Consider the following 72,089-nt stretch of genomic DNA (forward strand, 5'->3'; position numbering starts at 1 on the left):
ACTGTCCAACCTGAGCTGACCCTCTAATATACTGATTCCTAATCCTGTCCATCTGAGTCACACCCAGTGCAAATCTTAACATCTTTAACTCTGCCACATCCAGCTCTGACTCCTGCCTTTTCGACAATGCTACCATCTCCAACCCATATAACATAGCTGGTCTCACTACCCTCTTGTAGACCTTCCCTTTCACTCTTATTGGTACCCGTCTGTCACAAATCACTCCTGACACTCTTCTCCACCCATTCCACCCTGCCTGTACTCTCTTCTTCACCACTCTTCCAAACTCACCATTACTCTGAACTGTTGATCCCAAGTACTTTACTTAAACTCATCCACCTTTACCAACTCTACTCCCTGCATCCTCACCATTCCTCTACCCTCCCTCTCATTTACACAGATATAGTCTGTTTGAGCTCTGCTGACCTTCATTCCTCTCCTCTCTAAAGCATATCTCCACCTCTCCAGGATCTCCTCAACTTGGTCCCTACTCTCACTACATATCATAATGTCATCTGCAAACATCATAGTCCATGGGGCCTCCTGTCTAATCTCATCTGTCAACCTGTCCATCACCAATGCAAATACTAATCCTTGATGTAATCCCACCTCCACCTTAAACGTATCTGTCACTCCCACCGCAGTCCTCACCAATGTCACACTACACTTGTACATATCCTGTACCACTCTTACATACTTCTCTGCCACTCCCGACTTCCTCATACAATACCACAACTCCTCTCTAGGCACCCTGTCATATGCTTTCTCTAAGTCTACAAAGACACAATGCAACTCCTTCTGACCTTCTCTGTATTTCTCCAACAACACTCTCAGAGCAAATATTGCATCTGTAGTGCTCTTTCCTGGCATGAAACCATACTGCTGATCACTAATCATCACCTCCCTTCTTAACTTAGCTTCCACTACTCTTTCCCATAACTTCAAGCTGTGACTGATCAATTTTATCCCTCTGTAGTTACTGCAGCTCTGTACATCACCCTTATTCTTAAAGATAGGTACCAAAACACTTTTTCTCCACTCCTCAGGCATCCTCTGACTTTCCAAAATTTCATTAAACAATCTGGTTAAAAATTCCACTGCCATTTCTCCTAAGCACCTCCATGCTTCCACTGGTATGTCATCTGGGCCAACAGCCTTTCCATTCTTCATCCTCTTCATAGCTGTCCTTACTTCCTCCTTGCTAATCTGTTTCACTTCCTGATTCACTATCCCCACATCATCCAATTTTCTCTCTCTCTCATTCTCTTCATTCATCAGCCCTTCAAAGTACTCTTTCCATCTACTCAACACATTCTCCTCACTTGTGAGTACATTTTCCTCACTGTCCTTTATCACCCTTACCTGCTGCACATCTTTCCCAGCTCTGTCCCTCTGTCTAGCCAATCGGTACACTGTGAAAGCCTAAAATACCTTACTGTATTTTATTACAGATAATATAATTTGTTCCCAACATTTTTATACAAAACATTGCCTCTTTTCTCAAAACAAGGACCTACAGTACCTTCTGTGGTCCACATACTCCAAAATCCATTAGTTTCCTACTAGATAACTGTCTTGTTGTACACTTCCTATAAATACATCTAGACATGGCCCATTCTGTACAACCCGAGTCTCACCAGAGGAGAGAAGGAATGAGTTGACAGAGCTCCTTGAACAAGAACAAAAAACAAACAAAAACAGGACTTTTGACTAGCCTAAAGTTATTTGGCCCTCATCTCCAAAGAAATACATGGGACAATTGGGTGCAGGTAGAGGTGGTATTAGGTAGGATCATTTGATGTAGGGTATTTGGGGGACAGAGTTAAAAGTAATCCACTCCACTGCCTAACTCTAAAGTCATTTATTTGTACAGGTACTGGAAAAACAGCATTTTTTCAAATACCATATAATTTAATTAAATACTTATACAAAAATAAAATTCAGACAAATGTTTTGACCACATTGTTCACATGAGACTGCTTGAAATCAACTTTTTCTGCACTGTGCTACTTACCCATTTTATATTATTTACTTTCAATGTCTTTGTATTCTCTACTTTATACATACATAGTTAATCTTAACTTCATGGTGATGTGAGCATTTTTTTTCATTTTAAATGCTGTGCTATACAAACTTAAGAAACTCAAATTATTGATATTTAATTAGTTGGGTCCTGTCCTTCAAACTCCTAAAACTAGGATTGAGAACACACCATGCCTTTTCAGTCCTTCGTTCCAAACTATGAGACTATCTCCTGTTTTTTTCTTAACAATTCTTTCCTTTGACCCCAGCTTCAGATCATAACTAAAAACACATTACAAAAATCAGGGAAATGCAACTGCCCTTTCTCTGATCATATAGCTTAACCTTTTATTAACATATATCCCTTTGTATAGTTTAAACTGACTTTACTTTTCATTATGATTTATTCAGTATGGCACCTCTAATACCCACCCTGTGAATAAAGCATAAATATATTGGGCAGGATTCATGAAGCCTCCGTGTAAGAGATACATGGCTTACACGGAGGCTGCAGTTAAATGGTGTGACATCAGCATGTCATGCATATGCATGAGGGCATGCTGAATCACACCGAAGGCTAACACGGTCCGTGGAAGAAAGTAGGGGGCGTGTCTGTAGGCTGAGCCCTGCAAGCGGACACGCCCCCAGAAGAGTAAAATTGCCCAAAGTAAACACCCACAACAGAGGCCATGGAAATGTGAATAAACACAACACAACACATGCCCCCACAGACTATGAACATAAAATATATAAATGAACATCTTATATATATTTTTTTAAACGTAAAGATGTTTGACCATGAGTGCGCTCGTTTGCGCGGTCGTGCCCGTAGCTTAGCCACAGTTAGCAGTCAGTGGAAAAGGATATAAGAACTAAATATGCAAAGTAAGCCAAGAAGCAATAGCGTACCGGTAGAGACGTCGGCTGAAGAGCAGGCATTCATGGTTTGAGCCCTCACAACACCAACTTTTATTTTTAGTAAAATAAGCACGAAACAAGTCCCTGACAAACATGTACACATATAAAATCATAGTTCATGTAAAATGTAATGAAATAGTCCATTTATTTTGAAGAAATGTGAGATAATTAATAAAAAATGCCAGATGCGCCTATAGCTGAGCTACAGTTTAACAAGGTGAGTGCATCTGCCTGTAGGTGAGCAGTGGTTTAACACGCTGAAACTGTGTGCCCCTAGCTGAGCTGAGCGTAATATGCATGCTGATAGCCAAATGAGGCGTAAACCAGCGCACCCCGTTTGCGCGGAGCTGCGCACCGCGCCAACAAGCTAACCGACGGACAATGTTGAGCAAGCCGTATCAAAACTGCCTTTACACAGACACACCCCTCAGCCTGTCTAGACAGTCATAAAAAATAAAAAGCAGTGGCCAGGTTCGAACCCAGGATACTATGCACCATAGTCAAGGTACTGAACCACTAAGCCATGACAGCAGTACCTATAAATGCAGTAATAGCAAATATATAGGAATGAATACAAAGTGGAGCATGACAAAGCAGGTTTTGTGAAGTTGATACAATTCCAAAATGGCCAATCACAGATATGTGCGGGAAAAACGACATATATAAGCCCCATAGGTGGGAATACACAGCATAAACGATTGTAGAACTGACTTGCAGCCAGAATGACAGGAGTAGGTGAGGGTAGTTGCTTTCGAGCACAGAGGTGGGGCGTTGAGGAGTCCAGATACATGGTCTGGCTCCTAGTCCACAATCATGAGGCCCAACTCATGCAGGGCCAGGTCCCTGTGGGGAGCATATAGGGCTGAGGCGTGGGACCGGTTGGCTCATGATCTCACCAGTGCCACAGGGATTCCAAGGACTGTTGAGCAGGTTCGTCACCACCATGCGGACCTGAAGAGATGCAAGCAGGACCAATTGAACCTTTGGATCCAGGAGGCCTGGCAAATGCCCAATGCCCCACTTCTGAGTAAGTTACATGTAATTATGTATGTAAGAAATTAAACTAGCTGATATTATGGAGATGTGTATTCCAATATTACTTCATTTATATTACAGCTGCAGGTGTCCGTTCTGCAAACCGCAGAGCCTATGGCGATAGGCTGGTGCAGTTGCACCACCAGGCAGGTCAGTAATCCTCTCCCAGTAACTGTAAAGAAATATAAAAGTATGACAGTTAGCAAAAGAGTGCAGTGTACTCACTAAGTAATAGAATGTGCACGTAACAAGTGTAAGAGTGTTTGCAAGTATTGCTTGATTACAAAAGTGTGTTGCAGTCTGTAATCCAAACAGAAAAATGAAAATGTCTGAAATAAAGTCTGAAATAAAGATGCCCCACCTGTAATATTATAGTACACAACCAGCAGCAGGCTGAAAAGTACAGCTGCAGAAGATGAGCAAATCACATGTGTGAAATATACCCCTGTTGAAATACTGAAACATGACAGAAGTGAGACTTCTGGAAAGGATTGTAATAACTACAGGTAAAACATGTCAATAAAGCCTAGAAGTAAGTACCATCCTGAATAGTAAAATGAAAACAAGCGAGAGAGTGTGAGAAAGTGCTATGAATCCACCAATAAAGTAGTAATAACCCCTGAATAAAGTATACTGCAGTCAGTACAGAATGAAAATTGGGGGAAATTTTTCAAATTTTTGAGGGGAAGGCCCAAAAAACCAAACAAAAACCCCCCCAAAAAAAAAAAAAACTTTTTCCCAAAAAGTGTTGGCTTTTTGGCAGCCCCTTGGGAAATGGTGTATTCCCAAAAATTCCTTTTTGGGGAAAAAAAAAAAAAATGGTTTGCCCTTCCCCCCAGTCCTTTGGGGAAATATTTTCAGGGGTAGGTTTAAATGATTTTTTTAAAGGGGAAAAAGTACAGATATGTATTGGTTTTGAAGGGGTTTAAATTTTTTTTTAAAAAACCAATATAATCCATTAATAAAAGGGAGTGCAAAAAAAACCCCCCCCTGGCTTTGCCTGGGGGTTTAAAAGCAGCCCTTTATCTCGCCCTTTTAAATAAATAGGGCCGTTACAAAATGCATTTTGTTATTTGGTATTGTGAAAATTACAGTTTTATGTGTTTTAAGGGTTAAATAGGGTGTTTGGTTAATAAAAATGATTGTTAAATAATTTAAAATTTTTAAGATCCCAAAACTGTATAAAAATAAAAACAAGGGCAAAAGGGAAGGCGGGTTAGCACCCATTATCCTGGGATCCCCGGGACACCCCCAGTTGGACCCTGGGGTTGACCTGGGGGCCAGGGGGCCCCCCCCCCTTAAATTTGGGCCAAAGGGAAAAATACCCCAGGGGATGTGGGGAGGGAGATCCAATTTTTTTCCCCCCCCCTTTAGGCACGGGTCAAATTGGGATGGGCCCCACCAACACCCCCGCAAGCCCCTCCGGGGAGTGAAAAATGGAATCCCCAGGGGGGGGATATCAGTTATGTTGCCATCCCGGGGGCTTGGTATAAACCCCCGTCCCGAATTGTGTCCCCCAAAAAGCAAAAATGTATGGCTTTTTTTGTTTTGACCCCCCAACCCACCCCCCCCTATACCATTTTATACATAAACCCCCCTGAAAAAAAAAAAAGGGACCCCTTAACCCCCAAAAAAATTACCCCCCAAAATATGATTCGAAATTTCTACTAAACTATAATTCAATTGGTGTCAACAAATTACCTGACATTCTGGGGTAATTTAAAATGTACACCTTCATACTTTCAACTTTTGCTGTGAAAAAGGGCAGTTGGGTTTTAAAACCCCCCTTCAAATAAGCTTGTTTTCTGTTTATTTTGTGACCCCTTTTTTTTTTGCCCCCCCTTTTTCTTTTCTTTAAAAAAAAGGGGTGGGGATAAATTTTAAACAAAGGGGGGGTGCTTGCACAAACGAGGCGTCCCCCCCCCCACGCTCCCGGTTTAAAACTGCAAAAGTGCCTTGACCTTTCGGCCTGTGCATTAAAAGCAAAATCCCCTCCCCAAAGGTTTGGAAAACCCCAAAACCACCCTAACCGTTTTTTAAAAGAACTTGTCTTTAACAGTTGAGGAATGAAAAAAGGGTTTGGGGGAGTACACAAAGCAGCATTTTGAAATGAAAACAGTGGACCTTTGTGGGTTAACGGGCCCACTTTTGGGACTGTGGTTTTGTCGTTAAACTTTAAATTTGAAAACAAATTTAAAAAATTTTATTTTTTTTTTAAAATTAAATTATTTTTTTTTGGGGGGTTCATTTGCATACCCTTTACCGGAAAAAAAAAAAAATTAACCAACAAGCCAATCATGGGAATAAAAAAAAACCCAAAAGTGCCCACAATACCGCACCCCGTTTGAAGGGCAACCCATTACATCCCCTTTTTAACACTGTCCTGAAAAAGGAGAATGCCTACCAACTCTCTGCAATTAAAAAGCTGGTTCTTGGTCAACCCCCGGGCCTTAAAACCCTCGCCCTTCTCCCCCAAATAAATTTAGCATTCTAAGCAGAAGGGAAAAAAAACCAAGCAGGCAGGGGGGAAAAAAAAAACCCTACAACGGGTTAAAACTGTCAGATGACAGTCAAGGGGAAAAAGGAAAAAAAGGGGAAAAACCAACCACCCAAAAAAAGGGTTGAAAATACATTAATATCTATACGGAACCCCCCAAATTTATATCTGTATTATAGGTATTTTTGGTAAGGAGTTCCCCCAAAGGGGGATGCTTAATTCACAGTGGTTTACCATGTTGGACGGGCGGCTTCCCCTATTGGCGTAGTATTTTTAAAGGGTCATATTAAAGGAGGATACCCATAAAAAAATTAAAATTTATAAATATATGTGTCCCATTGAAAATCCCAAGAGAGAAGGGGATGTTAAGCCCGGGTCAGAGAGGTCCCCTTATTGGGGGGCCACGTTGCTGTTGCCTTTAGGACTATCCATACCCAAGGTTAAATACATTTTTTGGGGGGGGTTTAGCCCCTTTTGGGTGCATAACAATGGGGATCCAAGGCACATGATTTTGGGGCTTTTTTTCGGGGGGCACCCTCCCCTACAAAATGGGATTAATTCGTGGAAAAGACAGGGGGGGAAAAATGGGAAAACCTGTCGAAAGAATTTTGCCTTCGGGGGGAAGAAGTGGGTGGTTAAAAAACTGGGCAGGTAATTTTAAAAAACGGAAAAGGCTTGGGGCAATGTTTTGGCCTTTCCCTAGGTAGGCCGGGTGTTATGGGGTAAATTACCAAGGCCCCCCTTAATGTGAATCTGCTCTGTCCTGCAGTAGCCTCCTGCTATTGTTATACAATCTGCCTCTGGCTGGGGTCCACCGGACAGGATGCCTAACCTTTGTGCATAGGGTCTGGGTTAGAAATGTGTGTGCAAGTTCCATGCAATCTGTGGGATGTCCGTGGTAAGCATTCGCAAAGGGGTGAGCAGTGTGGGTTGTGGCTTCCACTGGCCCAGTGGGCTGCATGGATACCATCTCAGTCCTAACAAGTGAATAACTGTCTAATCACATACATATCAAAGTAGTCTACTGTGCTGGTGGTGGTGGTGGGATATGTATATCCAGGCCGAGTAACTTGTGTCCACATCACACTAGTGGATGCATGCTCCACATATAGTACCTTGGTATGAACCCCCAGAGTGAGGTTGTGCATTGGACCTGTCGCATTGTGCTGACCGATGGGGCATGCTACTATGTTGTATGGAATGTGGCAGGTATTGTTGCACAGGTGTTGGCTGAGCACTGATATCTGGCCATGTACTTGTGTATCCACCACGAGACACACACATGCAACATATGGGAGTAGTAGTATATCACTACACTTGAGTATCATGTATAGTATGTGGGCCATACATTGCTGACATAGTCTGCTGATATCCTGTTTGTGTTCTCTTCCAGGGAGATGGTGCATCAGTGTAATCCCACCAACTCTGCAGTGGAAGATGAGGAGATACACCAGAGCCTGGTGCGGGAGTATGACATACTGCTTTCCCACACCAGCCAGAATCAGCAGGAGAGGGCTGCACTGTGGCAAGACCTTGTCCGTAGGGTAAATGACATTGGCACGCATAATAGGACATATGAGCAGGTACGACATCACTGCAGTGATTTAATCAGAAATGTCTGTCAGCGTGCGTCGGATATCCACAGGCAACAGGTTGCCGCAGGAGGTGGGGTGGCCACACACCCCCCCTCACCAGACTGGAGGGGCTACTCCTAAGTGTTGTGGCTCCAGCCCCGGAACAGCAACAGCAATACACCTGCATCATGATGGAGGCTGGATCCACACAGCAGCATGACATGGAGCATGCAGGTAATATGCCATATGTACACTTGACTGTTCTGTACACTGTTAGTTTATGCATGTGTAAGGTGTGTCCATGGTATGTAGCTGTCAACATAGTATGTAATTGTGCATGTGTGATATTGGCAATATCAGCAGCTGACGTGTGAAAGGCAACTGGTGTACTACTGCACTGTATCATATGCAGTATCAATGGCACAGTTGTGCCCACTGACATTAATCTCCTCATTTCTGCAGGTCCCTCTGGGTTTACAGCAAGGCAGGCCATCCATGCTGGTGAGTGTGTTTAACAATACCTATAATAGTCCTGATAGTGCTAGTAATACTAGTGTAACTCAGTAGTGCTCTGTGTGTATACTGCAGGGTCTGCATGTGTGCAGGTGTGCCTGTGTCCATGTGTGCATGTGTGCCTGTGTCCACGTGTGCATGTGTGCATGTGTGCATGTGTGCATGTGTACACGTGTCCACGTGTCCACGTGTGCATGTGTGCATGTGTGCATGTGTGCCTGTGTGCATGTGTGCATGTGTGCATGTCTGCATGTGTCCATGTGTGCATGTGTGCATGTGTGCATGTGTCCACGTGTGCATGTGTGCCTGTGTCCATGTGTGCATGTGTGCATGTGTGCATAAGTGCATCACTGGTAACATTGCGTGGACACTGTAAACTGTGTTTCCTGTCTTCCTCCCACAGGTTCTGGTGCTGCTCTGGTGTCCTGCAGCAGGGAACCTGAATCTGGTGCCACAGGTACTGGTAATGATGATATCTGTGTAATGGTACAGGAAGGTGTCAGGGTCCGCCATTGGTCAGCCAATTGACAGTACACAGCTGTCAACCCCATCATTGCGCACAGTCATCCTGCCAGTACATCCTTTGTCACCATTGTCCCTAGGTGATGGACAGGATACAGTGGGCATTGACCAGGGTAATGTGGTATCTGCGGCACATGCTTCCCCACACAGCAGCCATGGGCAGGGTCCTGCGATGGTACCACACAGACAGTTGCCCATGGGTTCTCGTGGGAGCATCCATGGGCGTACTGCCTCTGACAGATGTGCCCAAAGAGGTCTGTCAACCTCAGCTATGTTTCGGGCTGTCATGCAGGCACAGTCGCGTATGGAAAGGTACACCAGACAGGGTCTGAGGGAGCTGAGAGCATGTCGCACAGCCATGACTGACAGCATGCGTGACATCGCGGATGCTATCCGTAATTTCACCGATGTCATAGACAGACATTGTGGGGACATATTACAGCAGTTCCACAACCAAATGTCCATGAGCCAGGGCAATGGTGGGCGGTTGCAGCATCGACGCGGGTCAGATGCCAGCAACAGCAGCAGCTGGCAGTCAGCGAGACGACAACAGGCCCACAAGACACCCCCATAGTGCCAGCAGCAGCCCCAGCAATGCTGGGTCTGTGCTGTCATCGGAACGCACCAAGAGACCACATGCACATGGCTCTGGACAGTCTCAACAGGGACCTGTGTCCAGTCAACACATTCCCGCTTCTGATGACAGTACCCAGTCTGGCTTAGTACCAGATACGGTCCGTAGCACCCCTGCCAGGCACAGGTACCGTGTCCGTGCCCACAGACACTGATCTGTATGACCTGCCAGGTGCAGTCTGTGGCTGTCCACAAACCCCTGTATATGGCAGCCATGAGGTGGAACTGTGTGCGTGCATACACACTTGCAAAATGTTAACACCTAGGGCTACCACATACACGCACACACTGCACCAACAGTGCCCCACCCTGTACTGCTGACCCTCACCAACACACATACACACACATGTCAATTGGTGATATCAGTGGCAGACTCAGGCATACCTAATTCACACCCTGTGCATATGATGAAACTTTGCCACCTCCTGCAATCTCCAACATCAGTGCAGGAACAGGTAAACACATTGCTGATGCACAGGGTGACTACATAGAAGTGCATTAGTTGTATCATGTTGGTAACAGTACAGTGTGCTGATATGACTGTGTGTATATCCCAACATGCCTGATGCAGTAACCGTATGACTGTCCTGAATTGTTATCTGCACCCATAGTACATACCAAAGTGTAACAGCTGCACATAATTGCATACCGGTGGTAAGGATGTCAACAGATAGCCACATACATGGGTAGCACAGGGGGAAGCTAATGCAAGTAGTGATATGCAATGATGGACATGTACAGTAATGGTGGCAAGTTGCCCACAACGAGTATGCAATGTGGATGTTTGCGCATGTTGATATGTGTGCAGTACCAATGTAATCCAAATCACAATTAACTATGACATACTATCAGTTCTACCATGGGCATCTGCGATGTGCATTCCTGGGTACATGTTGATAGTGCCTACATATTTGCACTGTTACCTACTGTTAGTGTTACCCCTTCTTTGTTGTACAATGGACTACTTCCAGCCCTGCTTAATGTAGCTTTGTTTGCATGCATGTTTGCTTGGGGTTCCCTGGAACACTGCTTCCACCTGCAATGCAGAGTTACAGTGCTTGTATGGACTCCTAGTGACATCTGCATAGCGTATGAGACGTATGTCAAGTTTACACATGACAGAACGTCACTGTCTGTCCTGTTCGCATGTACGTTGCCTGTGACACATTGCACATGTCTTACCTGGCATTTACCAACGTGTGCAGTCATATATGCCAGTGCTATGAAACAGTAGCAGTACACCCACACATACACACCTTCAGTATGTTGTTCCCCATTGGCCCTATGTGTTGGTACTCACCATGGCAATCACACTACTAGGGTAGCATGTGCAAAGGTAACCTGTGAATCACCTCTATGGTCCAGTTGTGGTTTATGTGAGTCATGTGGCAATGTCACAGCTGCCACATGTATGCAGTCAACCATTACCCTTGGCCAGGAACGTACAACACATGTGTGGGATGCCACCACATAGCCAATCTTGGGACTGAGCACTCTGAACCCAGTAATGCCATACCCTGTCAGGTGGCATGTCATACTACAGTGACTACAATACCAGTCAGACATAGACACGCACTGACAGCAAGCTGAACACACTGGGGCATACGTGGGGACTCAGAATAGCATCCTGCCTGAGCATCACACACCTCCGCAGCTGGCACACAGGCATATGTTACGTCGGAACACAGCACATGCCACACATGGCACACACATCCCGTGTGCCACACACTCACAGCCTGTAGGGCTACACAACACACCTACTACAGATGTGTCAGGTACCTCTCTTGGCCACTGCAGTGGGGTCCCGCTCAACAGGCTGTACATGGTGAAGGTCACAGTGATATGCCTGTGGGGCACTATGGTCCACCACAAAACACATGCATACAGGTCAGTCAGAGGCATGGACACATATGACTCAGTCATTGACCATGCCACTATGGATGACCTGAGACATACCTCCCTGGACTACATGATAGGGAACATAGAAGGGATCTCTCAGCATGTGGCATGGGCCAGTATGAGCCTGATCTTGGTTGCCACACACTGCCATACTGCCCAGCTACAGGCAAGCTGTGCCTGATGTATGAAGCCATGTCCAACCTGGAATCAATGAACATGCTGCATCTTGTACAATCTGAATGGCAGTGAGCTATGCACATGAGAGACTTGAACCCCAGCACTGACATACATAGGACAAGCTGTACAGAATGATCCATAACACAGAAGGCACCCCCACTCTTGAGTAAACTCCCGGTACAGGATAGCCAGAGAGTCACCTATCGACACCCCTCAAGAGGAATCCCGATGAGTGGATGGGAGATGGTAGGTAAACTCTGGGTATCACTGTTATGTCAGAGGTAGACGGAGGCACAGTATACCAACCATGACATATGTCATGGCAAACTCCAGTTACAATGTGTGTCGAAGGACAAACACACCCTCTGACTAGCATCAGAACATCGATAGTGTTTGCCAATGTCCAAGTATGTTGTGGAATACACTACCAATGTTGGACGAGCCTGGTGTAGGTAGTCCATATCTGAACATAATGCAACATGGTCATATGTGCACAACTGGCCCCTACACAGTCTGTTGTGCACACTATGAAGATGTCAAGCAGTGATAGGACTAAAGCCCAGGATACTGTCCACCACAGTGAAAGTACTGAACCAGTACACTATACGGTACTACAGTGTTAGGTCATTATGAAAGTATGTTGACAACTGTCTGCAAAGTATCCCATGCAATCCCTGCAGGCACAGTATAATCCCTGTTGTGGCAGACATGAAGCAGTTGGCCAGTTAGTACACAACATGACACCCAACACACAACCATAAATGTGAGATATTGTTGAAGTTCACACACACCCAAATATGTGGTGGACTTCAGAGTGCAACATATGGAAAGCTCACACTGGGCATGCTCGCACACTTTGATAAATGAGGCATATGTCAGACAACATGCCATGGAAAGGCTGAACTGGGCATGCTCACACACTCTCTCTTTCTCTCCCAACTCTTACTCTTCATATGTGTCTCTCTCTCTCATCGATCCCTTTCTGCCCCATCAGTCTTTGTCCTCAGCATTTGTATGATGCCTGGCACAGAGCAGCAATGATAACTGAAGGTAAACGACAGTTCACATTTATGGCAGAAACTGGTCGTTTTTTGCCTGCATCCACATTTGTCTGCTGCCCCTCATGCTACTATGCTTAGCTTTGCTGCACTAACAACAGACAACTGATAGCACTATTAGGAGACAGTTATCATATGTTGAACAAACTTTAGCGTTGACTTTGCACTGTATGGAATGTTTCTGTTGTCATTACTGTTATGTAGTATGCTGCAAACATAATCCCTTGCCTGATAATGTCGTCATTGTCACTTCAGATGTATTTGTTTTACCACCTGCCATTTGCCTTCATTCATGGTGCTGATCAGCTAATGATTATGTCTATAGACTGTTGTTGTGGATTGACAGGTAGCTGAATCCAGCATCAGGTCTAAAATTATGAACACGATCATGCCATTGTTAAATTATGAATACATATGTTATTCCACCTGCAGTACTGTAATTATATGGCTCACAATTATGTCAGTTCTGCTCATACTTTCCAGCTATAAGTGCAAGACATCTGTTCAAAGCAAGATTTTATGGGGTGACAATTATACAACATTAGGCACAGTTAAAAAAATGTTGCTATACACTTAGAGGGTGGTAGGATTAAGTATTTACCATCACCATGCATTTTCTGATGGATATGAAGTCTGACATGTAAATGTATATTATCATACTGTGACTTTATTTCACAGTGATGTGATAGAAACAAATACAATTGCATGAGGAACACTACAGCATGCCTTAAACATGTGGACTTTCAGCAGATATGAAGGCTGTATAAGTATGGCCCTGTACTATCCATATTAGGAACTTTACTGCAGTGATCATGACACATATTCAAATAAATAACCACCAGGGTCCTTATAAGCCTAGCTGCACAACCCAGCCCAATGTGTTCCTATGTAACATGGGTGTCTATTTGGAGGAGTATGTTAGTTAGGAGGTTGTTAAGGGTTTAGTTGGAGAGTATGTTAGTTAGGGAATATTTACTTTCAGCCCCTGTTTATTAGAGACATGGAGGCCAGACCCAGGGTGATTTATTGATCTTCCATCCTATGGTCAAGGTGACCTTTGAATAGGTTTAGGGATGGACTCAGCTTCACATGGATGGGGAGTATATTCCAGAGTGAGGAGATCCTTTGAGACACATATATGTCTTGCCAGCATGTTCTATTTATATATCACACGTGGAGTTTAAAATCTTTTGATCTAGTGTTTCTGGTGATATTCATTTTAAGGATGTAAAAAAGGTCCATTAGGCTGGATCTGAAAATTCCTTATATGCTAGGCATAGACCATCTCTCAGTAACCTGTGGGAGCCTAAGTACAGAAATAGGGTTTAAGGCAATTTGTATAGGACAATGTGTTAATACCTTGTATTCTTTTGGTGAGGAACCTCTGTGGGTGGTCCAAATGTTGCGTATGCCTGGTCAGGTACATGCTAAAGGGGGGATTGTACTCAGTGATTAGTCTAAAAAAGGTTGAGTATAGTTGTACTATAACTTCCGTGGACCTTGATGCCACACTTTTGACTTTGGCAGCATAGAATGAATTTCGTACTACCTTAGCTACACGTGGTCAAAGGCCTGATTACTGTCTACATATGTACCCAGATCTGTAACTACTGTGCCAATTCTTAGGGGCGCCTTATAGATGAAGTAATTAGCCTTGGTGGGCTTTTCCCAAAAGGAACTATAATGCACTTCTTGGCATTTAGTTTTTATCCATGGGTTTGGCTCCAGCCATTAATACATATTAGGCTATCTTGTAGGATGCTAGTGTCATGGGGGAATCTATGATAGCTTCCATTTTGCAGTCATCTGTAAACTTGGTAAGTTAGAGGCTCTTGACATAAGCCCTGACCTATGAGAAGCAGATGCCAAACAGGAGCAGACCCAGCACTGAGCCCTGAGGTACCAAGCAGCTGACTGTTTCTTGTGGTGGCAGTCTCACCAGTCCTGACTTCTTGGGTCCTATTTGTGACCCAGCTGGCAATCCAGTGAGTTATGTAGAGATTTATGCCTAATCTGGTGAGTTTGTCATCAATACCTGTGTGGGGAATTGTATTAACCATGATATAGCAAAATCTAGGTAGGCAGTATATGCCATTTTCCTTCATCCATTGCCTTGGTGTCCCTCTCAAAAAAGTCTACCAGGTTAAGTGGCCATGACCTTCCATTGACAAATCTGTGATGAGTCCGGTATGTGTAGGTTGCCAATATCTTTGATGATCATTTTCATGGTAATTCATTCCATGGCTTTGCTTAATAGACTAGTCAGACTAATGGGTCTGTTGTTTCTAGGGACATTTGATGGTCCACACCTATGAAAAGTGATAACCATTGCAGTCCTCCATTCACATGGTATTTAGCCTGTTTTGATACTGTAGTTGAAAATTTACTCCATGTGTTCCTGGTAGTCATGTTTCAAGCAATTTAGGAGGCAGCACGGGATGTAGAGGCTATGTTTTTGACCTTAGTAAGTGTCACCAAGAATTACTCCCTGCAAATCACTGGAAGGTATGGCAGAAGGGATTTCATGGGGGTGGGCTAGTATGGGGTGAAACTAGAGCTGAATTTGTCAGCCAACCCATTTGGTATGTCACCCTGCTTGATGAAAGTGGTATCATTTACCACCAGTTCAGCACACTGCTGTATGCTACATTTAAGATTTTGGACATTTCTGTAGAAGGCAATGTAGTTGCCTTTAGCTTAAGAGGCTATCTTGACCTTGTAATTGGCTGTGTTGCATTTAATTAGTCCTTAGTTCCCTGTTTAGTTTAACCCAAATAAAAGCACTATTCGTTGTGAGACCAATACCTTCTTTATTGAAAAAACAGAATTAAGCGCTTTCGTCAGTTAAAACTTGACTTCTTCAGAATTAAACACTAAAGCTGAAAAAACTCCTTTAATATAAAAGCTACTAGTCAATGATTGGTTCAGTATTTTCAAAATTAACACACCCAATAACCTAATTAAGCTTTAAAAAGCCAGAAGTTGATTTATAGCACCAAAAATAAAAAACAATAAAATTACATATATCTTAAAACACTATGTTTTATAATACATAAAAAGAAAGAGCATACATTTCGAAATAAATATTGTAGGTATACAAATTTCACTGTTACTTAAACCTTTTCTGCCCTTTCCTTTAAAATAGGTGTCAAATTCATGTGTTCATTTAAGCCTGGATGACAGTTTGCTGCAAGTCTAAGTTGCCACAATAATTCTTTCTTCAATAATATATTTTGCCAATCTTCCAAATGAACTAAATCTAAAATAGCAAAATGAAAACCTCTATAATTATTACATACTGTGCTATGTTTATAGAAAGCATTTGTAACTTTTTTGTTTTTTATATCATACAAGTGCTCATAAATTCTTGTTTTAAGAAGTCTCTCAGTCTTCCCTATATAGTAGGAGGTACAAGTGTCATACATAGCAATATAAACTAACTTGCTAGAAAAACAATTACCTCTCCTAGGGTAAACTATACTATTGTTCTGATTTTTCAAACTAATCTTAATGTCCTGTAAAACATAAGGACAATATTTACATCTCCCACAACGTCTAGTACCATTCTTAGTAGTTACATCTGCTGCAAAACATTTTGATCCACTTTCTAAAATCCTTTTCACATTAGAACCAATTTTTGTAGTAAACATTGGTTTCTCACCCAAAACTTGGTATTTATCACAGTCAACTTTAAATATGCTCCAATTTTAATACAATACATCTTTAACTTGTTGATATATGGGCTATACTGTAAAATGCAAGTGTGTTCAAATTTAATTTCTTTAAATTCTCTGACATTCTTCCCAAAATGTGAATTTTTATTTTTATTTAATCCTTTACCTAATAAAGGGGTATATTTCTTACCCCATTCAAAATATACTTCATTTAGAATTTTTTCCACCAAACCAGTGGGGTAACCCCTTTCCAAAAACATGTTTTTTAGATGTTCAAACTCTGGTCCGAGATCTTCCAAGGAAGATGTCATTCTAGCTACCCTGATGGCCTGACCATTAATTATACTTTTCTTTTGACAAAAAGGATGATGACTGTTAAAATGTAAGTAGTTATTACAAAAAGTTTTATTGCAATATATTTTAGATTTAAATTCATCCTTATCTTTAATAATAATGGTATCAAGGTAGCTAATTTCATGAACATTAAACTGGAAAGTAAACTTCAAAAAGTTGGTGGTACTATTGAGATATTGAATGAACAAAGGAATAGTTTCAGCTGTTCCCTTCCAAAAAATAAAAATGTCATCCAAAAACCTACAATAGTATTTTATGTAATGAAAATATTTACTTCCAAACACATGTTTTCTCTCCCAACCTAATAAAACAATGTTTGCATAGGTTGGAATGAAGGCAGCGCCCATTGCCACCCCTCTGACTTGCTGGAAATACTCCCCCTCAAAGAAGAGGTAATTGTTGTCTAGTATAAGCTCCATCATTTCACAAATAAGCTTGATTTCATCACCATCCATAGTGGACAAATTATATAAAGTCTCTTCAAAATAACCTAACCCTTCATGTTTAGGAATACAAGTAAACAAGTCCACTACATCAGTGGTAACAAGATAACCTTCAGCATTCCATATATGATTACCTAGTTGACCAAGAAAATCCCAGGAGTCCTTAACTAGATATGGACACATTTCTACAACATGTTTAATCTTCCTGTCCACATAAACTGACAAATTGTGCGTTTTGGACCCAGTAGCTGCTACAATAGGTCTGAATGGTGGGTTTTCCAAGTTTTTGTGTACTTTGGGTATGCCAAATATGCCAGGGATTCTAGGATGTCTGTTTGTTAAAAAATCATAAACTACCCCTGTAATTCTTTGATCCATAAGATATTCATACAGAAAACTATCAATTCTCTGATATGCTATATGAATTTGATTTTTTGAACATATGGAGTAGTTGTAGACGTTAAATAGAATTCCCTGCATAATATTGGTATAATCAGTACTATTAAATAAAACAATACCACCCCCTTTATCCGGTGCCATTACACGTATGCTTTTGTCATTTCTTAAATTTTGTAACAAAATTCTTTCTGTGTTACTAAGGTTATAAAAAATCTTCTTTTGTTTGCCCCAAATTTTGTAAATATCATCCTTAACTACTTTCTCAAACATATAAATTAGTGGATCTAAAGGGGGATTAAACATACTTCTTTTTTTACACACTTCTTTAGAAGAATATGTTTCCACTTTCTTAGCCTTAGAATGTAATAATTGTAAATTCAACTTTCTCATATAAAGTTGAATATCAACTAATGTACCAGCAATATCCGGAATTTTTGAAGGTACAAATTTAAAACCTTTGGAAAAAAGGGAAAAGTATTCTGGTGAAATTTCTTTATTTGTATAGTTGTAAATATTAAAACCATTCAAAACATTTTGTATTTGCTTGTTACAAGGCTTCTTATTCAAAACAGGGGTCCCTACCACCTTGGGGCCTCCATATATTTCTGTGCTACCTTGTAAGTCGCTTGTTTGCGATTCGCTATTCTTTTGGAGCGTCAAGGTAAAGGAAAATCCTGATATTCAAAAAGTAGTTGTTCCTCCCTTTCAAAACTGTTTTCTTCCTCCCCTGTAATTTCTAAGTCTGTGGAACCCAAAATATGTTCATTAACTGACCTAAAAGAAAATAGGCCATCAGTATTCCCTTGATTATAAACACGTTTTTCAGTAGGATATATTCTACCACTCTGATACTGTTTTAAATCTCGAGCCAGCTTTTTTATTTTCTTATTAAATGTCCCATCACATTTTCTGTCCACCCTGTTTAAAATTTTATTATACAAGCCCTGATGTTATTTGAACAATAGATCAGTTACAATCATCTGATTCAAATCTTCTACTTCCCTTTGTAATTCAGCTTCCATTTTCTTATAAAATGAAACAGTTTTCATAATCAATTCAAGCCCCCATTTATCAAACATGGTCGTTAACTCACAAACATTTTCCTTATTGTAATAAATGCCAAAAGGAAACTTAAAAATTCTCAGCCCTTGTGGCACAACTTTTTTCTTTAAACATTTGTTCAAATAACAAATTGCTATTTGACAAAGCTTGTACTTCAACAGTCTTTTCTCAAAAATGAAAATCATGTCTTTCAATGATTTAAAATGAAAAGTCTGATTTTTTTCCTTTTAAATGGTTTGAGTCAATACAAGCTGACCTAGAAAAGGAATAATGTTTTTTAATAATATCCCCATAACTGAATTGTTTAAAGGTGCCGTTTTGTGCATTTGTATCTATATCACAGTTCATGACATCAGTAGAAAACAGTTTGCGATTCCTCACTTTATTCCTGTAGTTAAAGTTAGTTCCATTGCTCTTGCAACAACAACAAGCATTAATGTGCTGATTATTAGATGATTTAGTACCTGTTTTGATAATAGAGTTGCCTGGGCGCCCGTGGGATAAGTCGCCCTCTCTGTTTTCACCCTCAAGTTCAATAGCAGCTTCAAAATGCACTGCACATTTGGAAAAGCCATTAGTCCTGTTCAAACTGCCAGCAGAATGATTCCCTTTTTCAACCGGAAACTTTTCGACTGGAATGTAACGTTTCCTGCCATCACAATGAATCTGTGCAACCGCAACTTGTTGCCTGCCCTGCTTAAGGTGGAACGGTGCAGTATCAGGGCTGCTGGCACCAATAGGCATAGAAGAAATACCTCGATCCTCCTTAGGTGATTCAGGGAAAGGCAAAAGATGAGAATTCACACTGGATGGTTGTGAAAGAAGCTCTATAAGCTGAGTAAGCTCCCCTTTTAACTCAGCAACGTCCCTTTTTACTGCCACAATTTCAGCATGTTCCCCAACATCCAAAATAGGGGATAGTTGCATGAAATGGTCGGACTCCATGACAACCAGCACCTTTAAAAATACTCAAAAACCAACAACAAAAAGATGCAATAGTGCTTGAAATAAACTGTTGAACCAAAATAAAAGCACTATTTGTTGTGAGTCCAATACCTTCTTTATTGAAAAAACAGAATTAAGCGCTTTCGTCAGTTAAAACTTGACTTCTTCAGAATTAAACACAAAAGCTGAAAAACTGCTTTAATATAAAAGCTACTAGTCAATGATTGGTTCAGTATTTTCAAAATTAACACACCCAATAACCTAATTAAGCTTTAAAAAGCCAGAAGTTGATTTATAGCACCAAAAATAAAAAAACAATAAAATTACATATATCTTAAAACATTATGTTTTATAATACATAAAAAGAAAGAGCATAAATTTCGAAATAAATATTGTAGGTATACAAATGTCACTGTTCATCTTTTACTTAAACCTTTTCTGCCCTTTCCTTTAAAATAGGTGTCAAATTCATGTGTTCATTTAAGCCTGGGGGACAATTTGCTGCAAGTCTAAGTTGCCACAATAATTCTTTCTTCAATAATATATTTTGCCAATCTCCACCTCTGTCTTCCAAATGAACTAAATCTAAAATAGCAAAATGAAAACCTGTATAATTATTACAAACTGTGCTATGTTTATACAAAGCATTTGTATCTTTTTTTGATTTTTATATCATACAAGTGCTCATAAATTCTTGTTTTAAGAAGTCTCTCAGTCTTCCCTATATAGTAAGAGGTACAAGTGTCACACATAGCAATATAAACTAACTTGTTAGAAAAATAATTAGCTCTCCTAGGGTAAACTATACTATTGTTCTGATTTTTCAAACTAATCTTAATGTCCTGTAAAACATAAGGACAATATTTACATCTCCCACAACGTCTAGTACCATTCTTAGTAGTTACATCTGCTGCAAAACATTTTGATCCACTTTCTAAAAATTAGACCCAATTTTTGTAGTAAACATTGGTTTCTCACCCAAAACTTGGTATTTATCAGTCAACTTTAAATATGCTCCAATTTTTATACAATACATCTTTAACTTGTTGATATATGGGGCTATAGTGTAAAATGCAAGTGTGTTCAAATTTAATTTCTTTAAATTCTCTGACATTCTTCCCAAAATGTGAATTTTTATTTTTATTTAATCCTTTACCTAATAAAGGGGTATATTTCTTACCCCATTCAAAATATACTTCATTTAGAATTTTTTCCACCAAACCAGTGGGGTAACCCCTTTCCAAAAACATGTTTTTTAGATGTTCAAACTCTGGTCAGAGATCTTCCAAGGAAGATGTCATTCTAGCTACCCTGATGGCCTGACCCTTAATTATACTTTTCTTTTGACAAAAAGGATGATGACTGTTAAAATGTAAATAGTTATTACAAAAAGTTTTCTTGCGATATATTTTAGATTTAAATTCATCCTTATCTTTAATAATAAGGGTATCAAGGTAGCTAATTTCATGAACATCAAACTGGAAAGTAAACTTCAAAAAGTTGGTGGTACTATTGAGATATTGAATGAACAAAGGAATAGTTTCAGCTGTTCCCTTCCAAAAAATAAAAATGTCATTCAAAAACCTACAATAGTATTTTATGTAATCAAAATATTTCCTTCCAAACACATGTTTTCTCTCCCAACCTAATAAAACAATGTTTGCATAGGTTGGAATGAAGGCAGATTGCCACCCCTCTGACTTGCTGGAAATACTCCCCCTCAAAGAAGAGGTAATTGTTGTCTAGTATAAGCTCCATCATTTCACAAATAAGCTTGATTTCATCACCATCCATAGTGGACAAATTATATAAAGTCTCTTCAAAATAACCTAACCCTTCATGTTTAGGAATACAAGTAAACAAGTCCACTACATCAGTGGTAACAAGATAACCTTCAGCATTCCATATATGATTACCTAGTTGACCAAGAAAATCCCAGGAGTCCTTAACTAGATGTGGACACATTTCTACAACATGTTTAATCTTCCTGTCCACATAAACTGACAAATTGTGCATTTTGGACCCAGTAGCTGCTACAATAGGTCTGAATGCTGGGTTTTCCAAGATTTTGTGTACTTTGGGTATACCAAATATGCCAGGGATTCTAGGATGTCTGTTTGTTAAAAAATCATAAACTACCCCTGTAATTCTTTGATCCATAAGATATTCATACAGAAAACTATCAATTCTCTGATATGCTATATGAATTTGATTTTTTGAACATATGGAGAAGTTGTGGACATTAAATAGAATTCCCTGCATAATATTGGTATAATCAGTACTATTAAATAAAACAATACCACCCCCTTTATCCGGTGCCATTGCAGGTATTCTTTTGTCATTTCTTAAATTTTGTAACAAAATTCTTTCTGTGTTACTAAGGTTATAAAAAATCTTCTTTTGTTTGCCCCAAATTTTGTAAATATCATCCTTAAATACTTTCTCAAACATATTAATTAATGGATCTAAAGGGGGATTAAACATACTTCTTTTTTTATGCACTTCTTTAGAAGAATCTGTTTCCACTTTCTTAGCCTTAGAATGTAATAATTGTAAATTCAACTTTCTCATATAAAGTTGAATATCAACTAATGTACCAGCAATATCCGAAATTTTTGTAGGTACAAATGTAAAACCTTTGGAAAAAAGGGAAAAGTATTCTGGTGAAATTTCTTTATTTGTATATTTGTAAATATTAAAACCATTCAAAACATTTTGTATTTGTAGGTTTTTGGATGACATTTTTATATTTTGGAAGGGAACAGCTGAAACTATTCCTTTGTTCATTCAATATCTCAATAGTACCACCAACTTTTTGAAGTTTACTTTCCAGTTTGATGTTCACGAAATTAGCTACCTTGATACCCTTATTATTAAAGATAAGGATGAATTTAAATCTAAAATATATCGCAAGAAAACGTTTTGTAATAACTATAAACATTTTAACAGTCATCATCCTTTTTGTCAAAAGAAAAGTATAATTAAGGGTCAGGCCATCAGGGTAGCTAGAATGACATCTTCCTTGGATGATCTCCTACCAGAGTTTGAACATCTAGAAAACATGTTTTTGGAAAGAGGTTACCCCACTGGTTTGGTGGAAAAAATTCTAAATGAAGTATATTTTGAATGGGGGTAAGAAATATACCCCTTTATTATGTAAAGGATTAAATAAAAATAAAAATTCACATTTTGGGAAGAATGTCAGAGAATTTAAAGAAATTAAATTTGAACACACTTGCATTTTACAGTATAGCCCCATATATCAACAAGTTAAAGATGTATTGTATAAAAATTGGAGCATATTTAAAGTTGACTGTGATAAATACCAAGTTTTGGGTGAGAAACCAATGTTTACTACAAAAATTGGGTCTAATGTGAAAAGGTTTTAGAAAGTGGATCAAAATGTTTTGCAGCAGATGTAACTACTAAGAATGGTACTAGACGTTGTGGGAGATGTAAATATTGTCCTTATGTTTTACAGGACATTAAGATTAGTTTGAAAAATCAGAACAATAGTATAGTTTACCCTAGGAGAGGTAATTGTTTTTCTAACAAGTTAGTTTATATTGAAAACAAAAACGGAACACCACTGCAGCCAGAACGATGTAAAGAAAAAAAGGGCAACAATAACAAGGAGAGCGGGTGAAAACAAATACATAGTGATACATACAAATGCAGTAGTACATTTAGTTGCTCTTGTTTATTGATATTTACTATATACAAGTTTTTAGCTTCACATTTCATTTAGAATGTTTTTATTCTTTTATATAAGTTTTACAGGGCATACTATGTATTTGTTTTCGTTTTAAATGTATTTGGTTTTAATCCTTTCAACTTGCTTTTCTTTTACGTTTTCAGTGAGTTTATTTGTTTCTTATTTAACAAGTTAGTTTATATTGCTATGTGTGACACTTGTACCACCTACTATATAGGGAAGACTGAGAGACTTCTTAAAACAAGAATTTATGAGCACTTGTATGATATAAAAAACAAAAAAGTTACAAATGCTTTCTATAAACATAGCACAGTATGTAATAATTATACAGGTTTTCATTTTGCTATTTTAGATTTAGTTCATTTGGAAGACAGAGGTGGAGATTGGCAAAATATATTATTGAAGAAAGAATTATTGTGGCAACTTAGACTTGCAGCAAACTGTCCCCCAGGCTTAAATGAAAACATGACTGTAATACCTATTTTAAAGGAAAGGGCAGAAAAAGTTTAAGTAAAATATGAACAGTGAAATTTGTATACCTACAATATTTATTTCGAAATTTATGCTCTTTCTTTTTATGTATTATAAAACATAATGTTTTAAGATATATGTAATTTTATTGTTTTTTTATTTTTGGTGCAATAAATCAACTTCTGGCTTTTTAAAGCTTAATTAGGTTATTGGGTGTGTTAATTTTGAAAATACTGAACCAATCATTGACTAGTAGCTTTTATATTAAAGCAGTTTTTCAGCTTTTGTGTTTAATTCTGAAGAAGTCAAGTTTTAATTGACGAAAGCACTTAATTCTGTTTTTTCAATAAAGAAGGTATTGGACTCACAACAAATAGTGCTTTTATTTGGGTTCAACAGTTTATTTCAAGCACTATTGCACCTTTTTGTTGTTGGTTCCCTGTTTAGTTTAATTAGTAAGCTCTTGCCATTATGAGGGCTGCTGATTCTAGCCACAGCTTTTTTCATTTTGTTACATAACCTGTTAAGGTTAGGATTCTACCAGTGTGGTTTGTTTTTGGAGATTGTTTAGGCTTACTTCTTGTAAACAACCTTTATGCAGCCCTTTACATGGTTGTACAGGGTTTCTGTGAACAATGCCACATAGATCGCTGTGAGCTTCGAGTTCAGAGGGGCACTGAATTTTGATAAACTTTACATTATTAGATGCAGTTTACTTTAGAATAACTCTGAACTGTTACAAGTTTTGCTGTGTTTTCCATGTTGAGATTCATTTTGAAGTCGACAGCTTTATGATCTAAATTCAACGGTGAGGACATGACACAGGGAGGGTGCAGCACTCTTCCATATTAGTGAAAACTAGGTCCAGTATGTTTGGACATCTGCTTGGAGTGTGCATTATCTTGTGATGGGTATTTGGGTAAATAAAGTCCAAAAAGTGTTGTACCTGCACATTGGAGGCAGTGTATATTCTCCAGTCTATAGAGAGGTAATTGAAGTCTCTCACAAATAGGGTATTTGGCTGGATGGTGAGCATCTACAGCAGGTCCAAGTATGAGTTATGGGATTCTTCAGGCATAAATGGTGACCTATAGCTTGCTAGGCTGTGGTAAGGTACTTTATCTTTGGAGACTGTCCTGTGGATGAACTCCAGAGCATCATCCTGTTTAACCAAACTAGAGGTATATCTGTTGTTAGTGTAGATTAAGACACCTTCCCCTTTAGTCCCTGTCTGTGCAGCTGATGATCTAAATGTGTGGAAGGCCTTACACTGCTGGAGTACTTCTTGCAGTTTTAAACCATGTCTTGGTAAAGGCACAGATGTCTAAACTCTCCAGAGTGAGGCGAGCTTGTAGGGTGTGGAGTTTCTAGTTAAGGCTGTGAGTATTGAGCTGTAACATCTTTAGGTTCCTTTGGAATTTATTGCTAAGCTGGTAGATTTATAAATTTGGCATTGCCTAAAAAAGACTCTATGGGGGGGGGGGTAAAGTTTTAACCAATATCTGGAAGCCTGGGTGGAGACAGGTGCAAATCATCCTTGGGAAAGCAATCTTGTGTATTAACTATGCTTGCCCATCCTGACAAATAGTGAATTGCCTGGAATGACACCAGAACCTAAGCCAGTTGTTAAACATGATAGATACGACATTAACATGACTCATATCTGTTCTGAAATGAGTCAGACTCAAAACTTTCTATATGTCTGCACTCCTTATTTGCACAAAGTTTGGCATTGAGCACCACAGGCTACTATGAATTCCTATTTGAAGTTCAAGACTCAAAAAATAATTACTCATTTGTTAATTTTTTCCCATCATTCATGCAAATGAACTTCTTAGCTGCATACTTCAGGAAGTCATTTTGATAAAAAGCAAAGTAATGTCAGTGGCTAGTACGATTTATGTATCTTAAATGACTTGTTGCAGTCAAGACATGATTAGTTCACTGCAATACTGTCTAACCATTACATACTATTAATTATGTTTGTACTCCAACACAATAGACTTACAAATGATGTATAATGATGTGACATCTTTAGACACATAATTCCTGAGTGGCATTAAGTAGTGTAGTTTCATATGGTTGACATGTATGCTTTGTATTTACAATGCACATTGTACAGACATTAGAAAATATTGACAATGACAAGTCTAACTAACAAATATGTACATGCAGTGATCCTGAGCTAAAAAGGCAAGAATGCTTTAGTGTCACTCCATGGTTTGCCAACTGCGATTATCACTGATCATCTTCATGGTCAGTATATCATAATGTGAAACAGCTACATATCATTCACACCATCACAATATCCACTAGTGAAACGATATACGAGTTATCTGTTTAGTATGTAAGGAATTGTGATCAACTCCTCACTGTTTTGCCTACTTGAAAAGACACATTCCTTTTCACCCTAACATGTGATGCATACTACATGTATATGCTATCTCACACTTGTAGTCAAAATTCTCCTACGATGCTGGCAGCTGATACAATGTTCTCTAGCTTGTGTATTTACGTAGGAAGGTGTTTGAATCCAGCAGTGACTAACATATGTGTGTGTGTGTGTGTGTGTGTGTGTGTGTGTGTGTGTGTGTGTGTGTGTGTGTGTGTGTGTGTGTGTGTGTGTGTGTGTGTGTGCGCATACATATGTGGGTGCATGTGCATGTGAGACTCTAGTACTAGGTGGGAATGGCTTCAACCACAGAGCTGATGTGTTCACTTCAGAAACATTTACATTGGGAGAGTGCTCTTCCATCAATTTCACTCCCTTTTAGGACAAATGTCTGCTCTGCAACACACTAATGATGTCATCCATTCAAATGTGCTCTATCTCTCAGTTGTAATTAGTCTTCTCCTGGGGCACCAGCAGTTGATACAATGTAGTCTTGCTTGAGTACCTAGATAAGCAGGTGTTTGAATTCAGCAATAAGTGACTTGTATCAGTGTGTGTGATTGTAGAGTTTGATAGGAATGGCTTCATCATCAGATCTGATATATAGACTTACTCTCTGAGGGGGTCCTCATATCAGTTTCAGTCTCTTTTCTCCTAAACATCTGCTCTGCAGCAAACTAATGAAGTCATCCATTCAAACATGTCATATCTCATACTTGTGGATAGACTTCTCCTGTGGTGCTGATAGCTGATGTTCTGTGCTCTAACTTGTGCACTTAGATAGGAAGGTGTTCAAATCCATCAATGACTCACTTATATCAGAGTATGAGTGTGACGGTAGAGCTAAGTAGGATAGGCTTCATCTGTAGATTTGTTGTATACACTTCCACTCAGGAAAAACATTTATACCAGGGCAGGGTTCACCCATTAATTTCTTTCCCTTTTATCCCAACCATCTGCTTTGCAGCTGATGAGGCCATTTGTTCAAATTTGCTGCATCACACACTTGTAAGATTGGTGCTGGAGATTGATGCAATACTCTCTAATTTGTAGACTTAGGTAGGTGTTCAAATCTGACAAGCTGTAATAATTGTGAGAGTGTACATTGCTGCAGTGACAGGGATGACTGCATTACCAAACATATGTGGTATGTTCACTCCACATAATTAAGAAAAATGGCAGCTGTTGCAAGAAAAAGGCGACACTTAGTTGGCGAATACTTTATAAAAAATGAAGAACACCAAGTCCAGGACAAAAATCAAAGCAACGTCCTTCCAGGGCAAACAATAAAACAACAGTATACAACAGTATTAAGCACTTTCATCTGGTAAATGACTTCTTCAGAATACAAATACTGCAATTAGAACCTGTTTAAATAAAATGCTTAACCAATCACATATTCACTGATGTCATTTCCCCTCATTAAAAATACATTACAAAACCTTATTGTAAACCGAGTAAAAAACAATCACATAAATCCATACAAAAAAATTTTCTTTAAAAACATTCATTAACAATGTATATTGTTAAATGAAAAACATTGATTTTAATTTTAACAAAGAAGATATAGAAATTCTGTCATGTAACCCAGGGGTATGGTATGCATCTAACCTAATTTGCCATTTGAGTTCTAAAAACTCCAGAGACTCATTCACAGGTCCCCCCTATATGATATTAAAAATAAAAATGAAAATGAAAAGAATGCATTACACAAGCATTTGCTTGTTGAACCTACTCATTCTTTCCTATTTTTTATTTTGGAGCAGGTGGACTTGGGACCCCGGGGGGGACCTGTGAATGAGTATCTGGAGTTTTTAGAACTGAGGTTCAATTGAGTTGATTTTTCAATGTCGATAGATTTCTCAATTTGGCATTGCCTAAAAAAGGCACTATGAGGCTGGATAATGTCTTAGCCAGTATTTGAAAGCCTAGGGGGGATAGATGCAGACCATTCTTGGCAAAGCAACATGGTATGTCATCCATGTCCTCTCAAGCTGACAAATATTGGATCTACCTTAGAATGACACCAGAAAGATAGCCAGTTGTTGAAATCATACATTTTTTTGCTCATATTGTGGTATCATCCTCAGTGATGGTCATATGCTGATCACTGCTAGGTTTATACCAGCCTGAGACACATAGTCTGAGAGCTTCATAATTTCTCTCTTCATATACTCCAAGGGAGTACATCTCAGGTAATTTACACCTACATGGACTATGATAGATTCTTACTGGTACCTGTTATGTAATGACTTGAGTGCATGCATGATTTTGAAGATTCTGGCTCCAGATAAGCAAGTAACAGTTATCTTCTTGTTCAGTCTGGTTAAAGGTACATCAGTATATTTTGCTATGGAGTCTCCTATGATGACAGTCCTGGGAAGTGTGTTCTTTGAGGCTCTGCAATATTGTAGCTTATCACAAGGAAGGTCATACAACTATCCATCACCATTTTGCACTTCATCTTGATTGTTACCTAACTTTATATTGTGAGTTTTGACTATCGTTTCTTGCAGCCATTTTACAATATCCCACTACCATATATGTGGACTACAAGTGCCATTATATAAGTAAGCTGAATGTTAACAGCTTACTCTTTCAGTAACTGTAGAACATTGTGGTGATAACTTACTAATATTCATTATGTCTACCTACCTCCCGAGTGTTGCAGCACCTAAGAACTCCTTTGCTTATCTTCTTCTTTCGGCTGCTCCCCTTATGGGTCACCACAGTGGATACACTCATGTCTACCACTTCTAGCTCCACACCAACTATGCTACTACTTACCACAATTTTCTTATCTGTTTTAACCTCAGCCTATGTCTTAACCTCTTTTGAACACCAAACTTATTTTCAGTATCATTATCCCACCAAACAAACAGCTACACATAGCCACACTTTCATCCATTATAATTTAAATATCTTATCCACACCTACATACTTACCAGTAAAGTACCACAGACTCACACACATTAAATATAATAGCCTTTTACCTAAGAAAGCTCAGTATCAAACTAATAACTTACATTACATTTTGCTTAAACTAAAAAAGAATTCCTTACAAGATGGAGACATCCATCCCAATCCAGGCCCAGCCAATATCCTTTCTACTGAATCTAAAACCATTAAACCCTTTATCCCACACACCCAAAACAAACACCCAAATTCACTCCTTATAGCACACCTCAATATACAGAGTGTTAATAACAAAGTTACCCATCTCCATGCTCTCTTGGATGTACACTCCTTTGACATTCTATGTTTAACAGAGACATGGCTAAAACCAGCAACCCAAGATAATCAAATCCTCCCATCAGGATATAATATACTACAACTAGACTGTTCAAAGAGAAAGGGAGGGGGAGTAGCAATTCTTTTCAAGGATAGATTACAAGTCACTTCTCTACCTTATAACCCGCCAAAAGACAGAAATGCTGAAGTTCTTATTTCTAAAGTACAACTTAATTCTAATAAATCCTTGTACATCTTTTGCATCTACCTACCTCCTGGAAACAATGTATCTAAACTTGAAGATATACTTAATTGGGTATCATCAACCTTCCCACAAGAAACTATAATCCTTGGTGATTTCAATATTGACTGGAGATGCATTGGTACTGACCATCCTATTTCTCACATTAACCTTCATGGTTTCTCACAGACCATCACCTCCCCAACTAGAATAAATAAACCTACCAATAAAGAGAGCACCTTGGACTGGATCCTTATTAATAACTACCACCAACCCTACAAAGTAGGTGTCTTCCCTGATGATTTAAGTGACCACTCTTTGACCTACATAATCAGGCAAAATAATGATATCCCACACCAAGCATCATATAGGACAATACGGTCAAACAAACAGTTTAACAAAAGGTTATTCCAAACTGAACTTAGCTCCTGTGATTGGTATCCACTAAAAACCCTCCCTCTTCAAGAGGCTGTTAAACACTTTAACTCTACCTTCTTAAATATCCTTGACCAATATGCACCAAAGCTGCACTATCAGAACTAGGTCAAAACCAGCCCCATGGCTCACTAAAGACACTAGGCAAAAAATGTTACTTAGAAATAAAGCCTGGACTAGGTGGAGGACTACAAAAAACTTAACAGATCAACAAATATTTAAACAAATGAGAAATATGACAAAAAAAGCTATACTTTCAGACAAAAAAAACTTTTACTGTAAAATGCAACAAACACACCTAAACAATCCTCAGAAATTCTGGGCAAGTATCAATAGTCTGTTACACCCAGGTCACTGCAGCACACCATCCCCAACTGGTGCTAATCAAGAAACTCCCAACCAAACTGATAATGCCTTTAATAACTCTTTTACTGAAGCCATCCAATCTCTAGCCAGCCAGCTAAACCCTGACAGCTCTAGCCTCCCTAACCCCATTTCTAGCTCTCTTCCTACCTTCATATTTCAACCCATCTCTACTCATTTTATCTACAAACTCAGTCTAAAACTTAAGCCTTGTACGCCTTCTGCTGACCAGATTCCAGCACAATATCTGCAAAAAGCAGCTAAAGCAGTAGCTTATCCAATATCAATCCTAATAAACAGAACCATTAATGAGGGAACCATCCCAATCATCTGGAAAATCTCACACATTATCCCCCTACATAAAGGTGGTAACTCCAATGAATATTCCAACTATCGACCTATAGCCCTACTATCCCCTTTAGCAAAAATAATGGAAAAATGTATTCATCATCAGCTTCTGGACCACCTACTACAACACAACTTACTAGCACATAGCCAACATGGCTTCAGACCATACCATAGTACCACTACAGCACTCTTATCCTTCACTGACACCATTAACAGAAATCGCAATAATAATGTTCTCTCTTCAGCTCTATTTATTGATCTATCAAAAGCTTTTGATATGGTTAACCACACATTGCTTATAAACATTCTTAAATCACTTTCACTCGATACTCTAGCTGTACAATGGTTCAGCTCCTACCTAACCGACAGCAAGCTGTTATGTGGGAAAATAATCTATCATCCCACCTGCCAGTTACACTAGGTGTTCCCCAGGGCTCTATTCTTGGTCCTCTACTATTCTCCATTTTTATTAATGATCTCTGTAAAGCTACTCCTCATGCAACCTATATACAATATGCAGATGGTTCAACAATAATCTGCACAGCCAAATCTTCATCAGAACTACAGTCCTTAACTCAGGAAATGTTTAACACAGTAGAATCATGGTTCTTAAAATGATGCCTCCTCCTGAATCCAAAAAAAAACTAAGCTCCTGCTTTTTACCCCTACCCGGAAGCATATACCTTTAGATTTCTCTGTTACTTCTAACAATGGTACCGTCATAACCCCTGATGTTACCACCAAGCTCCTAGGAATTACTATAGACAACAACCTCAATTTCGACTCCCATATTAATAACACTATAAAAACAGTCAACAGAAAAATGGGCTCCCTATATAGAGTCAAATCCTTCCTCACTCCTATAGCAAGATCTACTATTGCCCACTCCCATCTAATCTCAACACTACTTTATGCCTCACCAATCTATACTAATCTGTCAAAACATAATTGTTTCAAACTAGCTACATCCTATAACAATATTGCAAGATTTGCCACTGGTAATCCCTATAGAACCGATCACTGTCAGAATCTAAAACAACTAGGATGGCTTGAGCTACAAAATCAGCTTCAATATAGTCAACTTATCATTGCACATAAGATCCTCTACCACCCAAATAATACTCCAATACTTTCAAACATCATTACCCCCTATAAAAATCTTACTAATTTACAATCATCAAATAAATTGTTAGTTAACATTAGTAAGTCAAACAACTTGGCAGGTGACTCTCTGTTTTCAAACACTACTGGGAAAAACTGGAATCTTATACCTACTGTCCTAACTTCTCTTCCTTCTCTACCACTCTTCAAACAAAAACTGAAAATATTCCTCAGAACAAAATGGCTATGCCCTTGCAACAACCCTGACTAGATGATTAACTCTACTAATTTTCCCTCTACTTATCCCTCTTGACACCTTTGTTCTTATTTCATTTGTAAGTAGAACTGTTTACTTGTAAGCTACTATGATTGACTCTTTATAAATGTTGTATCCTATAATTTTGTAAATAGTACTCTTTTTTTTTTTAAACCATTGTCTTTGATGTATTGTAATTAGTTACTTACCAGTGTGTTTGATATTTTTGTAAATAATTACTAACCAGTGTGTACCAAAATGTATATCAATATTTTTTTCTCTATGTAAACTTTATTTTATTCTACACTATTTTACTTTTTTATTTGTTATTGTCCTGGAGCTTTTCTCCCCGGGCCTCTACTGAAAATGGACATATATCCAATTAGACTAGCCCGGTCAACAAATGTAAAATAAAATAAAAATAAAATAAATAAACTGTTTCCATTTCTTCCTGTCCTCTACATCTTGTTCTGTCACACCAACCACCTGCATGTCCTGTCTCACCACATCCATAAACCTTATCTTAGGCCTTCCTCTTTTCCTGTTACCTGGCAGCTTCATCCTTAGCATATTTTCCCAATATACTCTGCATCCCTCCTCAACACATATCCAATCCAACATAATCTTTCCTCTCTGGCTTTGTCTCCAAACCTTCCAACCTGAGCTGACCATCTAATATACTTACTCCTAATCCTGTCCATCCTCGTCACACCCAGTGCAAATCTTAACATCTTCAACTCTGCCACGTCAAGCTCTGATTCCTGCCTTTTTGTCAATGCCACTAACTCCAACCCATATAACATAGTTGGTCTCACTACCCTCTTGTAGACCTCTTTCGCTCTTACTGGTACTCATCTGTCACAAATCACTCCTGAGATTCTTCTCCACCCACTCCATCCTGCCTGTACTCTCTTCTTCACCTCTCTTCCACACTCACCATTATTCTGAACTGTTGATTCCAGGTATTTAAACTCATCCACCTTCGCCACCTCTACTCCCTGCATCCTCACCATTTCTCTATCCTCCCTCTCATTCACACACACATATTCTGTCTTAGTCCTGCTGACCTTCATTCTTCTTCTCTCTAGAGCATATCTCCACCTCTCCAGGGTCTCCTCCACCTGTTCCCTACTCTCACTACAGATCACAATGTCATCTGCAAACATCAGAGTCCATGGGGACTCCTGTCTGATTTCATCTGTCAACTTGTCCATCACAATTGCAAATAAGAAAGGGCTCAGAGCTGATCCTTGATGTAATCACACCTCCACCTTAAACGCATCTGTCACTCCCACTGCAGACCTCACCGCTGAAACACAACCCTCGTACATATCCTGTAACACTCTTACATACTTCTCTGACACTCCCGACTTCCTCATACAATACCACAACTCCTCTTTAGACACCCTGTCATATGCTTTCTCTAAATCCACAAAGACACAATGCAACTCCTTCTGACCTTCTTTGTACTTCTCCATCAACACTCTCAGAGCAAACATCGCATCTGTAGTGCTCTTTCCCGGCATGAAATCATACTGCTGATCACTAATCATCACCTCCCTTCTTAACCTAGCTTCCACTACTCTTTCCCATAACTTAATGCTGTGACTGATCAATTAAATCCCTCTGTAGTTACTACAGCTCTGCACATCACCCTTATTCTTAAAAATTGGTACCAAAACACTTTTTCTCCATTCCTCAGGCATCCTCTGACTTTCCAAGATTTCATTAAACAATCTAGTTAAAAACTCCGCTGCCATTTCACCTAACACCTCCATGCTTCCACAGGTATGTCATCTGGACGAACAGCCTTTCCATTCTTCATTCTCTTCATAGCTATCCTTACTTCTTCCTTGCTAATCCACTGCACTTCATTTGCTTATCAGACCTTAAATTTTGGATTTGATTACAGCATCAATAGTTCACTGCTAGTGCTGGTGTTTATTCATAGCATAGCTTTTCTCTGTTCTGTTTCTCTCACACATTTCCACAGTTTTTCTGTTATAGAAATTAAAATGCCATTAGGATTCTAAGATAGCCACCAACTAGATAGCACACACTACAGCTTGCTCTATGTACTAGCTAAGAATCTAATCCTATCTATGGATGCCTTTGCTACAAAAATCTACAGAAAGGCATCACCTTTGAAGAACTATTTCCTAAAGAGAGAAACAATTTTCTCCAAATTCTGATCTAAAAATAACAAGAAATACACACCTAAGCTCTGTGTGGTGACTAAGCAGTGTGTCCTGTACATGTGCTGGGCCTGAAAATACCAATTGGGAACTACAAAAGGAAAGTAAAAGAAAAATCTTGTTTTACTTAATAAAAGAAAAATGGGTCAAATGGAAACACATTCATCAAAGCCAAGACTATCTTTAATAACAACTCCTGAAAAAGAAGTTACTACCAAGAGGCAGAAAACTACTACAACACAGGATGAAACTGCTAAACAGCATTCAAAGACAAAAAAGGAGCAATCTTTTGACATGGAGGATTTGAAAGCAACCTTGGTACCTCTGCAAACAGAAATACAATCTTTTTCTTCAAAACTTATAATATTTGAAAATAACGTAGACCAAATTTTGACTAGATTAGACAAAAATGAAGCCAGATTACTGTGTAATGAAACAAAAATAGAAGAAATGCAGAAAGCCAATTCCAGTACTGAAAATTCAGTCAAAGAACTGCAACAAAATTTGACTGATTTAGAAGTTAGAGCAAAAAGAAATAATGTATTAATCAGAGGGTCCCCAGAAAAATATGAGCAATCACAGCTAAATACCGTGGCAACAGAAATCTTTGACTCTCTTCTAGAAAACAAAGAACTATCTCAAACAATAGTCATAGCAAGAATACACAGAATGTTAAGAAAATCTCAAATTCTGGATGCCCCAAGACAAATATATGCAAGAATTCTGAATGCTGCACATGCACAATTAATAATACAAGCTGCAAAAAAAGAAAATTCATTATATGAATGGCTGTAAAATAACTTTTGCTCAGGTCTTGCCTATAAAAATTAAACAGCTCAGACAAGCCCTGTCACATTTCTGCAACTATCTTGTTAGCAAAAACATCAGGTTCCAAAGGAAATATCCAGCGACTCTACATTTTCAATATAATGGATTAAATTATGCAATAAAAAACAACGAAGAAGCAAAAACAGCTTTTTTAAAGCCTTTAAAGAATTACCAAAGAAATCAACATAAAAATTGTATCAATACTGTAAATACTCCAAATGTCAAAAAATTAACCAATTTTGAACAACTGTAGCTGCTAAATGCATCAAATGACAAGGTAAATCACTTAAATTACCTTAAAACTCTTGATTCCTTTGTAATCCATCTAGATGTTCTAAATTAAGACCCTAGAGTACCTCTGCACCGTCGTGAGCGAACTACAGTACCCTGAATCCTTTGTGACCATAAAGCAGGAAAAGAAAAGCATATTTGAGGTCAAAGGTTGGTCTACAGCTTCTCTCTAAGGCTAAAATACTTCTAGAAGTCCGCATTTGCACAAAGAAATGAAAGCAAAGCTTATACATTGCTGGAAACCTCGGACTGGTATTTTAAGAACCAAAAAGTAAAGAAAATTGCCCAAACTATGATTGGAAGGTAAACCCAGCTCAAATTTAAAATGAAACTGTCTTTTGCTAAAATACAATATCTTTCAAAAACTGCATAAATGTAAAATAAGTAAGCTCTTTGGTCAGTTGCTTAGTATTAGATGTCATTGAAACAAAGAAAAAAATAAAGAGACTAGTAGTTATCACTATTTACTAAATATGATGCTGGATCTGTTTTTTCTAAACTTGACTGCTGTTTTATTTAAAGTAAACTACACTGTGTTTTGTAATAAGTTTAGCTTGGAGCAGAAAATACACACTAACATTTTTATAATCTCCGATCTTTAACAATGTTTTAAGCAACTGCATTGTTTTCTTTTCTTTTTATTTGTTGTCTATGTAAGCTAGAAAAAGAAAAGTTATGCTATGCCTGTCTGAATATACAATTATAAAGCTGTTCTGCAAAGTTACATATGCGAACTTCAGATAGTGGCATTATATAGAATGCTCAGGTTGTATAAACAAGAGGGTTAGTAACTAAATGTTTTCTTTCTGTTATGTATTCAGTTTCTAGTTCTTGGACAATGCTGTTAAGTCTGTTGTAGTATTTTCTTGCTGGGACTTAGAATGACAGGTTTTGTTTGTATTATAGTTGTAAATGTTTTTTATATCTCTCTTTCACTTTGTGGGCTAGTGTGGGTAAGCACGAGGGGGATCTGAAAGGGAATAATGTCACATTCATATCCTTATTATGGCTTTGTACTTTTATTCCTAAAGTGACCTTAAAATGTTCTTATGTCTGTATACTAAAACAGAAAAACACAAGCTTGATGTTAAATAATCCTGATGGTTTATGTAGATTCATAGAATGTGAAGGGACTACAAAATAAATAAATAAAAAAGAATCTAGTATTGCACTTAATATTTAAATCTAAGGCAGAGATAACTTTTATCCAAGAAACACATATGTTGAAAGATCAATGGGAGAAAGATATGAAAAAAAGTAGGTGAAACACATTGTAGCTACTGGGGATAGTACAGCTTCTAGAGGAGTTACAATAATAGTTGAAAAAATAATTTGATGGTATTGTAAGGAAGGGCAACTGTGATCCTAATGGCAGATGGTGCTTTTTCACTTGTGAGCTGCCAAGCTTTAAGAAAAAAACTTTCTTATTACTAAATCTGCATGCCCCATGTGTCCACCAATTAACTTTTATTTATGATATATATAAAATTCTAGAGAATTTCCCTATTTATACATTACAGGAGGTGACTGGAATATGATAAGCAATCCAGCAGTAGGCAGAACAAACAAAGGTAACAAGCAACCAGTACAACTTACTACATTATTAGCAGAAATAATAAAAGATTTCAGGTTAGTTGACCCTTTTGAACTTTACAGACATGATCCATCAATCAGTAAATTCACTTATTTTACTTCGTATCATAAGTCTTGGTCCAGAATTGACATATTTCTAATATCAGAAATCTTACTTAGCAACACAGTTACATATAACACTGCTCCAAGAATGATATCAAACCATGCAAAGATAAACATTTCAATAAAGTTGGGTGGCACCACACAAAGGTCTCTAGCTTTTGCGAACTGGGCCTTAAATGCTAACTTATTAACGGATAAAAAAATAATATGGGAAATAAAGGGCATCATTTCTCAGGCTAAAAATAATTTTGAGGTATCAGATATACAATATGACATTCAATGGGAAGCATTAAAAGTTACTATAAGGGGAATACTTATTCAAAAAGCCACTCTATACAAAAAAACTAAACAAGGATAAAGATGCAGTATGAGAATCAAAATGAAAGAATATAGAGCTAGAATTACACGCTAAACATTCATCAGAACTTGAAAACCAAATGTACACCTTGCAAGGACAATTGCATGAAATTCAAACACAACACTACTCCTTTACTGAAATTAAAATTCTCCACAAATATGCAGAATGGGTGCAGTCTTCTTCCAAAGCACTTGCAAGAATTATTAACGTCAAGCACTCCCCCACTAAAATAAAGTAACTAAATTATAATGGCATTATCCTAGATACAGATCAGGAAATTATAGCTGCTTTTGAAGAGAGATATTTCAAAAATTATATGGACCGCACAACCGGTACAATTTTTTATTTATTTATTTTACATTTGTTGACCGGGATAGTCCGACTGGATGCATGTCCATTTTCAGCGGAGGCCCGGGGAGAAAAGCTCCAAGGGTAAGCAGATACAGCATTACATAATACCAGCATTACATATTACAAGCAGACTATTTACAGAGATTACATAAGAAAGCAAGTTAAACAAAGTTCCACAGGTTACAGTTAATCCTGAGCACAAGTCAGGATTAAATTAAATTACACAGTAAACTGGTTAACAGATTTTTACACATTCTAGAGAGAGTTAGCCAGGCTTGATACATTGACATAGCCAGTTAAGTGACAAATGTTGTTTGAGTCTAGTTTTAAATTGACCTAAGGTAGAAAGTAAGGTAATATCAGCTGGAAGTGAGTTCCAGGATCTACTTACAGAGTTTGCAAAGAGAGAATCACCGGCTGTGTTATTAATTTTGCTAGTCTGAATTAGTAGTTTGTTAGAGGATCGAAGTGGTCTAGGATTGTTATAGCTGGTGATAATATTTTTAAGTGCAGGAGTATTGTCTGGATTAAAGAGGATTTTATAGGCCATAATCAGTTGGTTATACTGGATTAGGCTGGGTAGTTCAAGCCACCCAAGCTGATTTAGATTGATGCAATGATGTGTCCTAAAAGGCAGCCCAGTGGCAAACCTGGCAATGTGGTTGTAGCAAATTGAGAGTTTGTTAAGGACAGTCTTGTTTAAATTCAAGAGTAGAGGGGATGCATACAGAAGGGTTGAAAGAAGGTGAGAGCGAGCTATGGCAATTTTAGCTGGAGGGGTTAGGAAGGCTTTTATTCTGTAAAATGACCCTAGTTTTTTATTGATGGTTTTAATAATTTGGTTAACATGTAGGTCAAATTTTAGATAATTGTCTATGATGACACCTAATAGTTTTGTAGATGGGTCAGGGGAGATTATTGTGTCATCATTTGATTTTATGGTAAAGGTGAAAGCAGTAGACCTATGTGTTGGTGAAAATAACAGCATTTTAGTTTTTTGGGGATTTAGGATCAGACGATGTTCAGAAAGCCAGTTTTCTATTGTATTAAAGGTGGTCTGGGTAGCTGACCATAACTCTACTGGAGATGTGGCTGAGCAAATCAGAGTAAAGTCATCAGCATATTGGATACAGCTGACTTTTGGGATGACAGTATAAAGGTCGTTAATGAAGATGGAGAACAGCAAGGGCCCTAGTATAGAGCCTTGTGGTACTCCAAGGGTGTTAGGTAGAAGGTTAGAGAGTTTGTTCTGCCAGAGGACAGCCTGGTGTCGACCATTCAGGTAGGATTGAAACCACTGGAGGGCTCCAGTATCTAGACAGAATGTTTGCAGGGTGTGGATTAAAAGTTGGTGATCATCCATATCGAATGCCTTGGAAAGATCCAAAAAGAGGGCTGAGGATATATAATTATTGTTGCGATTATGGTTTATGGTGTTAGTAAAGGCTAGGAGAGCCGAAGTAGTGCTGTGATGAGGACAGAAACCATGCTGAGTGTCTGCCATAAGGCGATTTTGGATTAGGTGGTGCATGAGTTGTCTATGAATACATTTTTCCATAATCTTTGCAACTGGAGAGAGTATAGCTATTGGCCTATAACTGGAGAATTCAGTAGAGCTGCCTCCTTTGTGAAGTGGGATTACATAGGATATTTTCCAGATGGTGGGAATTTTAGCTTCTACTATGGTTCGATTGATTAGCATTGAGATGGGGTAAACAATAGCATCAGCTGATTTTTGTAGGTACTCGGCAGGGAGTTGATCAGCAGAAAGTGTAGTGGATTTTAATTTTTTGATCAAGGTACGGATAAGTGAAGTGGCGACTGGTTGGAAGCTGAACGCGAGTAGGTTTCTAGGGGTGCTACTTTTAGGACCAGGGGAGCTAGGAGGTAGTTGGCTAGCTAGGGCTTGAATTGTCTCAGTAAAGAATTGGTTAAAACTATCAGAAACATCTTCAGGGGGTTTATCAATAGTAGCAGCAGGGATTGGGGTTGAAGTTTGTCCAGGATGTAGTAGATTATTTAAATCTGCCGAAAACTTCTGAGGGTTATTTTGATTTACTGTCTGTAAATTACAGTAGTATTGTTTTTTGTCTTGTAAAATTGATTTTTGGTTTCGTTCATGGATTGCCTGTATTTAATGTGATCTTGAGGGTCTTTAGAAGAACGCCATAAAGCCCATGCTTTGTTTCTAAGGGTAATTTTGAGTTTAGACTCTATAGAAAGCCATGGTGCAGTTTTTGCCTTGGTTCTCTTTGAACGAACAGGTGCATGCAAATCAAGGATCTCAAGGAATTTGTTGTTAAAGTATGCTACTGCTTCCTCTAAGGGGAGGTGTTTTAGAATAGACCAATTACATGAGTTTAGTTCTTGTTGGAATTTGGCAGGATCAAAGTTTTTATTGTTTCTAACCTTTCTGAGTAAGGGTTGTTGGGAATTAATGGTTTTGTGCTTAATTACATATGTGAGAAGGTGATCACTTAGGCCATTAAGGAGGGTACCAGAGGTGTACAGTAGGGGGTGACTGTTTATGAGTACCCAGTCAAGTATACTTTTTTTTTGGTTGGGTTTACCTATCCTGGTAGGGGTGGATATGATTTGTGTAAATGCATGCAGGTTAATATGGGTGGTTGGGGATTCTGAGGAACAGGTGCCCCAGTCTATGTTAAAGTCTCCAAGTAGTAGGGTTTCTTGGGGGTAGTGACATGATAGCCAGTGCAGAATATCTTCAAATGTAGATATATTGTTACCTGGGGGAATGTACATACAGATGATATTAATGCATCTATTTTTATTAAGTTGCAATTTGGTGGCAAGTATCTCTGAGTTATTAATCTGAGGAGGTTGTATTACATCTATGGTGACATTCAACTCAGATTTATAGAGTACAGCTACCCCACCCCCCTTCCTTGAAGCATGATCCAGCCTGTGTATGTTGTACCCAGGTGGTAACACTTCATTGTCTTTAGTGTTAGGTTTTAACCAGGTTTCAGATAAACAGAGAATCTCAGGGGAGTGGACATCCAGAAGTGCATGCAATTCATGTACCTTATTATTAATGCTTCTAATATTGAGATGACAGACTAAGAGAGAGTTAGTTGGCCTATTAATTGTAGGTTTGTAGCTTAGATTGCAAGTAGAAGGGGAATGTGTATCTGAAGTGAGTGGGCCAGGGTTGGGATGAATATCACCACCAAGTATTAGGTTGAGTCTATACTTGGTGATGAACTTCAGGAATTTGTTTATTAGTTTGTGGTAGTGTTTGGATCTAGAGCTAATGTTCCTGGGGTTGAGATGTTGATAGACTGAACAAGATGTTGGATAGGATTGGGTACTGTAAGTATGGTTGAAGGTGGAATGATTTACAGCTGGGGTGATAGTATGGCCTTTTGGGACCTGAAATCCCGTGAGAAACTGGTTTTCATACAAGGTAAGGAGGTATGGTGTGAACAAGAGGGGTAGTAAAGAGGAGTATTTCATTATCTGTGAATCAGCTAGTGAGTTAAGGAACTGTTTTACCTGGTGATGCAACACCAGAAGATAGAGTGGTGAGGTAAATGTATTGGAAGGGGGATGGGAGAATGCCAGATGAAAGCTAATAGGTGCTATTAAAATGTAGGTAGTAGAATGGGGGTGGGTGGAATTATCCCAGATGAAAGCAGATAGGATCTAGAAAGTGGGGGAGTGGCTATAGTACTATAAATGTAGAGGTACTGGGGGCAGGAGGGAAATGGGGGCAGGGAGGGGAGCGAAGAGTGCACAAGCGTAGCGAGGGTGAACGTAGAGGGGCTATTGCAGTTTACAAGGTTTCCTAAGGTGTCCTAAAGCTATAAGGTAAGTATTACAGCTCTTAATGTAAGAGTCAATTTACTTCAGTTACAGGGGAAGGAGGCAACCACTCAAGTAGAAACAAAGAGCCCTATGGCTGACCAATATGGTGACCTGCTTAATTACAAAGCACTGTAAGTGAAAGCTTAACAAATGCTTTTTGTGTATGCAACCTACTCTGTGTAAATGTTGAGAGAAACTGATTGCAGTCCTGTAGACACCATTTTGTAGGGAACTGTAGAGTTCAATCTGTTTAAATGTTGAGAGAAACTGATTGCAGTCCTGTAGACACCGTTTTGTAGGGAGCTGTAGAGTTCAATCTGTTTAAATGTTGAGATTAACTGATTGCAGTCCTGTAGACACCGTTTTGTAGGGAACTGTAGAGTTCAATCTGTTTAAATGTTGAGAAAAACTGATTGCAGTCCTGTAGACACCGTTTTGTAGGGAACTGTAGAGTGTAAATGAAACTCTTTATTAGCAATTTACTGATGACTTAAAGTTTCCAGTACTAAGTGAGTCACAAATAGATTTTCTTAAAGCGCCCATCAATGTAGACGAAATTATAGCTGCTATAGATAAGCTGAAGCCAGGCAAATCTCCATGACCAGATGGGTATGTTGCAGAATTCTACCAGACTTTCAAGATACAATTAGCCCCAATACTACTGACAGTATACGAATATGTAACAAAATTTGGGATAAAAGATTTATATATCAACAACTCAAAAACCATATTCATACCAAAACCCCAATCAGATCAACTAAATCCAAGCAACTACCAACAGATAGCACTTATAAATATTGATATTAAAATTCTATCAACAGTCCTAGCCAGTAGACTCAAAAAAATGTTGCCCTACATCATATCCGCTGAGCAACTAGGTTTTATGAATAACAGACAGGTCTGGGATAACACACTCACCATTGACTCAATCATCACCTTAAAAGCAAATGATAGATGCCCTATGGACGCCTTTAAAGCTTTTGATAGGGTAAACCTATTTTTTTCTTTTTAAGATACTCAAAAAAATTCAGCATTCCCGATAAATATATAAACATGGTGAGAACCCTATACAACAACACTACAACATTATATATAAATAAAAAGCACTCAAAACCTATTCAAATTATAAATATCACAAGGCAAGGGTGCCCACTATCACCAAACCTGTTTAATATTTACATAGAAACTCCCCTTCTTAAAATATCGCAAACAACATATCACCATTTCATGAATCTTTATAAAATCCCAATGAAGTATACAGCTTTTGCTGACAATCTTAATATTTATTTCGAATTCCCAAACACAGATTTAAACAAAATAATAAACTCCATAGAAAATTTTTTGAAAATTTCCAATTATGCCATTAATCCAAACTAGTCTGTTATTTTTTCCTTAAACACTTTAGGACACAAAGAATTTTACTTCCTCAAAACTGGAATAAATGTAAACTATGAACTCCTGGGCATCACATTTACCCACCCCCAGTCAGACTTAATTAAACAAAATCTGTTCAAAACTTGGGTAAACATTACAGAAGATACTAAAAGATGACTAAATCTTAACCTGTCACCACTCTCTAAGGCGGATATAATCAAAATGAATATACTGCCAAGAATACTGTTCCATTTCAATGCTATAAATCAAAATATACTGAAAACTTATTTTCCAAGCTTGAAACTCTCTTAGGGAAATTTATTTGGCATCCAAAAACTACAAGAATAAAATACTCAAGGTTGACACTATCCAAACAAAAAGGTGGACTATTATTACCAGACTTTCAAACTTATAATGATATTATAAATGTCAGTCAAATAATACAAACTGCTAACTATGAAACATCTAACTCAGTATGGTATCCTATTTGGATTAAAATATATCATAAACACCTAATTTCATCAGATATAAATCCTAAAGCAATACATTTTTTTTTTAATTGTAAAACACTGAGGTGTCTTAAAATACACCCTATAACTATAAGGAATGTTATATCATTTCAAAAGCTGATATTTTCCCTTAATCTGAAATACACTTTGATATTAGGACAACCATTACATTTTAAACCCTAATGTTAAATTAAGCAATACTATGTTAAATCTAAATCAATATCCACTAATAAAAATACTACCATTTGGGACATCTATCAAAGTAAAAACCTACCAATTGAGAATATAAGGGAAAGGTTAGCAGTAAATAAAAGTTATAACTGTATCATCAGGCAAATATTATACTTGGTTAATACAATTACTTCAACTGTCAACTTAAACAATCATGATATGCAGTTATATCAGCAAATTATAAACGTATTACTCATGAGATCAAAAATGCTAACACATATAGATTAATAACAAAAATTAAAAATCAAGACTTATGCCTATATTCAAAATATTGGGAAGGAAAAAATGACAAGATTACTGTAGACCAAAAATCAGCTGCAATTGAACTTACCTTAAAATTAACCACACTTAAAAAAGTAATTTATACCCAAATTATGACTAATAACAATGCCTATCATAAACCACTCTTTCTAAGTAAAATGAATCCCTCTAGTTCTCCTTTTTGTCCTAATAGCCTCGCTGATACTCTTCATATCTTCTGGCGCTGTAAGACTGCATACAAATTATGGTGCTCATTAAGAACCAAGTTAGAAAAAGAGGGATACACCAAATCTACCCTGATATGGGAAATTGCAATTCTTCTTGTATTTCCTACAAATTATACATATGAGAACAAACATATCATAGTAACATTGTGTGCAATGTTGAAATCATACATAGCTCAAAACTGGTTAGCTAGGACAACAATTACATGGGTCGAATTTAAAGGAATGGTTATAAAATATGTATTAGCAAGTAAATTAATTACAAGAAGCAAAAAAAAAAACTTTTATACTACCAGAAATATTGGGAAATGCTTATAGAAACTTAAGGTAAAATCAGTGTACAGACAAGGGACAATATGTATCTCTTTTATTCTTAACAAACATGGTAAAACATACAAATCTTAATGCTGTTAAAATCATATTCATATTTGAAAGGATAAGATATAGGAAGTGCAAACACATTGAACATCAAAGTTGACATTAGTTGTATAAACTGTATATAGTTTTTCTTTTATTAAGGTACTACTAAGTTAAGAAGAACTGATTATTTAAATATGTTTTTCTATTTTAAGGAAGACTTTACTAAGACTTAAAAAAATTCTACGAGTGGATTCTTTATTTTACCAATGTATATATACAGTCAAAAGTGTTCAACTACTTATTTTAACTGTATAATTTATGAGGATGACTTATGTTCTGCAAATGTCACTATGATCTACTGTACTTAAGATAATTGTCTATGTACCTTGCTCTATACAGTTTCTGGTGTTGTTACTGTACTATACATTTGTTAAAAAATGGTAAAAGTAATAAAAATTATATTTGAAAAAAAAAAAATTAAAATCCCATTAGGACATTGCTCAAATGCTCTGTGCAGACTTGAGGGGCCCTGAAATCTCATCACTTATACAAATCAAATTACTATTTATTTAATACATGTGGAACAACTCCAGCTAGAGTCTACAGTAGATGTAAACTCGAACTTACAGCATTCACCTTGTTATGGGAAGGTAGCATGGCAGTTTAATGTTTAGCCTTAGGCATAACATCTGTTTCACACCTGGATTTTAATCCTAATCTCTAGTCAATGTGAGAAGTTTTGCATGTTCTTCTCATGCTCTAATGGATTTCCTCTGCATAGTCCAGTTTTCTCCTACTTCCCAAAAACGTTCAGGTTGATTGCACACCAAGTCGTTGTATACGTGTTATATTTACCTTGTAGCTCTAACATTACTGAAAAGAGTCTTAGAATGTCCAGGTTATTTATCAAATTGACAAATAATTTGAATTAATTCCATTCTGTTACTCTCACCAGAGACAGCAGCAATGAGTCAAATAGTTTTGGAACCCAATAATAATTAGTAATACTAAGTGCTGTATAGCACAGTGTCACTTGGAATATTTGCCTATAGCAGTAGTGAATATATACTTACAACAGTTGTCAAATTGTACAATGTGTAAATTCCTGCTTCTGTGATCCTTATATTGAAATAACCTTCCACTGTAAATTCCACTAGGAAAATTTCAAAGGGCAATTATAGTCTTAGAATTATTCAAGATGGTGGCTTCAACATTTATACATTTTGTATTAAACCTAGTACCAGCCACCCAAAATACAAAAGGTGACATTAGGACTCCTCAGTATTAAAAGTATGTGCACCCAGCAGACAGCATTAAATGTATAGCCACTCCAATAAACTATATATAAATATATATATATACAATAAACTATATATAAATATATATATATATATATATATATATATATATATATATATATATATATACACACACACACACACACACACACACACACACATATATAAATATATATATATATATATATATATATATATATATATATATATATATATATATACATATATACACACACACACACACACACACACACACACACACACACAAACATACACATATATATATATATAATATATAAAATATATATATGTGTGTGTATATATATATATATATATATATATATATATATATATCATTGCTTAGAACAAATTCTTGACTGAAGTGCAAATTTTTGTTTTTTTCTAATTATTACACATTATTCAGGCAAACATCATGGTCTAGGAAATTGGAGGAGAAGTTATAATTCTGGATAAATGAAATTATATGCTTAACAACTATCCCTTAGCTATCAGCTGGTTCTTCCTTAGACACCTACCCCTTGGTGATACAGTTCAAAAATTCAATTCCATATTCCTTAACATTCTCAACACCATTGCCCCTTTGCATATTGTTAAAGCAAAATCTATCATATCCCCCTGGCTTACACTCAACACCCTCTTCTTAATGCAGAAAAGAGACAAAGATTGGAGGATATGGTCCAAAACCAAGCTCCCCTCCTACCTGCAACACTATAAAGAACTTTGCAACCTTACTACGAAATCCATCTATAATGACAAGAAGAACTTCTATAATAACTCTCCAACCAATAATGTGCCTTTCCACAGTATACAAATTATATACTAGAATTGATAGAGACAGAGTTTATTGTCATTTAGAAAAAGAAAAAAAAAACAGAAATGGCAATAGAATAAAAAGGTATCAAAAGAAATTCATATGAAACAGATAATAATTTGTTGCTAAATATTGCTGAATTAAAGTCACTATATTATTAATGGGAAGAATCCAAGCATGTCATAGATAGAATACAGAAAACATTTGAAAGCATCCCACATTCATGGATAAAGGAATGCTTATAGATGTATGACACACCCAAAATTGATCAATTACATTACAGTGATCATGAAACAGTGGAAAACTACTTTAAAGTAGAACCATGACAAAGGGCAAATTATTATCCTAGGAGTAGCAATTTAAAGGAGAATATTCCAAAGTGATTATTTGTTATTGCTGCTATTTGGTCTTTGTCTCAATCCATTAAGCTGTTTTACTTAACAGCTTAGGCCATAGTTACAATTTGGATCCCTAAAACAACATTGTTTGAAGACTTCTCATCAACTTTTAGGGGATGACTTAAAATTGTATAGTTTATCAGATGAAGAATTGAAAGCACCACTACAAATGGTTAACACTTTCTCAAATTATACAATAATGATATGTAAGCTTCATAAATATGCAAAAGCAATATTTAAAATAAACCAAAACCCAAGGAAATAAAATAAAAAAACTTCTGGACCACACAGTGAAGGCTGTAGAATACAAAGTTTAATAAAATTACACCAAACGACTAAGCACTTTCATTAATATCATTTAGCATCCTTAGAGTCAAATTTGGTTTGAAACAAACACATCACTTATGAAAGTAGCAGTAACCAATCACATAATACCCTAATTCTTACATCATCACTGACCTCATTTCCTTTAAATTGCTAAAACATTTAAAAATTCAAACATTAAACTAAACATGAATAAAATAAAAACCACCATAATTTCATAATACAACACATATAGATATTAATATATATATATATATATATATATATATATATATATATATATATATATATATATATATATATATATATATATAAAATATAGAATAAATTGTGACCTTATTAAAGATACTTAATAGCATATGCTCTTTGTCTCAAAACGGGCTTAATAGATAAATTTTCATTTTAACCCCGGTGGATTCTGTGCATTCAGATGTAACTGCCTTCTGAATTCTTTAGTTTCCACCTCAGTCTTTAAATCACCCCCTCTTTCATTATAAGAAACCTTATCAATGACAACAAAGATGAATTTTTTTTAAATCCACACAATTCTTACTGTAAATAAATAATGCATTACACTCATTTTCCTTCCAGATTGCCCTTAAATGTCTGGCTATCCTGTCCCTAAGCCTGCGATTAGTTTTTCCAACATAAAATGTATTGCAGGAGGTGTAGGTAGCCACATAAACCAACATTGATGAATTATAATTACATTTTCCTGGGCGACCAATAGTTGCTGAATATGTATTAATCACCACGTAGTGACCATCATTAATATACCTGCAATAATGACATGCCCCACATTTTGTCATCAAAGAAGCTTTGTAACTACTATTCTTAACATTACTATCCATCATGTCCTTAATATATCTCCCCCTCCTATAAACTGCCTTGGGTCTCTCTCCCAGTATGGATTTTGATATATGATCAAAACAAATAGTCCACTTTTCTTACAATACCTTCACTAGTTTCTGAGATGTATTATTATAACTCAGTACCATGGCATCTGATTTTTTACAATTATTGTTATTAGGAGAAATGTTATGTGCTACCAAATTATCCGGTTTCTTTATAATTGGCCAATATGAGGTCCATCTCTTCTTCTTAACCTCTTTTTTCACACTTAATAACAATTTCAGGGGATACCCCATCTCTAAAAACATTCCTATCAACTTAAACAATTCATCATGAAACTGATTATTATCACTGGTCAACCAGGAAACCCTCACCATCTGCCCTTTCACTATACTTTTAAACTGATGGCATGGATGACAACTGGTAAAATGGAGTAGGGAGTTCGAATAATTTTCCTTCTTATATAAATTACTGCTAAGTCCATTTATAGTTTCATACAACATTATGTCTAGGTAATTTATAGCATTATTATGCCAGGTATGGGTAAACCTTAAAAAAGATGTAGGTTTGTTTAAATATCCAATACATTCATGTATCACCTCATCCTTACCCTCCCAAAGGATTAATATGTCGTCAAGAAATCTATTGTATAATTTAATATACTTCATGAATTTAGATGGAAACACATACAAATTTTCCCATTCAAGGAGCACTAAATTCGCAAAGATAGGAGTGCACCTGGCACCACTGGGACTCCTGATCTTTGGTGAAAAATGTCTCCATCAAAACTTAAAAAAATATTTTTTTAAGATCAACTCCATCTAATCAATAACTAAATTAATCTTATTTTTATCCATTCCATTACTTTTTAACAAACTTTCATGACACATATTCATACCCTCTATATGGGGGATCACCATAAAAAGATTGATCACATCTATGGTCAAAAATATATATTCAACATTGTCAGATAATGCTCGCATCCTTTCTAAACAATGCCAGGAATCCCTTAGTACAAGGCTGGCCTCTTCCAAAACTGTTTTTGTAACACAGTCCACATAGGCAGCAAGGGGATCAGTTTTAGTGCCCCTTGCTGTCACAGTAGGTCTAAAAGGAGGGTCATTAATGCCCTTATGCACTTTCGGGATACCAAAAATGATGGATAATTTAGGGTATTCAACTCTTAGAAACTTATATAGAGTCTGATCGATGGAACCATCCAATAAGGTGTCTGATAAATATAAATCTATCGCCAAGTAAGCCCTGTTTAGCTCATTAATGGATACACTTTCATAAGTATCAACATTGTTGAGTATTTTATATATCCTTGAACAATAATCAATAGTAGTCATAATGATGGTACCACCCCCTTTATCCGGTTTCATGTATCTTAATTCATTATTTTTCTTGATTTCTTTCAACACATTCCTTTCATCAGGTGCCAAATTATCAATCATCTTGGAATTCATTTTCATTATCTCTCTAAATTCCCTTTCACGTATTTTTTCAAATGCTATTATATCATGCTTGAAAGGGGGGATAAAAGTACTTCTTCTTTATAAAGTCTGATCCCCAGCCTGACAGTTTTTCCCCCCTATACATAGTTGAAAAATAACAATTTAAGCTCAATTGTCTTCTATATAGCTTTAAACTTGTCAGGACATCAGCATTATCTATTCGAAAATTCGGCACAAATGTGTTTCCTTTTCTCAACCAATCTAAGTGTGCATCCTGCAAAACTACTTCAGTATAATTATAAATAGTATAGCTACATTTCTTGAGGACTGTACATACCATTTTATCATCAGAGTCAACATCACCAGATTTTGCATCTATGTTAATGTTGAGATTGTCAATCAAAGATGAATTAAAGTCACTATATTCAAAAAATACATTGTTGTCATGTCCATCAAAACTGTCCTGTCCATTTAATACCTCCTGTTCATTTTCCAAACTTTCTGGTACTGCCCCTGATGTTGCTGGTTCCAGGAACCACCCTTCATTTTGTTCTTGAGTCTCTCTGACCTCCTCACTTCGGAGGTCTGTACCAGAAAATGGCGGTTCCCCCCCCTTAGGCATTAATAGGTCCTGTTACCATATCCACTTGCAGATTGTTATCCCCATCCATCACAGAATCTTCTACATAACCCATACTGTTCTGCCTTCGCCCAACTGGATAGGTGCTATTGTTCTTATAATCTCAAGAATCCCTCTTGAGTTTCTTACTTTTAGTCACAGAACTCTTTTTGACAAAATTGTCTACTTTATGCATCACTTTACTGTAACTATCTTTATATTGAGCAAATAAGTCATTAGAAATGCTATTGTTAAGTTGTGTAATTTCATCTTGCAAACACTTAATCTTAACTTCATTGTTGCGTATAATAATATTAATAATTTCTAACCCTAGTTTTATCAAATAGAGCAACAAGCTCATGAAATGCCGATGTACCTGGTTGAATACCCATAGGCAGCTTCCATAACCTCAATCCCTCTGGAACCTGCTTCAATGCCATTGATTTTGATAAGAACATATTGTCCAATTGTAGTCCCCGAAATTTCAAGCAATTCCTCTCAAGGTTTGCTATCTGCTCTCTCAAACACGGCATTTCATTCCTCGCCTCTTGCAGGCCTAAGAAATCCACTTCCAGGAGAGCAAACCATTCATTCATTCATTTAGCTTCATGCAGATGACCTCTAGTGGTAGTCGGCAAGTTCAACACATTATTCAACACATTATTCACAGTCTGTGTATTTGTAAGTGGTGGAAATTCAATGCCAATTGTATTGTCTTCACTACTAATTATACCTGGAATCAATGGATGTACTGTAAATAAGTCCTGTTGGCTATCAGATAGCATGACATTGTTCCGCTCATGGTTACCAGCATTAGAAACTCCTGGCCTTTCACTCATGATAAGAGCAGCCAATTTTTTAACAGATGAGGTCAGTTCCTTAATTGCCACTTCCATATCAAAAACTACAGTCCCCCAACCATGGACCAGAATATAAAACTAATAACAACGAAAATTGTCAAAAGACACAAACGAATAAACCAAAACCCAAGGAAATAAAATAAAAAACTTCCGCACCACATAGTGAAGGCTGTAGAATACAAACTTTAATAAAATTGCACCAAACGACTAAGCACTTTCGCTAATATCATTTAGCATTCTGAGAGTCAAATTTGGTTTGAAACAAACACATCACTTGTGAAAGTAGCAGCAACCAATCACATAATACCCTAAATCTTACATAATCACTGATCTCATTTCCTTTAAATTACTAAAACATTTAAAAATACAAACATTAAACTAAACATGAATAAAATAAAAACCACCATAATTTCATAATACAACACATATAGATATTAATAAAAATATATATTAAGGACATGATGGATAGTAATGTTAAGAATAGTAGTTACAAAACTTATTTGATGACAAAATGTGGGGCATGTCGTGATTAATACATATTCAGCAACTATTGGTTGACCAGGAAAATGTAATTGTAATTCATCAGTGTTGGTTTATGTTGCTACCTGCACCTCCTGCAATGCATTTTATGTTGGAAAAACTAATCGCAGGATAGTTGAACATTTGAGGGCCATCAGGAAGGAAAATGTGTGTAATGCATTATTTGTTCACAGTAAGAATTGTGTGAATTTAAAAAAATTCATCTTTTTTGTCATTGATAAGGTTTCTTATGATGAAAGAGGGGGTGATTTAAAGACTGAGGTGGAAACTAAAGAATTCAAATGGCAATTACGTCTGAATGCACAGAATCCACCGGGGTTAAATGAAAATTTATTTATTAAGCCCGCTTTGAGACAAAGAGCAAATGCTATTAAGTATCTTTAATAAGGTCACAATTTATTATATATTCAATATGTACACAGCCACGGTTCCCCCTCTGCAGTATGCCATGCTACCAAGGGAGATTAGAGTAACATGGATATTGAATCTATGCAAGCGAAAGTGTAGAGTCGGTCCCATACGTGTGGACAGATGATAAGCACAGGACAATTTTTATTTTTTTTTTTAATCTTTATGAGATGTTTGCTTGATGCAGCATGGTGCTTAGCAATGCCGAGCTGCACTTATACATATACAGCAGACAGCTGCTATTTATCTAAAAATACAGAATGGATGTAATTAGTTGTATATATTTTTTTGTTTGTTTTTTTTTTTTTTTTGCTTTTTTGCACACCACAGTGTGGTGCTTAGTGATGCCAAGCCGCACTTATACATATACAGCAAACATCTGGTATATATCTAAAACTAGAGAACAGATGTAATTATTTATATATATATATATATATATATATATATATATATATATATATATATATATATATATATATATATATATATGAGTTCTCTTCACTATCCCAGTGGCTAGATAGGTTGAACTATGACCTACTGTGTAGTAGGGCTCGGGATGAAGTTCTGAGCAGTCATACATTTTACATTTATTGCTGTGTAAATGTGTCAAATGACAGAAACATCAGTTTAGTTTCAAATTAAAAAAACTGTTAAATTTGGAAAAGCTGTGCGACACTAAGCAGCGCTTAAACATGGTCAATGGTACATTCCTGTTTGCGCGTTGCTAAGCTCCGCTTAAACATGGTTTGCATGAGGCTAATTAATGTGGTGCTTTTCTGAAAGTTACAGTAGGATGTGTAAGGGCAGGAATGCAGCCTATATAAAGGCCAATAGGTGAGAATATCACACCATTCATTGGAGTCTTCACTTGGCTGTTGGTATGCCTGGTGGTGTTGGAGAGGGCGTGCACTTTCAGGTGCAGAGGTGGGATGTGCAGGAGTCCAAAGTGTTTGTTGGACTCCTGATTAAGAACTATGAACCCCAGCTGCTGCAGGGTGATTACCAGGGCTCAGACTGTAAGTCTGAGGCCTGGGATCAGTTGGCTAGGTAACTTACCAGTGCTACTAGTATCCCCCACACTGGTGAGTAGTGTTGTCACCACTATGATGATCTTCTGAGGTGTAGGAAGAGGGGAACCTTGGACACCTGAATCCAAGAGGCTTGGGCTGGGCAGACCCCACAGATATGTAAGTATGTTTTGCAGTACTTCAGAAATTCACAAGCTAAATCTGTGCAAAACTGGTATTTATAATGGTTTACTTCTCTTACAACAGCTCTAGAAAAGAGGTCTTACAATGTTCAGTCCCATGCAGGGTGCCTGACCAGGATGTGGCGAGAGTGTGGTAAGTAGGGAAACATCAAAGTAATAACCTAATGCATAACATACTTTTATAATAAATTATTTAAGAGTTTGCAGTCTTAACAGTCAGGTACGACATACCTGAGATGTGCAACATGTTTAGTAATGTGCCACTGCCTACCCAAAATGGTAAAGCAAGTCAAATCAAGTAAACATGCATTACCATGCCGTATAATTTCCAAACATCAGTCAATGTTGGGGTCCTCCCAGATTAACAGTCACTGTTGTGGTCTGCTCTTTGAGTGAAAGATGCTGCTGGTTGCACTCAATTAATGGAAAGGGAATCTGGGTTATTTATAGGTTATTTATTAGAAGTGTTGCATAGCTATCCATGTTCTACATACCAGATGTGAAGCAACATTAATCAATACATTTTAAAGGGTGATGGTGCTTTGATATGTAATATTTTCAATTAACGAGTGCTCAGTGGTCCAGCTGGCTAGAGAACACACTTTTGTTTCCTCATCCCTCTCTCTGGGGCTGACAGTCCAAATTCAAATAAAAAAATCTGTTAAAGTACACAGTTATTGCTGTACAAGAAATGGATAGCTATGGTTCTTTCCTACACCTTTCCTAAACATGCCTACCTGCCTTACATTATGTTTTTCCCCTGCTTGCTCCCCATTTCACCACTGTCATATCTCCCTATTTTTTCTTTTCTTTAAATATTTTCTGCATGACATGGAGTGACACGCCACATTGCTTAACTATGCTAAATAGACTTGCATTGATATATTCTTTTGAAACAAATATTAATCACGTTCAAAAAAGTACACCTGCCCCCTATTTTGAACCCAGGACCATCGCACCTGCAGAACAGTGGATCAACCCACCAACGCCACACAGCTGCTAATTAACATGTGTTTTAATTGAAACATAGTAATGCTCAAGTTCCTGTCATTACATGTGTTTAAGCAGTGCTGTGCATTGTGCTGCACTGCGCACATCAGCTAAAAGAGTAAGAGAAAAATAGTACTATAATTGTGACTCTAGTACAGAAATACATCAGTATAAGGCCATGCACATAAGAACAGGCATATTTGAGGTATCTAATAGCAGGTAACCCTGCAATTATATGTACAGCATGTAAAAATACACTTGCTAAAACATTAATGGAAAAATGGAATTTTAACTGCGACTCTGGTACACAAATATAGCACTCTAAACCCATACACATAATAATAGACGTAAGTGAGGTATGTAACAGCATATAACAGTTTAATGATATGTACAACATGTAAAAATACATGTGCTGCAGCAGTACCTCTGTAGCTCAGCATGGAAAATACATTAAGAACATTAGTTTTTGGTACACATGGCCCTGGGTTCAACTACAGCTATATTGAGTATTGAAAATACATGTATGTGGACATCAACATTATAAATAGTGATATGTATGTCTATCTCATCACCTATTTATCCACCCAGAGCAGTACAGATGGAATGTTTGCTTCTAAATAATATAAGTAAAGGACTACAGATAGGACCACTCTTAGCTACTCCTATTACAACACTAGAAAGTGCAGAGAATGTCAGATCATGCATTAGTCTGAATTCCCAGAGGATGGTGAAGTGTGTAGGTCATGCATTAACCTGAATTCCTAGAGGATTTTGAAGTACTGTATGTAGTGAAATTGTGGGCCAGTAATATCAGACTACAGCCTGCAATGATTTGCTGGTGATATTGCAGACATCCACAGCTGCACAAGTAACATACATATATGGAGGTTGGGCTAGATGCACAGTTTGCCAGCACACACATAACATGGGACTACCATGACATAACACGCAACTTGGCTGTTGCCCACTTGCATGAAATAATGGTTAATGTACCACCTACCTTTTTCTAGGACACACCAAGCATTTTGCCTTTTATTTTGCTAGTGATACCTTTGACTAACATACTTGCCTTAAACACATAACCTTTATTTCCAGTGGGATGGGTTCCTTCAATCTGGCTCTGCCTATACAACAAGGCTGCCACAGGCCCCACACTTACTCTTAAAGCTTGTTGTCTTGCAAAGTGTTCACCCTCTCTGCCTATGCCAATTGTCTGCAGCATTAGCTTCAGCCTGTAGCACACACATCTGCATGTAAAAAGTAGCTGCAATAGACATTCTCTCTGCGATTACATAGTATCTTTACCCTAGTAATGTCCACCCCAACATACAAGAAAGGGGCTGCAATCTACATTGAGGCCTTATATCTTGTTCAGTGGTTGCATGGGATTGACAGATTATACTGAAAATCAGCAGTGTAGGCTGCAATTAGCACTTCAGAAGCACAGACTGGTTCAGAGGCAATCACTTGCTAATAAGAACCATGTTAAAAAGGCAAACATCAAGCTAGGGAAGCCATTGTGTATGAGAGTTTCTTTGCAGGGCGAACTCATTGGCACAACATTTATATATCTGTACCTTTCAGCAGAGGAGCATTATACTCCATCAGGCATGTAACCATTTTGTTTCCAACATAATGCATATGTTCGAAGACACATAGGGGGGAATGGGGATTACATCATTAAGCCTTTTTATAACTGTACTGATGACATGTTTTTGATCTCCAGATGTGTTACACCTACAAAGAAACTTGAGAAGAGTAAGGGTAGAATGCTTTGTGTTAATTAGGTACTCCGGGCTCCTGAAATTTCCCTTGATAGCAGTTGTATTATTACACTGCTATTTGTTTGACACGGTTGTTTCTATATATTATAAAGGGGTGAATAACCCCTAGGGAGCCACACTAAAAGGGACTCATGTTGGGCGTGTGATCATATATCAGTATCTGTCATGGCACAAACAGGAATAACTTACTATTGTTACTATCCTATTTGCATCCACACCATTTGTATGTTTGCACACTGTTAAATATGACGTGTAATCAAGCATTGAATACTGATAGCCATCCTTTATTGCTGTATCTTTATATACTGTACTCCCACATATGTGATCCTGATGTGTTCCCATTTTGTTGTCTTTTAGGAAATATATATCCCCGATGCTGGGCCCCTTTTAGATGCTGAAAATGACATCATCCTGGAGGCCTTACTTCAACACCATCAACTCCTGCTGTACAGGGAGGGCAAACAGGGAACAACACTCAGCATTCTGGGCTAACCTGGTCTGCGATGTGAATGCTATCAGTCACCAGAGCAGGACATATGAGCAGGTGCAACACCATGCCAACGATATTATCAATGCCACACACAGAAGAGCAATTGATGTTGTCAGGGATTGTGGTGTCACTGGTGGAGGGCCTGTGGCAGAACAACCACTGTCAGCCACTGAGGAATTCCTGGCATATGTAGGAACACAGTACTGCTCCCAGGCATCCATTAGACAGTATGTTGTGGATGTGGGTGTCACCATTTCTACACAAGATGAGCATCCAAGTATGTTTAGTTGGATCAGCATTGGAATACTGTAGCATTCAGTATGTCAGGGTGTATATAGTTTTACATGACTGGCAGGTGTTTTTTTGGGGGAACAGGAGATTAGCATCACTTTGACTGTCATGTTCAGCTTGCGACCAATATACCAATTAACCCAGTAGTTACTGTAAATGTGGGAACTTTGGACATATAACCCTGTTATAGTGCAACATGTGATGCTGTTTACATTACCTCTTCCTCATATTTTCACAAGACCATCAGGAATCAGACAAGGACATGCTCCTGCTTGTGGTAAGCATAACACTGTTTTGTTAGAGATGTAGATTTACTACAATGTAGTCGCTAAAGTGTCATCCCAGGCCTGCTGGCTGGATTGATGTACTGTCTGCATGATTGCCAACTGCACAGATATTTTATGACTGTACACAGTTTAGACTCATAGCTATGTTTTGTAGGTGTGAGCACGCTGATAGATTTCACATTATTGTCAGAACATTACAGATTGCCATATGTGTCAACTTTGCAGAGTTTTGCCATATGTCAACAGTGTACATCATTGTTGCTCATGAGATTCCTGTGTAAAGAGCTGTTATTCACAAGTAACTACAGACGCTTGTTAGAAAGGAATTTCCGCATGTCCTACTATATGAGGCTGGGGGTTAAACAAGTCTGTAATAGTGACAGCAGTGTATACAGCTTAACATATATTGCAGACCATACTAGTGCAGTTATTAATGAACTGCTTTTCACTTTTTATCACAGGTGATTAGGGGGTTGGTCTCTGTTCCGTTCACAACCTGATGTTGTCTTTTCAGGCTCTGATGATGATGGTTGCTAAAGTGAGGCACAGGTGGGGGTTGCAGGGGCTAAATCTGTAACAGAAGTTGACACTCCTCTTCTGCCCTTATTAGCACTGTACACAGTCAGTATTCCTACACATACCCAGTCCCCTGTGGCCACAGATATTGGACAGTTGGAGAGTGGGGACATTGAACAGGAAAGTGTGGCTACTATCGCTACAATGAGTGTCAATACTGGTCATAGGCCAAAGTGCTGGCAAGGGCCCACACAGGTGGATTTATAGGGGTGTTTGTAGGAGGCCAGTTGTCCCTCCACCACCTGTTGTAGGTGTTTCGTCATGTGTAACTCATTATATATTTAGGATCATCATGGAGGCACATTCCAAAGGGAACTCCAAATGAATGTTCAGGGTTATAGATGCAGCACAATTTGACATCTGTGTCTGCCACTACCATATTGCTGATACCCTGGATCGGTTGACTGACACAGTTGAAAGATGTTGGTCTGAGACAGATAGCATAATATCTGTCTTGGAAAGCACATTGTCTGTGATGGAACATCTGGCTGGAGTTGAGCGTTGGACTCATGGACATAGGTCAGCAACTACATAAGCTGAGAGTCCATGTGGCCATGGACAATCTCGCTCCAATAGTGGCAGTAGATCCAGCTCTCCAGAGGGGAATGTGCTGTCCACACCAAGAAGTGGCAAGCCATGGTCTCATGGCCCTAGGCATTCATGTGGAGGACATGGTCCCAGCAGACAGCAGTCACCTTCAGGTAGCATCCCCACTTCTGACCTTGGGCATGGAGGTGCCAGTGCAATTCATGGCATAGCCAGTTTCCATGTTTGGGGGTGGAGACGGTGAATCATCAGCTCTACCATGCATGGCTCAAGGCTGTCCAACAAACAGACACATAGATCTAGCACAGAGCTTGACTGTGTTCACGCAGACACTCACACACCACTGTCACAATCAGGTCACCTACAGACACACAAGGCACATTTCCATGGTCCATCCTGCCTGCTTCATTTGTGACTCACACACATGCTTGCCATCCTATTGAGTCAGCCTAGGCCTAATGCACCCCCACAAAACACACTGTGCATGTGATAATACCTGTGCCACATCCCTGTCATCCTTGTCATCAATGCAAGTAAATGAAGCTATGTGTCTGATGCACAGGGTGATTATATAAATTACTATGTATTCGTTTCATCTGTTGTTGCCTTTGACATGTCACTTTTACTGGTCAGTGAAAGATATTGTATGCTGCCATTTGTAATGAGTAAACCACATTATTTTTTGTACATTACATTAGATCATGTAATGGCTGTATACTTGCAAAATGAAAGGTGTCTCATAGAACTGTTTATGTTTCAGTTTCAGGATTGTGTAGGATACACCCATGGTTATACAGATGCAATAAACCTATAAACATTAGAAAACATGATGGAATGCCAGCACAGAAGAAAAATGTCTTCAGAAAGGTAAAGCAGTATAGGTTTATGGCTCCATAGATTCATATGTGTATAATAGGGTAACAAGAACACTGGCTTCATTCAGTCTACTCATGCATCCCTAATCTCAGACAAGGCCTGATACTCTTGTTAAGTGTAAGCAGGGTTTTGGGAGCTGAGACATCTACAAGCTGTGGTGTGGGAGATGAACCATCTACAATTTCCCTGTGGCCATTTGACACGTGTCCTAAACCAGTTATGATTGTCTTGTTCTGCATCCCATTCCACATGATGTGCATTACAGAGGAAGTGTGCTTCACATGTATGGGGAGCCTGTCACAAATACGGTGTAGTCTTAAGGTTACATACTTATCTCTCTAGCATGTCTTATTTATACCACAGTCAAGGTGTAGGTGTGTAGAACAGGTAATTTTCATGCTAGTCCTTTCCTGGATATGCAGGGGGGTACACAGTGGGATCTGACCCTTCCCTGTATGGCAGCCATACACCTACCCTCCAAAGCATGCAGGAGACAGAATACACAGCTACAGCCTTAACATAGTCTGCATAGGACATGCTATGTACACTATGTATTGGTTTACTGTGGAAACTCTGTGGCTGTTACAGTTGTCAGATATGCCTATGTAGTTACTTACCAAAGGTGACATTGCACTGAATGACAGGTGAGAAGAGTGCCAAATACAATGTAACAATGACATTCTGGGATTGACATGCCATACCTTTCTCTATAGGTTGTACATCATTGAATGAATCCCCACATCTTACTAACCTGTAAAAGTCAAAGGCTAGATCAGTCTCGGTGTCCATAAGTCCCTGACTACTGGGTCAACTGTTGTAGGTGTGCAGACACTACAATATTTACCAGGGGTGGATGACTTCCCAAAGGATAGTATTCTGCATTACTTGGTAATTAGTAATTGTCAATGGCAACAACTGAATTTGTGTGTCAGCCCATCCTGGATAACTGTCAGTTCTGTGTGGGATTCAGTGACAGCTCCTAATTTGCAATCATCTGCAAATGTCGTCAGTCTGACATTACTGACAGTGGCCATGACTGCAGAGAAGGGAATTGCTAGTGGGATAGTCCCAGGAATGATTTGTGAGGGAAGTCCACTGGTGAGTGGCCTCATTGTAGCGGTGGACTACCCAGTGCTACCATACTGGACAATGACTTTCAGACACTTGGCTGTCCACCGGCTGACATACTAGTTTGTAAATAACCTCTACAGTTTTTCATCAATGCCTGATGACTTAATAGTGTGAAATGCCTTGGTAGGCCATCATAGGTGGAGTGAGTCATTTTCTCCTCATCCATTGCAAAGTTTAACAGTCAGTGAGATCCACCATGATCTGCCCTTGACCACAACAAAGTGGGTTTGGTCCAGTGTCTGTAGGTGTACTACATTGTTACTGATCATTTCCTTGATAATTCTTTACATGGCTTTAAAAGTCAGACTACTGAGACATCTGGGGACAGTGCTTATCACGGCATGCTAATTGACCTCAGTATTGCAGTTAATTTCATCATGGTGTCCAAGAAAATACTTATCCAAACTGTCTGTGTTTGTAGAGAGCATGGGTAAAAACTGGAAGGGAAAGTAATACATTCACACTGTGAAGGTAAGGAGAGAGTTTTTATATAGTTATTGTGCAGTTGGACACTACTCAAACAGTGTGTACTGAAATGACACAATTACCTTGTGAAGAATGCTCAAAAGAGGAGACTCCCCTGAATTGCTTGTGCCTGAAATCTACTACTGCTGGTCTCACCACAACCAATCTCTCCTGGGATACTATGCTCCTATAATTTTTCTCTCAATAGAAGCAAAACATTAGTATCAAGCTCAAGATGAGAAGCAGGCCACAGCCAGACATAACTGAGTTTATGGACTGTGTGCCTCCAGCAGGTATGCTCATATCCTTGAGCTGCATTTGACCTTCATCTAGGATGATGGCTTAACACACAGGGAAAATGACTGAAGTCAATAATTGGCTTAGCTTGTGTTGTCATTGTAAGGGGATCCACTACATGTCAGCATTGGATGACTTGCTCAGCAGACCTCGAAGCTTTTGCAGAGATGATCTTCACCTGTCACCCTGGGATTTTGTGTAGTGGCCAAGGCTGCTGACATCCCCATAGTGCATCTTATAGATGGCATCTCAAGGGCAAACTTTCAAATGAGAAACTGTCATCTTCAAACAACATCATGGCTATACTGTTACACGCTAGGAATGCCAACACTAAACTCCACTCACTGGAAGGTGTCTCCACCTTTGAATATGCAGACATTTACACAGAACAGACACCTGGTTCAAGGCTGTGAACAGCACCACAGCTATACCAGGCTAAATGTCCTTCCACATGTTCAGACCACAAATTGATAGTGTGCTAGGTAATACAGGTGGTATATATATATATACTCATTAAAGATAGATACATATCCAGTTTGGTTAAACAGTCTGATTCCCTGGAGAAACTGCAGGTGGTATTCACCACTGGAAGGGCACCTAATCAACCATTGCCAGCTACAGGAGCAACTCCATGAATCAGGACACCCATTGTGCTTATTTGAATCTACCTGTGTCTATCAAAATATATCACAACATCATGGTTTGGGGTGACTTTAACTACCCACCGACTGTGTTGGTTACTCGTGCTCAGACTCACTTGCCCAAGGGTTAGTCCATGTCCTTAACTACAATGCCCTGAACCAATGTCATACCAATGTCATGACATCTCCACAAGAGACAACAATGGACATAAGGGTGACCATTGTAGCACCTCCACTGTGAGGTCCTCCCCGGTGAGATCTGACCACAAACTGGTTTCATTAAAAGCATGTATCACACCTCAACCCCCCCCCCCCCGCAGCAATTACAATAATAAACTTCAACTGAGCAAATTATAACCTCCTATGGGATGGTATAAATAGTTTGACAGCACCTCCCCCCTCAGATGGAACAGGCTACTATGCTGAGCTCTACACTAATGATTTATGCAAGCACCTGTATAGCTGCATAGACTCAGCTGTACCTGACAGGAGGAAAACAAGCTTCTCATGGCAAAACAAACCTACCTGGTGGACAAGTGCCATTACCAGGCTTGACAATAAGAGGTGGACATTGCTGCATGACAGTTGGAGTGAGGGAGCCCCCTAAAATATAAGCACACACTCCTCAGCTAAAACAAGCAACTAGTGTTGTTGTGGCATCCTGCAAAAGATAGTATGTGACAAAACTGGCCTCCTCCACAAAGGACGACCACAAGGCATAGTGTAGTTACATGTGTAACCTAAGAGGAAAGGTTCAGATTGTTGGTGGACTTGTACTTAATGATACCACATATAATGAGCTGTAGACATAGCTAACTTGTCTGACAGGTTCTATGACAACTTAATTCCTCTGTCCCTACCACACGTACCACATGACATCCCTACAACTTGTCCCACACCTTCTATATCTACAGAGCAGGTTGTAAATGGCCGATCTAAGGAGGAAACACAGCATCTATTGGACCTGCTAATGTCCCAGGCTGCATCCTACAAGGAATACTAACACCATTGTGAACTCCTTGCAATCATAGGGTAACTACCGGTTGCATCCCAGCTGACTGGAAAATGGCAAATGTTATCCCCTTGCACAGAGGTGGTGCATCCACAAACCATGGGAACTATAGACCTATTAGCCTGAGTGGTTATATCTGTAAGCCCATGGGGCAAATCATCATGGACCTGATCAGCAAAGATATATGTAATCTGCAAACAGTTGACCCTACACAGTTTGGATTTCTGAAGGAAGATCATGCCTATTAAACCTGGAGGACATGTATGAGGCAGTCACCAAGGTCCCCCAATCAGGCATCATTGATGAAATCACTGAAGTAGGCATCAACAGTAACATCATTAGAGGGGCCACTAAGGGGCTCACTGATAGAACTCATGCTCAGATAGAGGACTCTACCTCCAATAGCTGATCTGTAACCAGTGGTGTTCCATAGGGCTCAGTCCTGGGTCCTCTACTGCTTGGAATCCATTTAACCAAAGTACAAGCACAAAGTGAATGTCTGTGGCTGACAAGGTTGGCTGATGCCTGCAAACTGTGAGCAGTCATAGAATCTCCCAGTTATGTCAATATTCTACAAGAGGGTCATCATGTACAAATTCTTGTTGACATACTCATGACCATAAGCTCCATGCAGATATGTATGTAGTATCATGTCCATTGGTAACACCAATGTTCCTGGTAAGTAGCACATCAGTAGCAATACCCGATGTACATTCTCAGCAGTGATAGACCTGGGCACAAATGCCTGACCACACAGGTTTACATCTACTTTACCTTAGATCACTATGTCTCCCCAGTGGTAAGAAGGGAATTATATCTTGCTCCTGTCATAACTGAGGGCACTTTCACCCAAAAATTGTGTAGTTAGAACCTTTCCTCAACAGTCCAATATTTGAGATCAATGGCAATTTTGTCATATACCTTTCCAAGCACTAGTGGCAACTGCATGCAGCACAAAGGTTCCTCACAAGGGAACTTCAGTTCTTCAACTCTTCAGTATCTGCCCTATGGGGATCATCAGAAATAACTGTCATTGTAGCCTGTGTGAAACAGACTACTTAGTGGTGATATCTGCCTTGCATATGAGGCAATGTCTGACTCTGCTTTATTGGAAATGCTACATTTATGTAGGTGAAATGGTACATGGATTACTCACTGTAAGGACATTAACATGGTATGTGGCATTACCAATACATTCTGGTAGGAGAGATATGTCTACCAGACTTTAACAAACATTTGAAACAGACTCCCACCTAATGCTAGAGCACCTCATTGGCCCTCTTCAGATGCAATCTGTATGACTGCCTGGGTGATTGTCATTTCACCGCAGGGTTTCTACCTGTATCCCTTGTAGACAAGGGCAATATGTGCTGATTGTGTAAGTAAAGGTAAGAACTTTGGTAGGATTGTAAGAGACCTAGAGCCATTAGGCTAGTAAAATGCAATGATACTATGTTTATTGCACTGATGTAAAATGCTCTACTATCCACACACACACACCTGGCTACAGTGCGAATAAAATGACTACTGATTAATGTTTATAGAACACTGCACAGCTCAGACACACTATGTTGAATGCAATTAAATTAGAACACCCTATCTATCTAATGGTACACACTACAGATCACCATACTTAATGCACATGCCATAGCACAAACCTGCTATGAACATCTCTTTAGATAATCTTATGCTAGATGACATAAGCAGGCCTTGTTATGGTCAGGAATCTGGAGGCCCACATCACCTGCTGCAACCAAAATAATGCAAAACCCTACTTCTTTCTAAGTCAGTGTGGTGATCAAATTTATTATGTGGGAGATACACACACAAACACGCCAATTCATCTCCAGGGAGGTTAGAGCTCCTACCTACCTAGTCTTATACACTACAGATTCCAGTACTTGTCACACACACCACAGCTGAAATTTGACATTAGAATGCCAGTTGATAGACTTAAGGTACATGACATTAGCAGGCCTTGTGAAAGACAGGAGTTTAGAGGCCAGCATTAATTTCAAGGGCTAAAAAGTGCAGAACAGTTTAACAAGAAAATGCACAAACAAAAACACCCAGTGGCCTCGAGTGAAATTACAACCCCTGCCTATTTAGTCTTACATACTATAGATCATAGTACTTATTGTATAACCCATGGCTGAAGTTTGATGTCAGAATGGCAGTTGGTAGACTTAACATACATGTTATCAGCAGGCATTGTGGAAGACAGGAGTTTTGAGGCTGGCATCAACTGCAAGAGCCAAAAAGTGCAGAACCATAGCAGTTTGGTAGTCAATGAGGGATTCTCATTTGTTTGGGAAGGAGATATATGCAACACAAACACAACAAGTTGCCTGAAGTAAGGCAAGAACCCCTACCTATCTTGTCTTACACACTACAGATCACAGTAGTTACCAAATGTGCCAGTGGTGAAATCTGTTTTAGAGATGACTGCAGGTGGACTACTTGTGGAATACACAAACTACACTTGTGTTGAACAATGTGTGTGGCCTGTAGAGTGATATTGCTTCTTACTTTTATCTGCATCTAGTAGTCTAGCAGTCAGATAACTGTTTTTTATCCTAGCAATGTGGCAACAGTAGCCAATTTGGCCATATGTGGCTGTTTGCACTTGGATGGACAAGCCTGTGGACAAAAACAATGTGTCCTGTCAATGCGTGTGCAGACATTATACATTACACCACCTGTTCACCTGTTGGAGTATGTGTGGTGACATCCAGTAGGCACAGAGGGCTGTAAGTAAGTGCATTATCTAGTGTTGAGCCCTTACTTTTGGTCTTTTGAACAACATTGTATATGTGTCATAGTGCTATTTTACCCACCATTATCAAGGTTTGTAGTACAATACAGATATACACACACATATAAACATAGTTATGTATATAACATGGACGCGTGTATATAAATGGAGGTGTGTGTGTGTGTGTGTGTGTGTGTGTGTGTGTCTGTGTGTGTGTGTGATATATATACATATATATATATATATATATATATATATATATATATATATATATATATATATATATATATATATATATATATACATATATGTGTGTGTGTGTGTGTGTGTGTGTGTGTGTGTGTGTGTGTGTATTTGTTTGTATACATATATTTTATTTATTTATTTTTACATTTGTTAACCGGGTTAGTCTGTCTGGGTTCTTAGAAGCCCTTTTCAGCAGAGACCTGAGGAGAAAAGCTTCCAAAAAAAAGTTTAAGTAAACAAATAATAAGAACAAAGACAAACACAGATCACATTTTAAGTATACATACTTCTAAAGGAATTACATAACATGCAATAAAGAAATATATAGAATGGATAGAAATACAATACAATACATATATGGAAATTTTCACGTAGTATAGCAAGAAACTAAGCAGAAATATGGTAGGACTAATGTCAATACATTGCTGAACCAAGGTACTAGGCATGAAGTAAGTAAATATACAGATAAAGTTGTGTGAACTTTGGAAGTTAATAAATAAATTAAAGAACAGTAATAAGGGATTATGGGAATTGAGTGCAGCATAGGATAACTTGTATGGAATATGACAGAAAAAAATGTGTAGGTAGTAGTAAGAGAGAGCTAAAAGTGATACAGTTAAATTAGGTTATCCCTGAATGTTTCTTGGGTATTAGTTTAGAGCATGAACATATCCAGTTTGATAGTAAAAAAGATTTAAGCTGTTTTTTGAAGGCATTTTTGTCTTTAAGTAGTCTAAGGGCTAAAGGAAGTGTGTTCTAGTGTTTTGCAACTGAGTGACGATAGAGTATTTTCCCAAAGGTTTTGTCTGTCTTACGAACTTCAAGAAAGTATTGATTAGTACTTCTTAGTGGGCGTTGAGGAGTATAAAGTGTCAGAGAATTTGCAAGGGATGGGCAGGATGTAGGATTGTTTAGTATATTGTGGGCTATAAGAAGTTGGGATTGAGGCAGTAAGTTGGAAAATTCAGGCCAGTGTAAAGCCTTTAATGAGAGACAGTGATAGGATTTGTAAGGTTGATTTGCAGCAAATCTGGCTACTTTGTTATATGTGGTTTCTAGTTTGTATATTAAGTTACTCTGTAGATGGGGTAAGAATAGGTGAAGCATAGAATAGGGATGGTGCAAGCAGGGATTGGGCAAGGGATGGCCTGGATGCATAGGGAAGAAAGTTTTTGTGACGGTAAAGCAGACCTAGTTTTTGGTGTTTTTTTTTATTGAGCTATGAATGTGATGGTTGAATTTATGTTCATCATCAATTATTGCTCAGAGAAGTTTTGTTTGGGTGTCAACAGAAATTTTACTTCCATTAAGGGATGTTATAGAAAAGTTCTGTTTTGCATGTTCCAGATTTTTAGGTAGGAAAAGTAGTAGCTTAGTTTTGCTTGCATTTAGCAGGAGTTGGTTGGATTGTAGCCAGTTTTCAACGGAGTGGAGTGAGTTTTGTGTAAGGGATTGAAGGTTTTCTATGTTGTCAGTAGAGTTGATGATGATCGAGTCATCAGCATACTGAATAAGATTGGACTGGGGGCAGGATGAGAAAAGGTCATTGGTAAATACATTGAAGAGGAGAGGGCCCAATATTGATCCTTGTGGGACCTCTGTCCTAACTGCTAGAAAGGGGGAGTAGGAAGAGTTCCATCTAACAGCCTGGTGTCTATTAGTGAGGTAATCACAGAACCAGGAGGTAGTGAAGTTTGAGAAGCCTAGGTCGGAGAGTTTATGGTGAAGTATGGTATGAGATACGGTGTCGATTGCTTTCAACGGGTCCAGAAAGAGGGCTGATGCTATTTTGCTATTATCCCTGACTTGAGCAATGTTATTAGTAAAGGATACAAGAGCGGTAGCTGTGCTATGTGTGGGACGGATCCCATGTTGAGTTGGTGTGAGTAGGTTTTCTTGTAGCAGATGATTAAGTACTTGCTTATGGATACATTTTTCCAGTATTTTGGTGAGAGGAGACAGTATGGCAATTGGTTTGAAAATGGTTGGCTGAGTGGAGTTTCCACTTTTATGAAGAGATGCTACAAGAAATGTCTTCCAAATGGGACTTTGCCTTCTTTTATGGATCTATTAATCAGGATAGTTATGGAGTAAGCTAGAGATGTAGCTGCATGTTTGAGGAATAATGGAGGAAGGTTATCAGCTGTGGGTGAACCAGGTTTTAGTTTAGTTAAGAGCAACTTGATATAAGAGGTGGGAACAGGTGATAGTGAGAATGAGAGTGAGGGTGAGAGAGGTGAATCAGAGGTGGATGAAGATGTAGATGGATTGAAAGAGGTGCGGGTGGAGGAGTTGGTTACAGTTAAGTTTTCAATGGTTTCAATGAAGAACTTATTAAGGAGGGTTGCTATTTCCAGAGGAGTTTTGTCAGAATGAGGTGTGGGTGGGGTAGGAGTACCAGGTGAGAGAAGTTTATTGATAGAGTTCCAGACTTTTTTAGGATTACAGTTGGGATTGTTAAGTGAGGATTGGTAATAGTTCTTTTTATCAAGATTGATTTGTTTCTTAGCTTTGTTTCTAAGTTCCCTGTAAGAGATAAGGTTGGAAGAGGTATTATTGCCTTTCCAAGTTTTCAAGCTGTATCTCTGGTCTTCATGAGTGTAAGGGTAATTTTACTTAGCCATGGGGCATATCTGAATTTGATGCGAGTTTTCTTAGTGGGGACAAGAGAGTTGAGGATGGATAGAAAGGTGTTGTTGAAGTGTAGGACTGTTTCATCGAGAGAGAGATTAGAGAGAAAGGACCAGTTTATAGTAGTGAGGAGGTGATTTAGTGAGTCAGGAGAATAGCTGCATAGATCACGGGTCACCTTATACTGTTGTGCTTTATGCAGGTGTTCAGAGTTTCTGTGAACTAGTAAAAGTAGGTGGTCACCCAATGTGTCTGGTAGGGTGGTTGGAATATGGCAATGCTGGGGGTGAGATACTAGTATCCAGTCAATAAGTGAACTAGTAGAGGAACATTTATGAAGGTGGGTAGGGGAAGAGATGAGCTGTGTGAATCCATACATTTTGAGAGAGGTAGAAGGTGATTCTTTATTGATCTGTAGCCAGTAAATATTGACATCTCCTAGTATGATGGTTTCATAAGGGATAGTTTTAGATATCCAGGATAGGAAAGCGTTCTAAAATGGAGATATTATTTCCAGGAGGGATATAAATTGATGCAATGGCAAATTTTTATAGTGGCTACGTTTAAAGTCAGCTAAAACTATTTCAGCTGGGAGAAAGTCAGATATGGGAAAATAGAAAGGGGAGACAGACAGGGAGTTAGAATACATGATTGCAACTCCCCCTCCTCTTTTTGAAAGTCTGTCATGCCTGAGGATATTATAGCTAGGGGGAAGAATTTCAGAATTAGAAATACTAGGTTTTAACCAGGTTTCACACAAGGCAAGTATGTTTGGGTTATGTTGAGTGATCCAAGCATGAAGTGTGTTGGTTTTTTTAACTATACTTTGAATATTTATAGATGAGAGGGTGAGTCTTTTATGTACATATATGTATGTATCTCTTGACATATCTATATATAAAAAATCATTTTGAGTGAGAAACAACAGAATTGCACTCTGTTTAACTAAGTGTATGAGCATGCCCAGTGGAAGTTTCGCTAGTTATAAACTGACTCCAGTCCACACCTATCCGTAATCCAGTCCAGGAATTTGTGTGTTACACAAAATGCCATCTGTCCCTGTTTCTGCACTGATGGACTTCACTCAAATTGGCTACAACTTTCTGAAGTTGTGTGATGTAATTAATATGTGTCAGAGGTTAATAATATTACACTACACACAGAATGACAGTCTGTAAAACACAACCTAATAATACCTCAGATCTAAAAGAAGGGGATACATCTAGATTAGAACCATGAACACCATCACAGAAGCTAACGTCCCTAGTCCTTTGAGCCCCACAAGCAGCTTGACATACAGGAGTCATTCATTACAGAATCACCTGCATAAATATGTACATTATGATTCCTGTATTAAGTAAGATATACAATGAATGATCAATTTCTGTGTTACTGTCCTGAGACCAAGTGAAATGCTCATATATCGTTGAAGAGTTACTGTTACAGCAATTTCAAGGGAACACTGATGTGTTGGGGGTGGGAGAACAGCACCACATGTTCTGCTGGGATACACAATAGTCTGACTATCATGTAACCCCACTAATATCTCCCTTGACTGATGTACCAGTAATCTGTTGCAGTAGGACTGTGTGAATATTCCATGTATGAGGCCTACTGAATAGTTATGGAAATATGATAGAGGACTGGGTATCTGTGGTCCCATGTAGATGTTATTTTTGTCCTAGTTGCCCACTATATTTACTTGCATAATGTACCAGATCCATACATACAATGTCATATCATAATAATCCTTATGAGTACTGTGTAGGTTATGGACTTGCAAATGCAGCAGTTGACACAATTGTAGTTCACGGCTGACTCTGTCAGATGCAAGCAGTACACAGCCCATACATGAATAGGTACAGGATGTGTGGGTTGCCTGACATCAAATTTTATTTCTGTATATGAGTAGGAGTAGGGTGTCAGTCCCTAGGTCCATAGGTTGTCAGTGAATGTGCTATGCATTGTCTCTTAGCCAAAGCCAGGGCATACTGAGCATGCCTACATCTGTCTACAGGGACATCAGCAGGGAGTTCTTCCTCCATATCTTCCTATGACTGCAGCTGCGGTGACCTAGGCACTGGTATGGAGCTGTGTATCCTTCCCCTTTGCTAATTCTACTGCAGCTGTTTCTGCAGGATCAGATTGTGTAGTATAGCACATACTGTGAATATATGTGCACATGTGCCTGGAGAATACTGCAGGGCTCCACCAGATATATCTAGGCACCAGAATCATAATTGCAGAAGCCCAAACATACACTCTATGATGTTCCTAGTTTGCCTCATTAAGGTGTTCTTCTGCGGGGGTGTGTGTGCATTTCTGATGGGTGTCATCATCCACGGTTCCAGGACATAGCCAGCATCCTCCCATAAATAGCCATATGAGATGTCCCCCCAGCAAATATCTGGTACAGCTGTGATATGTGGCAGATATGGGAGTCATGATAACGGCCAAGGCTGCCAACACACACATTCAGGTTAATCCCCTGGGGCATTGCATCCAACCTGGCAGTTGATGGAGTGGTACCCTTGCGGTTGACATAGATTCTATCCTGCTCACCAGATGGTGCCTTGATGTGTACATGAGTGCAATCTATGGCAACCAGTACTTCAGGATAGTGTGCGACATGGTAGAACTGTTGCATATTGTTGGCCCCCACCTCAGGGAAGAGGGGGAAGATATGTGCCCACTGGCATGTGATAGCATAGCATTCAGGACCTGGTGGAGTATCCTGGATGCAGATGCCTATGACACCACCACCACGTCCCTAGTTTATCTTTGAAAAGTACCTGTAGCTAATCCTAAGGGCTACACATACCTTTGATTCCACTGAGATGGGTACCCCTCTGTTGGCTCTGTCTCTGAGTTTAGGGCAGCAGAGCTCAATGAGTTCTTGTAATATGTCCCTGTCCACCCTGTAATACTCTACAGTCTCTAGCTAATGTACCTCCTGGAAAGTTACCCTGGGCATGAACACTCTTTTCTTTCTCACCCTAGGCCTATTGTCAGCAGCACCAGCAGCACTGACTTCAGCATTTAGCACATACAGATGTAGCAGACCTGTGGCAGCCTGTAGCATTATCTCAGTTAAAATTCCCAAGTCTGTACTCCAATGGTCCAGAGTATTGGGGAAAATCAGAATGTAGGGTGTATGCATACTTTATACAGGTCTGCTGTAGTTCCACCATGTCTGATTAGCTAATTATTATGCATTTCACCTGCCTAGTTTGTAATTAACATCATTCAATGGCCATAATTTATTGCACAAAGTGGTATGTGCCACACCGTGCAGCATAGTTGATGCAAAAGTCAAAATCAATAATTGAATAAATCTGGCTTTAATTACTTGCTGCCTACATCATCACTGGGACCTGAGTGGTCTTTTCTCATGAACATACTCAGCTATGAGGCATGCAGCACAAACACACACCCTGGGAATTATAAACTCCTAGAAGTAATGGGTGAACTCCCCTGCTGGCATTCATAT

Source organism: Protopterus annectens, chromosome 1.part2 (genome assembly GCF_019279795.1).
Source record: "Protopterus annectens isolate FY-2018-M chromosome 1.part2, PAN1.0, whole genome shotgun sequence".
In the NCBI taxonomy this organism is placed as follows: domain Eukaryota; kingdom Metazoa; phylum Chordata; order Ceratodontiformes; family Protopteridae; genus Protopterus; species Protopterus annectens.